The sequence below is a fragment of the Megalopta genalis genome, chromosome 3 (genome assembly GCF_051020955.1).
Source record: "Megalopta genalis isolate 19385.01 chromosome 3, iyMegGena1_principal, whole genome shotgun sequence".
Classification (NCBI taxonomy): Eukaryota; Metazoa; Arthropoda; class Insecta; order Hymenoptera; family Halictidae; genus Megalopta; species Megalopta genalis.
The window spans coordinates 312,748-384,836 of NC_135015.1; positions in this window are offsets into that span (position 1 = coordinate 312,748).

Consider the following 72,089-nt stretch of genomic DNA (forward strand, 5'->3'; position numbering starts at 1 on the left):
TGTGAAACAAATGATTTTGCTTCAAACACTTGGGATATATGTTATATAGCATCAACTGCATGCGAAACAAACGAGTTAGCTTCAAATCCATGCGAAACACATGATTTAGCTTCAAATCAATGCGAAACACATTATTTAGCTTCAAATCAATGCGATGTAGAAGGTTTAGCTTCAAATCCATGAGAAACAAATGATTTAGCTTCAAACACTTGGGATATAAGAGATATAGCTTCAAATGCAGACGAATCCAACGAGTTAGATTCAAAATCCATGCGATACACATGATATAGCTTCAAATCAATGCGAAATAGAAGCCATAGCTTCAAATCAATGTGAAACAAATGATTTAGCTTCAGATACTTGCGACATATGTGATATAGCTTCAAATGTAGACGAAACAAACGAGTTAGCTCCAAATCCATGCGAAACAAATGATTTAGCTTCAAATCAATGCGATGTAGAAGGGTTAGCTACAAATCCATGCGACGCACAAGATTTAGCTTCAAATCAATGCGATGTAGAAGGTTTAGCTTCAAATCCAAGCGGAATACATGATTTAACTTCAGATACCTGCAATATAAGTGATATAGATTCAAATGCAGACGAAACAAACGAGTTAGCTTCAAATCCAAGCGAAACACATGATTTAGCTTCAAATCAATGCGATGTAGGAGGTTTATCTTCAAATCCATGCGATGCACAAGATTTAGCTTCAAATCAATGCGAAGTAGAAGGCTTAGCTTCAAATCGATGCGAAACAAATGATTTAGTTTCAGATACTTGCGATATAAGTGATCTAGCTTCAAATGCAGGAGAGACAAACGAGTTAGTTCCAAATCTATGCGAAACAAATGATTGAGCTTCAAACACTTGGGATATAGGTGATATAGCTTGAACTGCGCGCGTAACAAACGAGTTAGCTTCTAATTCAAGCGAAACACATGATTTAGCTTCAAATCCAAGCGAAACACATGATTTGGCTTCAAATCAATGCGATGTGGAATGTTTAGCTTCAAATCCATGCGAAACACATGAGTTAGCTTCGAATCAATGCGATGTAGAAGGTTTAGCTTCAAATCCAAGTGAAACACATGATTTGGCTTCATATCAATGCGATGTAGAAGGATTAACTTCAAATCCATGCGAAACAAATGGTTTAGCTACAAATACTTGTGATATATGTTATTTAGATTTAGATGCATGCGAAAAAAACGAGTTAGCTTCAAGTCCATGCGAAACACATGATTTAGCTTCAAATCAATGCGATGTAGGAGGTTTAGCTTCAAATCCATGCGATGCACAAGATTTAGCTTCAAATCAATGCGAAGTAGAAGGCTTAGCTTCAAATCCAAGCGACACAAATGATTTAGCTTCAAATACTTACGATATAAATGACATAGCTTCAAATGCAGACGAAACACAACGAGTTAGCTTCAAATCCAAGCGAAACACATGATTTGGCTTCAAATCAATGCGATGTAGAAGGATTAGCTTCAAATCCATGTGAAACAAATGATTTTGCTTCAAACACTTGGGATATAGCTGATATAGCATCAACTGCATGCGAAACAAACGAGTTAGCTTCAAATCCATGCGAAACACATGATTTATCTTCAAATCAATGCGATGTAGAAGGTTTAGCTTCAATTCCAAGCGAAACACATGATTTAGCTGCAAACAAATGCGATGTAGAAGGTTTAGCTTCAAATCAATGCGATGTAGAAGGTTTAGCTTCAAATCCAAGCGACACAAATGATTTAGCTTCGAATCAATGCGATGTAGAAGGTTTAGCTTCAAATCCAAGCGAAACACATGATTTAGCTTCAAATCAATGCGATGTAGAAGGTTTAGCTTCAAATCCATGCGAAACACAAGATTTAGTTTCAAATCAATTCGAAGTACACGACTTAGATTCAAATCCATGCGAAACAAATGGTTTAGCTACAAATACTTGTGATATACGTTATTTAGATTTTGCTGCATGCGAAACAAACGAGTTAGCTTCAAGTCCATGCGAAACACATGATTTAGCTTCAAATCCAAGCGAAGCACATGATCTAGCTTCAAATCAATTGGATGTAGAAGGTTTAGCTTCAAATCCAAGCGAAACGCATGATTCAGCTTCAAATCAAAGCGATGTAGAAGGTTTAGCTTCAAATCCAATTGAAACACATGATCTAGCTTCAAATCAATGCGATGTAGAAGGTTTAACTTCAAATCCAAGCGAAACAAACGAGTTAGCTACAGATCCATGCGAAACAAATGGTTTAGATACAAATACTTGTGATATACATTATTTAGCTACAACTGCATGCGAAACAAACGAGTTAGCTTCAAATCCATGCGAAACACATGATTTAGCTTCAAATCAATGCGAAGTAGAAGGCTTTACTTCAAATCCAAGCGTAACAAATGATTTAGGTTCAGATAGTTGCGATATAAGTGATCTCGCTTCAAATGCAGGAGAAACGAACGAGTTAGCTCCAAATCCATGCGAAACAAATGATTTAGCCTCAAATCAATGCGATGTAGAAGGTTTAGCTTCTAATCCTTGCGATACAAATGATTTAGGTTCAGATACTTGCGATATAAGTGATATAGCATCAAATGCAGGCGAAACAAACGAGTTAGCTTCAAATCCAAGCGAAACATATGATTTGGCTTCAAATCAATGCGGTGTAGTATGTTTAGCTTCAAATCCATGCGATGCAAAAGATTTAGCTTCAAATCAATGCGAAGTAGAAGGCTTAGCTTCAAATCGATGCGAAACAAATGATTTAGGTTCAGATACTTGCGATAAAAGTGATCTAGCATCAAATGCAGGAGAAACAAAACGAGTTAGCTCCAAATCCATGCGAAACAAATGATTGAGGTTCAAACACTTGGCATATAGGTGATATAGCTTGAACTGCGCGCGAAACAGCGAGTTAGCTACAAATCCAAGCGAAATAACTTATCTAGCGTCAAATCAATGCGATGTAGAAGGTTTAGATTCAAATCCAAGCGAAACACATAATCTAGCTACAAATCAATGCGATGTAGAAGGTTTAGCTTCAAATCAATACGATGTAGAAGGTTTAGCTTCAGATCCTTGCGACACAAATGGTTTAGCTACAGATACTTGAGATATAAGAGATATAGCTTCAAATGCAGAGGAAACAAACGAGGTAACTTCAAATCAAGCGAATCACATGATTTAGCATCAACTCAATGCGATGTAGAATGTTTAGCTTCAAATCCATGCGAAACACATGATTTAGCTTCGAATCAATGCGATGTTTAAGGTTTAGCTTCAAATCCAAGTGAAACACATGATTTGGCTTCAAAACAATGCGATGTAGAAGGATTAGCTTCAAATCCATCTGAAACAAATGATTTAGCTTCAAACACTTGGGATATAAGAGATATAGCTTCAAATGCACACGAATCCAACGAGTTAGACTCAAAATCCATGCGATACACATGATTTAGCTTCAAATCAACACGATGTAGAAGGTTTAGCTTCAGATCCATGCGAAACAAATGATTTTGCTAGAAACACTTGGGATATATGTGATATAGCATCAACTACATGCGAAACAAACGAGTTAGCTTCAAATCCATGCGAAACACATGATTTAGCTTCAGATCAATGCGATGTAGAAGGTTTAGCTTCAATTCCAAGCGAAACACATTATTTAGCTACAAATCAATGCGATGTAGAAGGTTTAGCTACAAATCAAGGCGATGTAGAAGGTTTAGCTTCAAATCCAAGCGACACCAATGATTTAGCTTCGAATCAATGCGATGTAGAAGGTTTAGCTTCAAATCCAAGCGAAACACATGATTTAGCTTCAAATCAATGCGCTGTAGAAGGTTTAGCTTCAAATCCATGCGAGACACAAGATTTAGCTTCAAATCAATGTGATGTAGAAGGTTTAGCTTCAAATCCATGCGAAACACAAGATTTAGTTTCAAATCAATTCGAAGTACACGACTTAGATTCAAATCGATGCGAAACAAATGATTTAGTTTCAGATACTTGCGATATAAGTGATCTCGCTTCAAAAGCAGGAGAAACAAACGACTTAGCTCCAAATCCATGCGAAACAACTGATTTAGCTTCAAATCAATGCGATGAAGAAGGGTTAGCTTCAGATCCATGCGAAACAAATGATTTTGCTTCAAACACTTGGGATATAAGTGATATAGCATCAACTGCACGCGAAACAAACGAGTTAGCTTCAAATCCATGCGAAACACATGATTTAGCTTCAAATCAATGCGATGTAGAAGGTTTAGCTTCAAATCCATGCGAAACAAATAATTTAGCTTCAAATCAATTAGATGTAGAAGGTTTAGCTTCAGATCCATGCGAAACAAATGAATTTGCTTCACACACTTGGGATATAAGTCATATACATCAACTGCATGCGAAACAAACGAGTTAGCTTCAAATCCATGCGAAACACATGATTTAGCTTCAAATCAATGCGATGTAGAAGGTTTAGATTCAAATCAATGCGAAACACATGATTTAGCTTCAAATCCAAGCGAAACACATGATTTGGCTTGAAATCAATGCGATGTAGAATGTTTAGCTTCAAATCCATGCGAAACACATGATTTAGCTTCGAATCAATGCGATGTTTAAGGTTTAGCTTCAAATCCAAGTGAAACACATGATTTGGCTTCAAAACAATGCGATGTAGAAGGATTAGCTTCAAATCCATCTGAAACAAATGATTTAGCTTCAAACACTTGGGATATAAGAGATATAGCTTCAAATGCACACGAATCCAACGAGTTAGACTCAAAATCCATGCGATACACATGATTTAGCTTCAAATCAACACGATGTAGAAGGTTTAGCTTCAGATCCATGCGAAACAAATGATTTTGCTAGAAACACTTGGGATATATGTGATATAGCATCAACTACATGCGAAACAAACGAGTTAGCTTCAAATCCATGCGAAACACATGATTTAGCTTCAGATCAATGCGATGTAGAAGGTTTAGCTTCAATTCCAAGCGAAACACATTATTTAGCTACAAATCAATGCGATGTAGAAGGTTTAGCTACAAATCAAGGCGATGTAGAAGGTTTAGCTTCAAATCCAAGCGACACCAATGATTTAGCTTCGAATCAATGCGATGTAGAAGGTTTAGCTTCAAATCCAAGCGAAACACATGATTTAGCTTCAAATCAATGCGCTGTAGAAGGTTTAGCTTCAAATCCATGCGAGACACAAGATTTAGCTTCAAATCAATGTGATGTAGAAGGTTTAGCTTCAAATCCATGCGAAACACAAGATTTAGTTTCAAATCAATTCGAAGTACACGACTTAGATTCAAATCGATGCGAAACAAATGATTTAGTTTCAGATACTTGCGATATAAGTGATCTCGCTTCAAAAGCAGGAGAAACAAACGACTTAGCTCCAAATCCATGCGAAACAACTGATTTAGCTTCAAATCAATGCGATGAAGAAGGGTTAGCTTCAGATCCATGCGAAACAAATGATTTTGCTTCAAACACTTGGGATATAAGTGATATAGCATCAACTGCACGCGAAACAAACGAGTTAGCTTCAAATCCATGCGAAACACATGATTTAGCTTCAAATCAATGCGATGTAGAAGGTTTAGCTTCAAATCCATGCGAAACAAATAATTTAGCTTCAAATCAATTAGATGTAGAAGGTTTAGCTTCAGATCCATGCGAAACAAATGAATTTGCTTCACACACTTGGGATATAAGTCATATACATCAACTGCATGCGAAACAAACGAGTTAGCTTCAAATCCATGCGAAACACATGATTTAGCTTCAAATCAATGCGATGTAGAAGGTTTAGATTCAAATCAATGCGAAACACATGATTTAGCTTCAAATCCAAGCGAAACACATGATTTGGCTTGAAATCAATGCGATGTAGAATGTTTAGCTTCAAATCCATGCGAAACAAATGATTTAGCTTCAAACACTTGGGATATAAGAGATATAGCTTCAAATGCAGCCGAAACAAACGAGTTAGTTTCAAATCAAAGCGAAACCGATGATTTAGCTTCAAATCAATGCGATGTAGAAGGTTTAGCTTGAAATCCGATCGAAACACATGATTTAGCTTCAAATCAATGCGATGTAGAAGGATTAGCTTCAAATCCAAGCGAAACACATGATTTAGCTACAAATCAATGCGATGTAGAAGGTTTAGCTTCAAATCAATGCGATGTAGAAGGTTTAGCTTCAAATCCAAGCGAAACACATGATTTAGCTTCAAATCAATGCGATGTAGAAGGATTAGCTTCAAATCCATGCGAAACACATGATTTAGCTTCAAATCAATGTGATGTAGAAGTTTTAGCTTCAAATCCATGCGACACAAATGATTTTGCTTCTAATACTTGCGATATAAATGATATATCTTCAAATGCAGGCGGAACGATCGAGTTAGATTCTAATCCATGCAAAACACATGATTAAGCTTCAAATCAATGTTACGTAGAAGGTTTAGCTTCATATTCATGCGACACAAATGATTTAGCTTCAGATAAATAGCTTCAAATGCAGGCGAAACAAACGAGTTAGCTTCAAATTCAAGCGAAACACTAGATTTAGCTTCAAATCAGAGCGATGAAGAAGGTTTAGCTTGAAATACATGCGAAACACATGATTTAGCTTCAAATCAATGCGATGTAGTGGGATTAGATTCAAATCCAAGAGGAACACATGATTTGGCTTCAAATCAAAGCGATGTAGAATGTTGAGCTTCAAATCCATGCGATATAAATGATATGGCTTTTTCATGCAGGCGAAACAGACGAGTTAGCTTCAAATTCAAGCGAAACACTAGATTTAGCTTCAAATCAGTGCGATGTAGGAGGTTTAGCTTGAAATCCATGCGAAGCACATGATTTAGCTTCAAATCAATGCGATATAGTAGGATTAGATTCAAATGCAGGCGAAACAAACGAGTTAGATTCTAATCCATGCAAAACTCACGACTTAGCCTCAAATCAATGCGATGTAGTGTGTTTAGCATCAAATCCATGCGAAACAAATGATTTAGCATCATATACTTGCGATATAAGTGATATAGCTTCGAATGCAGAGGAAGCAAACAAGTTAGCTTCTAGTACATGCAAAACAAATGATTAAGCTTCAAATCAATGTTATGTAGTAGGTTTAGCTTCAAATCCATGCGACACAAACGATTTAGCTTCAGATACTTTCGATATAAGTGAAATAGCTTCAAATGCAGACGAAGCAGACGGGTTAGATTCAAATCCAAGAGAAACACATGATTTAGCTTCAAATCCATGCGACACAATCGATTTAGCTTCAGATACTTTCGATATAAGTGAAATAGCTTCAAATGCAGACGAAGCAGACGGGTTAGATTCAAATCCAAGAGAAACACATGATTTAGCTTCAAATCGATGCGAAGTAGAAGGTTTAGCTTCAAATCCATACGAAACAAATGAATAAGTTTCAGATACTTGCAATATAAATGATATAGCCTCAAATGCAGACGAAACAAACGAGTTAGCTTCTAATCCATGCTAAACTCATGATTTAGCTTTAAATCAATGCGATCTAGATGTCTTCGCATCAAATCCATGCAAAACAAATGATTTAACTTCAGATACCGGCGATATAAGTGATATAGCTTCAAATGCAGGCGAAACGTACGAGCTAGCTGCAAATCCATGCGATACAAATGAATTAACTTCAGATACTTGCGATATAAGTGAAATAGCCTCAAATGCAGACGAATCAAACGAGTTAGCTTCAAAATCCATGCGATACACATGATTTAGCATCAAATCAAAGCGAAGTAGATGGCTCAGCTTCAAATCCATGCGAAACAAATGATTTAGGTTCAGATACTTGCAATATAAGTGATATAGCTTCAAATGCGGGAGAAACAAACGAGTTATCTCCAAATCCATGCGAAACAAATGATTGAGCTTCAATCACTTGGGATATAGGTGATATATCTTCAACTGCGAGCGAAACAAACGAGTTAGATTCAAATCCAAGCGAAACAAATTATTTAGCTTCAAATCAATACGATGAAGAAGGTTTAGCTTCAATTCAATGCGATGAAGAAGGTTTAGCTTCACATCCAAGCGAAACACATGATTTAGCTACAAATCAATGGGATGTAGAAGGTTTAGCTTCAAATCAATGCTATGTAGAAGGTTTAGCTTCAAATCCATGCGACACAAATGATTTAGCGTCAGATATTTGCGATATAAGTGATATAGCTTCAAATGCAGGCGAAACGTACGAGCTAGCTTTAAATCCATGCGAAACAAATGAATTAACTTAAGATACTTGCGATATAAGTGATATAGCCTCAAATGCAGATGAATCAAACGAATGAGCTTCAAAATCCATGCGATACACATGATTTAGATTCAAAGCAATGCGAAGTAGAAGGTTTAGCTTCAAATCCATACGAAACAAATGAATTAATTTCAGATACTTGCGATATAAGTGATATAGCTTCAAATACAGACGAAACAAAAGAGTTAACTACAAATCCAAGCGAAACATATGCTTTAGCTTCAATTCAATGCGCTGTGGAAGGTTTATCTTCAAATGCAAGCGAAACACATGATTTAGCTTCAAATCAATGCGATGTAGAAGGTTTAGCTTCAAATCCATGCGAAACAAATGAATTAGCTTCAGATACTTGCAATATAAGTGGCATTGCCTCTAATGCAGACGAAACAAACGAGTTAGCTTCGAATCCATGCGAAACTCATGATTTAGCTTTAAATCAATGCGAACTAGATGTCTTAGCATCAAATCCATGCGAAACAAATGATTTAGCTTCAGATACCGGCGATATAAGTGATATAGCTTCAAATGCAGACGACACAAAAGAGTTAATAACAAATCCAAGCGAAACATATGATTTGGCTTCAAAACAATGCGATGTAGAAGGATTAGCTTCAAATCCATCTGAAACAAATGATTTAGCTTCAAACACTTGGGATATAAGAGATATAGCTTCAAATGCACACGAATCCAACGAGTTAGACTCAAAATCCATGCGATACACATGATTTAGCTTCAAATCAACACGATGTAGAAGGTTTAGCTTCAGATCCATGCGAAACAAATGATTTTGCTAGAAACACTTGGGATATATGTGATATAGCATCAACTACATGCGAAACAAACGAGTTAGCTTCAAATCCATGCGAAACACATGATTTAGCTTCAGATCAATGCGATGTAGAAGGTTTAGCTTCAATTCCAAGCGAAACACATTATTTAGCTACAAATCAATGCGATGTAGAAGGTTTAGCTACAAATCAAGGCGATGTAGAAGGTTTAGCTTCAAATCCAAGCGACACCAATGATTTAGCTTCGAATCAATGCGATGTAGAAGGTTTAGCTTCAAATCCAAGCGAAACACATGATTTAGCTTCAAATCAATGCGCTGTAGAAGGTTTAGCTTCAAATCCATGCGAGACACAAGATTTAGCTTCAAATCAATGTGATGTAGAAGGTTTAGCTTCAAATCCATGCGAAACACAAGATTTAGTTTCAAATCAATTCGAAGTACACGACTTAGATTCAAATCGATGCGAAACAAATGATTTAGTTTCAGATACTTGCGATATAAGTGATCTCGCTTCAAAAGCAGGAGAAACAAACGAGTTAGCTCCAAATCCATGCGAAACAACTGATTTAGCTTCAAATCAATGCGATGAAGAAGGGTTAGCTTCAGATCCATGCGAAACAAATGATTTTGCTTCAAACACTTGGGATATAAGTGATATAGCATCAACTGCACGCGAAACAAACGAGTTAGCTTCAAATCCATGCGAAACACATGATTTAGCTTCAAATCAATGCGATGTAGAAGGTTTAGCTTCAAATCCATGCGAAACAAATAATTTAGCTTCAAATCAATTAGATGTAGAAGGTTTAGCTTCAGATCCATGCGAAACAAATGAATTTGCTTCACACACTTGGGATATAAGTCATATACATCAACTGCATGCGAAACAAACGAGTTAGCTTCAAATCCATGCGAAACACATGATTTAGCTTCAAATCAATGCGATGTAGAAGGTTTAGTTTCAAATCAATGCGAAACACATGATTTAGCTTCAAATCCAAGCGAAACACATGATTTGGCTTGAAATCAATGCGATGTAGAATGTTTAGCTTCAAATCCATGCGAAACAAATGATTTTGCTTCAAACACTTGGGATATAAGAGATATAGCTTCAAATGCAGCCGAAACAAACGAGTTAGTTTCAAATCAAAGCGAAACCGATGATTTAGCTTCAAATCAATGCGATGTAGAAGGTTTAGCTTGAAATCCGATCGAAACACATGATTTAGCTTCAAATCAATGCGATGTAGAAGGATTAGCTTCAAATCCAAGCGAAACACATGATTTAGCTACAAATCAATGCGATGTAGAAGGTTTAGCTTCAAATCAATGCGATGTAGAAGGTTTAGCTTCAAATCCAAGCGAAACACATGATTTAGCTTCAAATCAATGCGATGTAGAAGGTTTAGCTTCAAATCCATGCGAAACACAAGATTTAGTTTCAAATCAATTCGAAGTACACGACTTAGATTCAAATCCATGCGAAACAAATGGTTTAGCTACAAATACTTGTGATATACGTTATTTAGATTTTGCTGCATGCGAAACAAACGAGTTAGCTTCAAGTCCATGCGAAACACATGATTTAGCTTCAAATCCAAGCGAAGCACATGATCTAGCTTCAAATCAATTGGATGTAGAAGGTTTAGCTTCAAATCCAAGCGAAACGCATGATTCAGATTCAAATCAAAGCGATGTAGAAGGTTTAGCTTCAAATCCAATTGAAACACATGATCTAGCTTCAAATCAATGCGATGTAGAAGGTTTAACTTCAAATCCAAGCGAAACAAACGAGTTAGCTACAGATCCATGCGAAACAAATGGTTTAGATACAAATACTTGTGATATACATTATTTAGCTACAACTGCATGCGAAACAAACGAGTTAGCTTCAAATCCATGCGAAACACATGATTTAGCTTCAAATCAATGCGATGTAGAAGGCTTAGCTTCAAAACCATGATATCCAAATTGTTTAGCTTCAAATCCATGCGAAACATATGATTTTGCTTCAAATCAGTGCGAAGTAGGATGCTTAGCTTCAAAACCCATGCGAAACACATGGTTTATCTTCAAATTCATGCGAATCACATGATTTAGCTTCAAATCAATGCGATGTAGGAGGTTTAGCTTCAAATCCATGCGATGCACAAGATTTAGCTTCAAATCAATGCGAAACACATGATTTAGCTTCAAATCCAAGCGGAACACATGATTTAGCTTCAAATCAATGCGATGTAGAAAGATTAGCTTCAAATCCAAGCGAAACACATGATTTAGCTTCAAATCAATGCGATGTAGAAGTTTTAGCTTCATATCCATGCGACACAAGTGATTTTGCTTCAAATACTTGCGATATAAATGATATAGCTTCAAATGCAGGCGGAACGATCGAGTTAGCTTCTAATCCATGCAAAACACACGATTAAGCTTCAAATCAATGTTACGTAGAAGGTTTAGCTTCATATCCATGCGACACAAATGATTTAGTTTCAGATAAATAGCTTCAAATGCAGACGAAACAAACGAGTTAGCTTCAAATTCAAGCGAAACATTATATTTAGCTTTAAATCAGTGCGATGTAGAAGGTTTAGCTTGAAATCCATGCGAAACACATGATTTAGCTTCAAATCAATGCGATGTAGTAGGATTAGATTCAAATGCAGGCGATCCAAACGAGTTAGCTTCTAATCCATGCAAAACTCACGACTTAGCCTCAAATCAATGCGATGTAGAATGTTTAGCATCAAATCCATGCGAAACAAACGATATAGGATCAGATACTTGCGATATAAGTGATACAGCTTCAAATGCAGGGGAAACAAACGAGTTAGCTTCAAATCCCTGCAAAAAAACATGATTATGCTTCAAATCAATGCGATGTAGAAGGATTAGCTTCAAATCCATGCGAAACACATGATTTAGCTTCAAATCAATGTGATGTAGAAGTTTTAGCTTCAAATCCATGCGACACAAATGATTTAGTTTCAGATAAATAGCTTCAAATGCAGACGAAACAAACGAGTTAGCTTCAAATTCAAGCGAAACATTATATTTAGCTTTAAATCAGTGCGATGTAGAAGGTTTAGCTTGAAATCCATGCGAAACACATGATTTAGCTTCAAATCAATGCGATGTAGTGGGATTAGATTCAAATCCAAGAGGAACACATGATTTGGCTTCAAATCAAAGCGATGTAGAATGTTTAGCTTCAAATCCATGCGATATAAATGATATGGCTTTTTCATGCAGGCGAAACAGACGAGTTAGCTTCAAATTCAAGCGAAACACTAGATTTAGCTTCAAATCAGTGCGATGTAGGAGGTTTAGCTTGAAATCCATGCGAAGCACATGATTTAGCTTCAAATCAATGCGATATAGTAGGATTAGATTCAAATGCAGGCGAAACAAACGAGTTAGATTCTAATCCATGCAAAACTCACGACTTAGCCTCAAATCAATGCGATGTAGTGTGTTTAGCATCAAATCCATGCGAAACAAATGATTTAGCATCATATACTTGCGATATAAGTGATATAGCTTCGAATGCAGAGGAAGCAAACAAGTTAGCTTCTAGTACATGCAAAACAAATGATTAAGCTTCAAATCAATGTTATGTAGTAGGTTTAGCTTCAAATCCATGCGACACAAACGATTTAGCTTCAGATACTTTCGATATAAGTGAAATAGCTTCAAATGCAGACGAAGCAGACGGGTTAGATTCAAATCCAAGAGAAACACATGATTTAGCTTCAAATCCATGCGACACAATCGATTTAGCTTCAGATACTTTCGATATAAGTGAAATAGCTTCAAATGCAGACGAAGCAGACGGGTTAGATTCAAATCCAAGAGAAACACATGATTTAGCTTCAAATCGATGCGAAGTAGAAGGTTTAGCTTCAAATCCATACGAAACAAATGAATAAGTTTCAGATACTTGCAATATAAATGATATAGCCTCAAATGCAGACGAAACAAACGAGTTAGCTTCTAATCCATGCTAAACTCATGATTTAGCTTTAAATCAATGCGATCTAGATGTCTTCGCATCAAATCCATGCAAAACAAATGATTTAACTTCAGATACCGGCGATATAAGTGATATAGCTTCAAATGCAGGCGAAACGTACGAGCTAGCTGCAAATCCATGCGATACAAATGAATTAACTTCAGATACTTGCGATATAAGTGAAATAGCCTCAAATGCAGACGAATCAAACGAGTTAGCTTCAAAATCCATGCGATACACATGATTTAGCATCAAATCAAAGCGAAGTAGATGGCTCAGCTTCAAATCCATGCGAAACAAATGATTTAGGTTCAGATACTTGCAATATAAGTGATATAGCTTCAAATGCGGGAGAAACAAACGAGTTATCTCCAAATCCATGCGAAACAAATGATTGAGCTTCAATCACTTGGGATATAGGTGATATATCTTCAACTGCGAGCGAAACAAACGAGTTAGATTCAAATCCAAGCGAAACAAATTATTTAGCTTCAAATCAATACGATGAAGAAGGTTTAGCTTCAATTCAATGCGATGAAGAAGGTTTAGCTTCACATCCAAGCGAAACACATGATTTAGCTACAAATCAATGGGATGTAGAAGGTTTAGTTTCAAATCAATAATATGTAGAAGGTTTAGCTTCAAATCCATGCGACACAAATGATTTAGCGTCAGATATTTGCGATATAAGTGATATAGCTTCAAATGCAGGCGAAACGTACGAGCTAGCTTTAAATCCATGCGAAACAAATGAATTAACTTAAGATACTTGCGATATAAGTGATATAGCCTCAAATGCAGATGAATCAAACGAATGAGCTTCAAAATCCATGCGATACACATGATTTAGAATCAAAGCAATGCGAAGTAGAAGGTTTAGCTTCAAATCCATACGAAACAAATGAATTAATTTCAGATACTTGCGATATAAGTGATATAGCTTCAAATACAGACGAAACAAAAGAGTTAACTACAAATCCAAGCGAAACATATGCTTTAGCTTCAATTCAATGCGCTGTGGAAGGTTTATCTTCAAATGCAATCGAAACACATGATTTAGCTTCAAATCAATGCGATGTAGAAGGTTTAGCTTCAAATCCATGCGAAACAAATGAATTAGCTTCAGATACTTGCAATATAAGTGGCATTGCCTCTAATGCAGACGAAACAAACGAGTTAGCTTCGAATCCATGCGAAACTCATGATTTAGCTTTAAATCAATGCGAACTAGATGTCTTAGCATCAAATCCATGCGAAACAAATGATTTAGCTTCAGATACCGGCGATATAAGTGATATAGCTTCAAATGCAGACGACACAAAAGAGTTAATAACAAATCCAAGCGAAACATATGATTTAACTTCAAATCAATGCGATGTAATAGGCTTAGCTTCAAATCCATGCGAATCAAATGATTTAGGTTCAGATACTTGCGATATAACTGATGTAGCTTCAAGTGCAGGCGAAACAAACGAGGTAGCACCAGATCCATGCGAAACAAATGATTTAGCTTCAAATCAATGCTATGTAGAAAGTTCAGCTTCAAATCCATGCGAAACAAATGGTTCAGCTACAAATACTTGTGATATAAATTACTTAGCTACAACTGCAGGCGGAACGAACGAGTTAGCTTCAAATCCATGCGAAACACATGATTTAGCTGCAAAGCAATGCGATGAAGAAGGTTCAGCTTCAAATCCATGCGACACAAATGATTTAGCTTCAGATACTTGCGATATAAATGATATAGCTACAAGTGCATGCGAAACAAACGAGTTAGCTTCAAATCTAAGCGAAACACATGATTTAGCCTCAAATCAATGCGATGTAGAAGGTTTAGCTTCAAATCCAAGCGAAACACATGATTTAGCTTCAAATCAATGCGATGTAGAATGTTTAGTTTCAAATAAAATCGAAACACATGTTTTAGCTTCAAATCAATGCGATGTAGAAGGTTTAGCTTCAAATCTATGCGATGCACAAGATTTAGCTTCAAATCAACGCGATGAAGAAGGTTTAGCTTCAAATCCATGCGACACAAATGATTTAGCATCAGATACTTGCGATAAGTGATATAGCTTCGAATGCAGTGGAAACTAACGAGTTAGCTTCAAATCCAAGCGAAACACATGATTTAGCTTCAAATCAATGCGATGTAGAAGCTTTAGCTTTAAATAAGAGCGGAACACATGCTTTAGCTTCAAATCAATGGGATGTAGAATGATTAGCTTCAAATCCAAAGGAGAAACACATGATTTAGCTTCAAATCAGTGAGATGTAGCAGGTTTAGCTTCATATCCATGCGAAACACATGATTTAGCTTCAAATCAATGCGATGTAGAATGTTTAGTTTCAAATCCATGCGACACAAATGATTTAGCTACAGATACTTGAGATATAAGCGATATAGCTTCAAATGCAGACGAAACAAACGAGTTAGCACCAAATCCATGCGAAACAAATGAGTTAGCTTCAAATCAATGCGATAAAGGTTTAGCTTCAAATCCAAGCGAAACACACGATTTAGCTTCAAATCAATGCGATGTAGAACGTTTAGCTTCAAAACCAAGCGAAACAAATGATTGAGCTTCAAATCAATGCGATGTAGAATGATTAGCTTCAAATCCAAAGGAGAAACACATGATTTAGCTTCAAATCAATGGGATGTAGAAGGTTTAGCTTCAAATCCATGCGAAACACATGATTTAGCTTCAAATCAATGCGATGTCGAAGGTTTAGCTTCAAATAAAAGCGAAACACATGCTTTGGCTTCAAATTAATGCGATGTAGAATGATTAGCTTCAAATCCAAAGGTGAAACACATGACTTAGCTTCAAATCAATGCGATGTAGAAGGATTAGCTTCAAATCCAAGCGAAACACACGATTTAGCTTCAACTCAATGCGATGTGTAAGGTTCAGCTTCAAAGCCAAGCGAACCACATGATTTTGCTTCAAATCAATGCGATGTAGAACGTTTAGCTTCAAAACCAAGCGAAACAAATGATTGAGCTTCAAACACTTGGGATATAGGTGATATAGCTACAACTCGGCGCGAAACAAACGAGTTAGCTCCAAATCCAAGCGAAACAAATTATTAAGCTTCACAACAATGCGATGTAGCAGGTTTAGCTTCAAATCCAAGCGATACACATGATTTGGCACCAAATACATGAGACACTAATGATTTAACTTCAAATACTTGCGATATAAATGCCATAGCTTCAAATTCAGGCGAAACAAACGAGTTAGCTTCAAATCTAAGCGAAACACATGATTTAGCCACAATTCAATGCGATGTAGTAGGTTTATCTTGAAATAAAAGCGAAACACATGATTTAGCTTCAAATCAAAGCGAAGTAGAATGATTAGCTTCAAATCCATGCGAAACAAATAATTTTGCTTCAGATACTTGCGATATTAGTGATATAGCTTCAAATGCAGACGGCACAAAAGAGTTAACAGCAAATCCAAGCGAAACATATGATTTATCTTCAAATCAATGCGATGTAGAAGGGTTAGCTTCAAATCCATGCGAAACAAATGATTTAGGTTCAGATACTTGCGATATAACTGATATAGCTTCAAGTGCTGGCGAAACAAACGAGGTAGCACCAGATCCATGCGAAACAAATGATTTAGCTTCAAATCAATGCTATGTAGAAGGTTCAGCTTCAAATCCATGCAAAACAAATGGTTCAGCTACAAATACTTGTGATATAAATTACTTAGCTACAACTGCAGGCGGAACGAACGAGTAAACCTCAAATCCATGCGAAACACATGATTCAGCTGCAAAGCAATGCGATGTAGAAGGTTCAGCTTCAAATCCATGCGACACAAATGATTTAGCTTCAGATACTTGCGATATAAATGATATAGCTTCAAGTGCAGGGGAAAGAAACGAGTTAGCTTCAAATCCATGCAAAACACATCATTAAGCTTCAAATCAATGCGATGTAGAAGGTTTAGCTTCAAATCCAAGCAAAACACATGATTTAGCTTCAAATCAATGCGATGTAGAAGGTTTAGCTTCAAAGCCATGCCAAACAAATGATTTAGCATCAGATACTTGCGATATAAATGATATAGCTTCAAGTGCAGGGGAAACAAAAGAGTTAGCTTCAAATCCATGCGACACAAATGATTTAGCGTCAGATATTTGCGATATAAGTGATATAGCTTCAAATGCAGACGACACAAAAGAGTTAACAACAAATGCAAGCGAAACACATGATTTAGCTGCAAATCAATGCGATGTAGAAGGTGTAGCTTCAAATCCATGCGACACAAAGGATTTAGCTTCAGATACTTGCGATATAAGTGTTATAGCTTCAAATCCAGACGAAACAAAAGAGTTAGCTTCAAATCCAAGCCAAACATATGATTTAGCTTGAAATCAATGCGATCTAGACGTCTTCGCATCAAATCCATGCAAAACAAATGATTTAGCTTCAGATACCGGCGATATAAGTGATATAGCTTCAAATGCAGGCGAAACGTACGAGCTAGCTTCAAATCCATGCGATACAATTGAATTAATTAAGATACTTGCGATATAAGTGATATAGCCTCAAATGCAGACGAATCAAACGAGTTAGCTTCAAAATCCATGCGATACACATGATTTAGCTTCAAATCAAAGCGAAGTAGTAGGCTTAGCTTCAAATCCATGCGAAACAAATAATTTTGCTTCAGATACTTGCAATATAAGTGATATAGTTTCAAATGCAGGAGAAACAAACGAGTTATCTCCAAATCCATGCGAAACAAATGATTGAGCTTCAAACACTTGGGATATAGGTGATATAGCTTCAACTGCGAGCGAAACAAACGAGTAAGCTTCGAATCCAAGCGAAACAAATTATTTAGCTTCAAATTAATACGTTGAAGAAGGTTTAGCTTCAATTCAATGCGATGAAGAAGGTTTAGCTTCACATCCAAGCGAAACACATGATTTAGCTACAAATCAATGGGATGTAGAAAGTTTAGCTTCAAATCAATGCGAAACTCATGATTTAGCTACAAATCAATGGGATGTAGAAAGTTTAGCTTCAAATCAATGCGATGTAGAAGGTTTAGCTTCAAATCCATGCGACACAAATGATTTAGCTTCAAATACTTGCGATATAAATGATATATCTTCAAATGCAGATGATACAAACGAGTTAGCGTCTTATCCATGCGAAACTCATGACACAGCTTCAAATCAATGCGAACTAGATGTCTTAGCTTCAAATCCATGGGTAAGAAATGATTTAGCTTCAGATACTGGCAATATAAGTGATATAGCTTCAAATGCAGACGAAACAATCGAGTTAGCTTCAAATTCAGGGGAATCACATGATTTAGATTCAAATCAATGCTATGTAGAAGGTTTAGCTTCAAATCCATGCGACACAAATGATTTAGCGTCAGATATTTGCGATATAAGTGATATAGCTTCAAATGCAGACGAAACAAAAGAGTTAACAACAAATCCAAGCGAAACACATGATTTAGCTGCAAATCAATGCGATGTAGAAGGCGTAGCTTCAAATCCATGCGAAACAAATGAATTAAATTCAGATACTTGCAATATTAGTGATATAGCTTCAAATGCAGGGGGAACAAACGAGGTAGCTCCAGATCCAAGCGAAACACATGATTTAGCTTCAAATCAATGCGATGTAGAAGGTTCATCTTCAAAGCCATGCGAAACAAATGATTTAGCATCAGATACTTGAGATATAAATGATATAGCTTCAAGTGCAGGCGGAACGAACGAGTTAGCTTCAAATCCATGCGAAACACATCATTAAGCTTCAAATCAATGCTATGTAGAAGGTTCAGCTTCAAATCCATGCGACACAAATGATTTAGCTTCAGATACTTGCCATTTAAGTGATATAGCTTCAAATCCAGACGAAACAAAAGAGTTAACTTCAAATCCAAGCGAAACATATGAATTAGCTTCAATTCAATGCGCTGTAGAAGGTTTAGCTTCAAATCCAAGAGACAAAAATGATTTAGCTTCAGATACCGACGATATAAGTGATATAGCTTCAAATGCAGGCGAAACGTACGAGCTAGCTTCAAATCCATGCGATACAAATGAATTAACTTCAGATACTTGCGATATAAGTGAAATAGCCTCAAATGCAGACGAATCAAACGAGTTAGCTTCAAAATCCATGCGAAACACATGATTTAGCTTCAAATCAAAGCGAAGTAGAAGGCTCAGCTTCAAATCCATGTGAAACAAATAATTTTGCTTCTGATAATTGCGATATAAGTGATATAGCTACAAGTGCAGGGGAAACAAACGAGTTAGCTTCAAATCCATGCTACACAAATGATTTAGCGTCAGATATTTGCGATATAAGTGATATAGCCTCAAATGCAGACGAATCAAACGAGTTAGCTTCAAAATCCATGCGAAACACATGATTTAGCTTCAAATCAAAGCGAAGTAGAAGGCTCAGCTTCAAATCCATGTGAAACAAATAATTTTGCTTCTGATACTTGCGATATAAGTGATATAGCTACAAATGCAGACGACACAAAAGAGTTAATAACAAATCCAAGCGAAACATATGATTTAGCTTCAAATCAATGCGCTGTAGAAGGTTTATCTTCAAATGCAAGCGAAACACATGATTTAGCTTCAAATCAATGCGCTGTAGAAGGTTTAGCTTCAAATCCAAGCGACAAAAATGATTTAGCTTCAGATACCGGCGATATAAGTGATATAGCTTCAAATGCAGGCGAAATAAAAGAGTTAACTTCAAATCCAAGCGAAACATATGAATTAGCTTCAAATCAATGCGATGTAGAAGGTTTAGCTTCAAATCCAAGCGAAATACATGATTTAGCTTCAAATCAATGCTATGTAGAAGATTTAGCTTCAAATCCATGAGACAAAAATGATTTTGCGTCAGATACTTGCGATATAAGTGATATAGCTTCAAATGCAGGCGAAACGTACGAGCTAGCTTTAAATCCATGCGAAACAAATGAATTAACTTTAGATACTTGCGATATAAGTGATATAGCCTCAAATGCAGACGAATCAAACGAATTAGCTTCAAAATCCATGCGAAACACATCATTAAGCTTCAAATCAATGCTATGTAGAAGGTTTAGCTTCAAATCCATGCGGCACAAAGGATTTAGCTTCAGGTAGTTGCGATATAAGTGATATAGCTTCGAATCCAGACGAAATAAAAGAGTTAACTTCAAATCCAAGCGAAACATATGAATTAGCTTCAAATCAATGCGATGTAGAAGGTTTAGCTTCAAATCCAAGCGAAACACATGATTTAGCTTCAAATCAAAGCGAAGTAGAAGGCTTAGCTTCAAATCCATGCGAAACAAATAATTTTGCTTCAGATACTTGCGATATTAGTGATATAGCTTCAAATGCAGACGGCACAAAAGAGATAACAGCCAATCCATGCGAAACATATGATTTAGCTTCAAATTAATGCGATGTAGAAGGCTTAGCTTCAAATCCATGTGAAACAAATGATTTAGATTCAGATACTTGCGATATAATTGATATAGCTTCAAGTGCAGGCGAAACAAACGAGGTAGCACCAGATCCATGCGAAACAAATGATTTAGCTTCAAATCAATGCTATGTAGAAGGTTCAGCTTCAAATCCATGCGAAACAAATGGTTCAGCTACAAATACGTGTGATATAAATTACTTAGCTACAACTGCAGGCGGAACGAACGAGTTAGCTTCAAATCCATGCGAAACACATGATTTAGCTGCAAAGCAATGCGATGTAGAAGGTTCAGCTTCAAATCCATGCGACACAAATGATTGAGCTTCAGATACTTGCGATATAAATGATATGGCTTCAAGTGCAGGGGAAACAATCGAGTTACCTTCAAATCCATGCAAAACACATCACTAAGCTTCAAATCAATGCTATGTAGAAGTTTTAGCTTCAAATCCATGCGACACAAAGGATTTAGCTTCAGATGTTGCGATATAAGTGATATAGCTTCGAATCCAGACGAAATAAAAGAGTTAACTTCAAATCCAAGCGAAACATATGAATTAGCTTCAAATCAATGCGATGTAGAAGGTTTAGCTTCAAATCCAAGCGAAACACATGATTTTGCTTCAAATCAATGCTATGTAGAAGGTTTAGCTTCAAATCCATGCAACTGAAATGATTTAGCTTCAGATACTTGCGATATAAGTGATATAGCTTCAAATCCAGACGAAACAAAAGAGTTAGCTTCAAATCCAAGCGAAACAAATTATTTAGCTTCAAATCAATACGATGAAGAAGGTTTAGCTTCAAATCCATGCGAAACAAATGATTTAGCTTCAGATACTTGCGATGTAAGTGATATAGCTACAAATGCAGACGAAACAAACGAGTTTGCTTCAAATCCATGCGTAACGCATGATTTGGCTTCAAATCAATGCGATGTAGATGCTTTACCTTGAAATCTATGCTAATCAAATGATTGGCTTCAAACGCTTGGGATGTAGGTGATACACCATCAACTGCATGCGAAACAAACGAGTTAGCTTCAAATCCATGCGATGCACAGAATTTAGCTTCAAATCAATGCGATCTAGAAGGTTTACCTTCAAATCCATGCGAAACACATGATTTAGCTTCAAATCAATGCGAACTAGATGTCTTAGCTTCAAATCCATGCAAAACAAATGATTTTGCTTCAGATAGTTGCTATATAAGTGATATAGCTACGAATGCAGGGGAACAAACAAGTTTGCTTCAAATCCATGCAAAACACATGATTAAGCATCAAATCAATGTTATGTAGAAGATTTAGCTTTAAATCCATGCGACACAAATGATTTAGCATCAGATACTTCCGATATAATTGATATAGCTTCAACTGCTAGCGAAACAAACGAGATAGTTTCAAATCCAAGCGAAACACATAATGTAGCTTCAAATCAATGCGATGTAGAAGGTTTAGCTTCAAATCCATGCGAAACAAATGAATTAGCTTCAGATACTTGAAATATAAGTGGCATAGCCTCTAATGCAGACGAAACAAACGAGTTAGCTTCTAATCCATGCGAAACTCATGATTTAGCTTTAAATCAATGCAAACTAGTTGTCTTAGCATCAAATACATGCGAAACAAATGATTTAGCTTCAAATACCGGCGACATAAGTGATATAGCTTCAAATGCAGGCGAAACGTACGAGCGAGCTTCAAATCCATGCGATACAAATGAATTAACTTCAGATACTTGCGATATAAGTGATATAGCCTCAAATGCAGACGAATCAAACGAGTTAGCTTCAAAATCCATGCGAAACACATGATTTAGCTTCAAATCAAAGCGAAGTAGAAGGCTCAGCTTCAAATCCATGTGAAACAAATAATTTTGCTTCTGATACTTGCGATATAAGTGATATAGCTACAAGTGCAGGGGAAACAAACGAGTTAGCTTCAAATCCAGGCTACACAAATGATTTAGCGTCAGATATTTACGATATAAGTGATATAGCCTCAAATGCAGACGAATCAAACGAGTTAGCTTCAAAATCCATGCGAAACACATGATTTAGCTTCAAATCAAAGCGAAGTAGAAGGCTCAGCTTCAAATCCATGTGAAACAAATGATTTAGCTTCAGATACTGTCGATATAGGTGATATAGCATCAAATGCAGGCGAAACAATCGAGTTAGATTCAATTGCATGCGGAACACATGATTTAGCTTCAAATGAATACGGTGTAGAAGGTTTAGCTTCAAAATCCATACGATACACATGATTTAGGTTCAAATCAATGCAATGTAGAAGGTTCAGCTTCAAATCCATGCGAAACACATGATTTAGCTTCAAATCAATTCGATGTAGAAGGTTTAGCTTCAAATCCAAGCGATACAAATGGTTTAGCATAAAACACTTGGGGTATAAGAGATATAGCTTCAACTGCAGACGAATCAACGAGATAGCTTCAAAATCCAGACGATACACATGATTTAGCTTCAAATCAATGCGAAGTAGAAGGCTTAGCTTCAAATCCATGCGACGCAAATTATTTAGCTTCAGATATTTGCGATATTTGTGATATAGCTTCAAATGAAGACGACACAAAAGAGTTAACATCAAGTCCAAGCGAAACACATGATTTAGCTGCAAATCAATGCGATGTAGAAGGATTAGCTTCAAATCCATGCGATACACATGATTTAGGTTCAAATCAATGCGAAGTGGAAGGTTTAGCTTCAAATCCATGCGAAAGAAATGAATTAGCTTCAGATACTTGCAATATAAGTGATATAGCCACAAATGCAGACGAAACAAACGAGTTAGCTTCTAATCCATGCGAAACTCATGATTTAGATTTAAATCAATGAGAACTAGATGTCTTAGCATCAAACCCATGCGAAACAAATGATTTAGCTACATATACCTGTGATATAAGTGATATATCTTCAAATGCAGGCGAAACGTACGAGCTAGCTTCAAATCCATGCGATACACATGATTTAGCTGCAAATCAATGCGATGTAGAAGGTTTAGCTTCAAACTCATGCGAAACAAATGATTTAGCATCAGATACTTGCGATATAAATGATATAGCTTCAAGTGCAGGGGAAACAAACGAGTTAGCTTCAAATCCATGCAAAACACATGATTAAGATTCAAATAAATGCTATGTAGAAGGTTTAGCTTCAAATCCAAGCGAAACATATGATTTAGCTTCAAATCAATGCGATGTAGAAGGTTTAGCTTCAAATCCAAGCGAAACAGATGATTTAGCTTCAAATCAATGCGATGTTGAAGGTTTAGCTTCAAAGCCATGCGAAACAAATGATTTAGCATCAGATACTTGCGATATAAACGATGTAGCTTCAACTGCAGGGCAAACAAAAGAGTTAGCTTCAAATCCAAGCTAAACACATGATTAAGCTTCAAATCAATGCTATGTAGAAGGTTTAGCTTCAAATCCATGCGACACATATGATTTAGCTTCAGATACTTGCGATATAAGTGATATAGCTTCAAATCCAGACGAAACAAAAGAGTTAGCTTCAAATCCAAGCGAAACATATGATTTAGCTTCAAATCAATGCGCTGTAGAAGGTTTAGCTTCAAATCCAAGCGAAACACATGATCTAGCTTCAAATCAATGCGATGTAGAAGGTTTAGCTTCAAATCCATGCAAAGCAAATGATTTAGCATCAGATACTTGCGATATAAATGATATAGCTTCAAATGCGGGGGAAACAAACGAGTTAGCTTCAAATCCATGCGAAACACATGATTAAGATTCAAATCAATGCTATGTAGAAGGTTTAGCTTCAAATCCATGCGACAAAAATGATTTAGCTTCAGATACTTGCGATTTAAGTGATATAGCTTCAAATCCAGACGAAACAATGAGTTAACTTCAAATCCAAGCGAAACATATGAATTAGCTTCAAATCAATGCGATGTAGAAGGTTTAGTTTCAAATCCAAGCGAAACACATGATTTAGCTTCAAATCAATGCGATGTAGAGGGTTTAGCTTCAAATCCAAGCGATTCGCATGATTTAGCTTCAAATCAATTCGATGTAGAAGGTTTAGCTTCAAATCCAAGCGATACAAATGGTTTAGCATAAAACACTTGGTGTATAAGAGATATAGCTTCAACTGCAGACGAATCAACGAGATAGCTTCAAAATCCAGACGATACACATGATTTAGCTTCAAATCAATGCGAAGTAGAAGGCTTAGCTTCAAATCCATGCGACGCAAATGATTTAGCTTCAGATATTTGCGATATTTGTGATATAGCTTCAAATGCAGACGACACAAAAGAGTTAAAAACAAATCCAAGCGAAACATATGATTTAGCTTCAAATCAATACGATGTAGAAGGCTTAGCTTCATGTCCATGCGAAACAAATGATTTAGGTTTAGATACTTGCGATATAACTGATATAGCTTCAAATGCAGGGGAAACAAACGAGGTAGCTCCAGATCCATGCGATACAAATGATTTAGCTTCAAATCAGTGCTATGTAGAAGGTTTAGCTTCAAATCCATGCGACGCAAATAATTTTGATTCAGATACTTGCGATATAAGTGATATAGCTTCAAATGCAGACGACACAAAAGAGTTAACATCAAGTCCAAGCGAAACACATGATTTAGCTGCAAATCAATGCGATGTAGAAGGATTAGCTTCAAATCCATGCGATACACATGATTTAGGTTCAAATCAATGCGAAGTGGAAGGTTTAGCTTCAAATCCATGCGAAAGAAATGAATTAGCTTCAGATACTTGCAATATAAGTGATATAGCCACAAATGCAGACGAAACAAACGAGTTAGCTTCTAATCCATGCGATACACATGATTTAGCTGCAAATCAATGCGATGTAGAAGGTTTAGCTTCAAACCCATGCGAAACAAATGATTTAGCATCAGATACTTGCGATATAAATGATATAGCTTCAAGTGCAGGGGAAACAAACGAGTTAGCTTCAAATCCATGCAAAACACATGATTAAGATTCAAATCAATGCTATGTAGAAGGTTTAGTTTCAAATCCAAGCGAAACATATGATTTAGCTTCAAATCAATGCGATGTAGAAGGTTTAGCTTCAAATCCAAGCGAAACACATGATTTAGCTTCAAATCAATGCGTGTTGAAGGTTTAGCTTCAAAGCCATGCGAAACAAATGATTTAGCATCAGATACTTGCGATATAAACGATGTAGCTTCTACTGCAGGGGAAACAAAAGAGTTAGCTTCAAATCCAAGCTAAACACATGATTAGGCTTCAAATCAATGCTATGTAGAAGGTTTAGCTTCAAATCCATGCGACACATATGATTTAGCTTCAGATACTTGCGATATAAGTGACATAGCTTCAAATCCAGACGAAACAAAAGAGTTAGCTTCAAATCCAAGCGAAACATATGATTTAGCTTCAAATCAATGCGCTGTAGAAGGTTTAGCTTCAAATCCAAGCGAAACACATGATCTAGCTTCAAATCAATGCGATGTAGAAGGTTTAGCTTCAAATCCATGCAAAACAAATGATTTAGCATCAGATACTTGGGATATAAATGATATAGCTCCAAATGCGGGGGAAACAAACCAGTTAGCTTCAAATCCATGCGAAACACATGATTAAGATTCAAATCAATGCTATGTAGAAGGTTTAGCTTCAAATCCATGCGACACAAATGATTTAGCTTCAGATACTTGCGATTTAAGTGATATAGCTTCAAATCCAGACGAAACAATGAGTTAACTTCAAATCCAAGCGAAACATATGAATTAGCTTCAAATCAATGCGATGTAGAAGGTTTAGTTTCAAATCCAAGCGAAACACATGATTTAGCTTCAAATCAATGCGATGTAGATGCTTTACCTTGAAATCTATGCTAATCAAATGATTGGCTTCAAACGCTTGGGATGTAGGTGATACACCATCAACTGCATGCGAAACAAACGAGTTAGCTTCAAATCCATGCGATGCACAGAATTTAGCTTCAAATCAATGCGATGTAGAAGGTTTACCTTCAAATCCATGCGAAACACATGATTTAGCTTCAAATCAATGCGAACTAGATGTCTTAGCTTCAAATCCATGCAAAACAAATGATTTTGCTTCAGATAGTTGCTATATAAGTGAAATAGCTACGAATGCAGGGGAACAAACAAGTTTGCTTCAAATCCATGCAAAACACATGATTAAGCATCAAATCAATGTTATGTAGAAGATTTAGCTTCAAATCCATGCGACACAAATGATTTAGCATCAGATACTTCCGATATAATTGATATAGCTTCAACTGCTAGCGAAACAAACGAGATAGTTTCAAATCCAAGCGAAACACATAATGTAGCTTCAAATCAATGCGATGTAGAAGGTTTAGCTTCAAATCCATGCGAAACAAATGAATTAGCTTCAGATACTTGAAATATAAGTGGCATAGCCTCTAATGCAGACGAAACAAACGAGTTAGCTTCTAATCCATGCGAAACTCATGATTTAGCTTTAAATCAATGCAAACTAGTTGTCTTAGCATCAAATACATGCGAAACAAATGATTTAGCTTCAAATACCGGCGACATAAGTGATATAGCTTCAAATGCAGGCGAAACGTACGAGCGAGCTTCAAATCCATGCGATACAAATGAATTAACTTCAGATACTTGCGATATAAGTGATATAGCCTCAAATGCAGACGAATCAAACGAGTTAGCTTCAAAATCCATGCGAAACACATGATTTAGCTACAAATCAAAGCGAAGTAGAAGGCTCAGCTTCAAATCCATGTGAAACAAATAATTTTGCTTCTGATACTTGCGATATAAGTGATATAGCTACAAGTGCAGGGGAAACAAACGAGTTAGCTTCAAATCCAGGCTACACAAATGATTTAGCATCAGATATTTACGATATAAGTGATATAGCCTCAAATCTAGACGAATCAAACGAGTTAGCTTCAAAATCCATGCGAAACACATGATTTAGCTTCAAATCAAAGCGAAGTAGAAGGCTCAGCTTCAAATCCATGTGAAACAAATGATTTAGCTTCAGATACTGGCGATATAGGTGATATAGCATCAAATGCAGGCGAAACAATCGAGTTAGATTCAATTGCATGCGGAACACATGATTTAGCTTCAAATGAATACGGTGTAGAAGGTTTAGCTTCAAAATCCATACGATACACATGATTTAGGTTCAAATCAATGCAATGTAGAAGGTTCAGCTTCAAATCCATGCGAAACACATGATTTAGCTTCAAATCAATTCGATGTAGAAGGTTTAGCTTCAAATCCAAGCGATACAAATGGTTTAGCATAAAACACTTGGGGTATAAGAGATATAGCTTCAACTGCAGACGAATCAACGAGATAGCTTCAAAATCCAGACGATACACATGATTTAGCTTCAAATCAATGCGAAGTAGAAGGCTTAGCTTCAAATCCATGCGACGCAAATGATTTAGCTTCAGATATTTGCGATATTTGTGATATAGCTTCAAATGAAGACGACACAAAAGAGTTAACATCAAGTCCAAGCGAAACACATGATTTAGCTGCAAATCAATGCGATGTAGAAGGATTAGCTTCAAATCCATGCGATACACATGATTTAGGTTCAAATCAATGCGAAGTGGAAGGTTTAGCTTCAAATCCATGCGAAAGAAATGAATTAGCTTCAGATACTTGCAATATAAGTGATATAGCCACAAATGCAGACGAAACAAACGAGTTAGCTTCTAATCCATGCGAAACTCATGATTTAGCTTTAAATCAATGAGAACTAGATGTCTTAGCATCAAACCCATGCGAAACAAATGATTTAGCTACATATACCTGTGATATAAGTGATATATCTTCAAATGCAGGCGAAACGTACGAGCTAGCTTCAAATCCATGCGATACACATGATTTAGCTGCAAATCAATGCGATGTAGAAGGTTTAGCTTCAAACTCATGCGAAACAAATGATTTAGCATCAGATACTTGCGATATAAATGATATAGCTTCAAGTGCAGGGGAAACAAACGAGTTAGCTTCAAATCCATGCAAAACACATGATTAAGATTCAAATCAATGCTATGTAGAAGGTTTAGCTTCAAATCCAAGCGAAACATATGATTTAGCTTCAAATCAATGCGATGTAGAAGGTTTAGCTTCAAATCCAAGCGAAACAGATGATTTAGCTTCAAATCAATGCGATGTTGAAGGTTTAGCTTCAAAGCCATGCGAAACAAATGATTTAGCATCAGATACTTGCGATATAAACGATGTAGCTTCAACTGCAGGGGAAACAAAAGAGTTAGCTTCAAATCCAAGCTAAACACATGATTAAGCTTCAAATCAATGCTATGTAGAAGGTTTAGCTTCAAATCCATGCGACACATATGATTTAGCTTCAGATACTTGCGACATAAGTGATATAGCTTCAAATCCAGACGAAACAAAAGAGTTAGCTTCAAATCGAAGCGAAACATATGATTTAGCTTCAAATCAATGCGCTGTAGAAGGTTTTGCTTCAAATCCAAGCGAAACACATGATCTAGCTTCAAATCAATGCGATGTAGAAGGTTTAGCTTCAAATCCATGCAAAGCAAATGATTTAGCATCAGATACTTGCGATATAAATGATATAGCTTCAAATGCGGGGGAAACAAACGAGTTAGCTTCAAATCCATGCGAAACACATGATTAAGATTCAAATCAATGCTATGTAGAAGGTTTAGCTTCAAATCCATGCGACACAAATGATTTAGCTTCAGATACTTGCGATTTAAGTGATATAGCTTCAAATCCAGACGAAACAATGAGTTAACTTCAAATCCAAGCGAAACATATGAATTAGCTTCAAATCAATGCGATGTAGAAGGTTTAGTTTCAAATCCAAGCGAAACACATGATTTAGCTTCAAATCAATGCGATGTAGAGGGTTTAGCTTCAAATCCAAGCGATTCGCATGATTTAGCTTCAAATCAATTCGATGTAGAAGGTTTAGCTTCAAATCCAAGCGATACAAATGGTTTAGCATAAAACACTTGGTGTATAAGAGATATAGCTTCAACTGCAGACGAATCAACGAGATAGCTTCAAAATCCAGACGATACACATGATTTAGCTTCAAATCAATGCGAAGTAGAAGGCTTAGCTTCAAATCCATGCGACGCAAATGATTTAGCTTCAGATATTTGCGATATTTGTGATATAGCTTCAAATGCAGACGACACAAAAGAGTTAAAAACAAATCCAAGCGAAACATATGATTTAGCTTCAAATCAATACGATGTAGAAGGCTTAGCTTTATGTCCATGCGAAACAAATGATTTAGGTTTAGATACTTGCGATATAACTGATATAGCTTCAAATGCAGGGGAAACAAACGAGGTAGCTCCAGATCCATGCGATACAAATGATTTAGCTTCAAATCAGTGCTATGTAGAAGGTTTAGCTTCAAATCCATGCGACGCAAATAATTTTGATTCAGATACTTGCGATATAAGTGATATAGCTTCAAATGAAGACGACACAAAAGAGTTAACATCAAGTCCAAGCGAAACACATGATTTAGCTGCAAATCAATGCGATGTAGAAGGATTAGCTTCAAATCCATGCGATACACATGATTTAGGTTCAAATCAATGCGAAGTGGAAGGTTTAGCTTCAAATCCATGCGAAAGAAATGAATTAGCTTCAGATACTTGCAATATAAGTGATATAGCCACAAATGCAGACGAAACAAACGAGTTAGCTTCTAATCCATGCGAAACTCATGATTTAGCTTTAAATCAATGAGAACTAGATGTCTTAGCATCAAACCCATGCGAAACAGATGATTTAGCTACATATACCTGTGATATAAGTGATATATATTAAAATGCAGGCGAAACGTACGAGCTAGCTTCAAATCCATGCGATACAAATGATTTAGCTGCAAATCAATGCGATGTAGAAGGTTTAGCTTCAAATCCAAGCGAAATACATAATTTAGCTTTAAATCAATGCGATGTAGAAGGTTTAGCTTCAAAGCCATGCGAAACAAATGATTTAGCATCAGATACTTGCGATATAAATGATATAGCTTCAAGTGCAGGGGAAAAAAAAGAGTTAGCATCAAATCCATGCTAAACACATGATTAAGCTTCAAATCAATGCTATGTAGAAAGGTTTAGCTTCAAATCCATGCGACGCAAATAATTTAGATCCAGATACTTGCGAAATACACGATTTAACTTCAACTGCATGCGAAACAAACGAGGTAGCTTCCAATCCATACGAAAAACATTATTTAGCTTCAAATCAATGCGAAGTTAAAGACTTTGCTTCAAATCCAAGCGAAACACACGATTTAGCTTCAAATCAATACGATGTAGAAGGTTTAGCTTCAAATCCAAGCGATTCGCATGATTTAGCTTCAAATCAATGCGATGTAGAAGGTTTAGCTTCAAATCCATGCGACACAAATGATTTAGCTTCAGATACTTGCGATATAAGTGATATAGCTTCAAATGCAATCGAAACAAAAGAGTTAACTTCAAATCCAAGCGAAACATATGATTTCGGTTCAAATCAATGCGATGTAGAAGGATTAGCTCCAAATCCATGCGATACACATGATTTAGGTTCAAATCAATGCGAAGTGGAAGGTTTAGCTTCAATTCCAAGCGAAACACATGATTTAGCTTCAAATCAATGCGACGTAAAATGTTTAGCTTCAAATCTATTCGACACAAATGTTTTAGCTTCAAATACTTGCGATATAAATGATATAGCTTCAAATGCAGGCGATACAAACGAGAAATCTTTAAATCCATGCGAAACGAACGAGTTAGCTTCAAATCCATGCGAAACACATGATGTAGCTTGAAATCAGTGCAATGTAGAATGTTTAGCTTCAAATCCAAGCGAAACACATGATTTAGCTTCAAATCAATGCGATGTAGAAGGTTTAGATTCAAATCCATGCGAAACAAATGTGTTAGCATCAGATACTTAAGATATAAGTGATATAGCTTCCAATGCAGGGGATACAAACGAGTTAGCTTCAAATCCATGCGACACATATGATTTAGACTCAAATCAATGCGATGTAGAAGGATTAGCTCCAAATCCATGCGATACACATGATTTAGGTTCAAATCAATGCGAAGTGGAACGTTTAGCTTCAAATCCATGCGAAAGAAATGAATTAGCTTCAGATACTTGTAATATAAGTGATATAGCCACAAATGCAGACGAAACAAACGAGTTAGCTTCTAATCCATGCGAAACTCATGATTTAGCTTTAAATCAATGAGAACTAGATGTCTTAGCATCAAACCCATGCGAAACAGATGATTTAGATACATATACCTGTGATATAAGTGATATATCTTCAAATGCAGGCGAAACGTACGAGCTAGCTTCAAATCCATGCGATACAAATGATTTAGCTGCAAATCAATGTGATGTAGAAGGTTTAGCTTCAAAGCCATGCGAAACAAATGATTTAGCATCAGATACTTGCGATATAAATGATATAGCTTCAAGTGCAGGGGAAACAAACGAGTTAGCTTCAAATCCATGCAAAACACATGATTAAGATTCAAATCAATGCTATGTAGAAGGTTTAGATTCAAATCCAAGCGAAACATATGATTTAGCTTCAAAACAATGCGATGTAGAAGGTTTAGCTTCAAATCCAAGCGAAACACATAATTTAGCTTTAAATCAATGCGATGTAGAAGGTTTAGCTTCAAAGCCATGCGAAACAAATGACTTAGCTTCAAACACTTGGGATATAAGTGATATAGCTTCAAATGCAGACGAATCAAACGAGTTAGCTTCAAAATCCAAGCTAAACACATGATTTAGCTTCAAATCAATGCGATGTAGAAGGTTTAGCGTCACATTCAAGCGAAACACATGATTTAGCTTCAAATCAATGCGATCTAGAAGGTTTAGATTCAAATCCATGCGACACAAATGACTTAACTTCAAATACTTGCGATATGAGTGATATAGCATCAAATGCAGGCGAAAGGAACGAGTTAGCTACAAATCCATGCGAAACATGTGATTTGGCTGCAAATCAATGCGATGTAGAAGGTTTAGCTCAAAATCCATGCGAAACAATAGATTTAGCATCAGATACTTGCGATATAAGTCATATAGCTTCAACTACATGCGAAACAAACGAGTTAGCTTCAAAGCCATGCGATACACAAGAGTTAGCTTCAAATCAATGCGACGTAAAATGTTTAGCTTCAAATCTATTCGACACAAATGTTTTAGCTTCAACTACTTGCGATATAAATGATATAGCTTCAAATGCAGGCGATACAAACGAGAAATCTTTAAATCCATGCGAAACGAACGAGTTAGCCTCAAATCCAAGCGAAACACATGATTTAGCTTCAAATCAATACGATGTAGAAGGTTTAGCTTCAAATCCAAGCGAAACACATAATTTAGCTTTAAATCAATGCGATGTAGAAGGTTTAGCTTCAAAGCCATGCGAAACAAATGATTTAGCATCAGATACTTGCGATAAAAAATGATATAGCTTCAAGTGCAGGGGAAACAAAAGAGTTAGCATCAAATCCATGCTAAACACATGATTAAGCTTCAAATCAATGCTATGTAGAAAGGTTTAGCTTCAAATCCATGCGACGCAAATAATTTAGATCCAGATACTTGCGAAATACACGATTTAACTTCAACTGCATGCGAAACAAAGGAGGTAGCTTCCAATCCATACGAAAAACATTATTTAGCTTCTAATCAATGCGAAGTAAAAGACTTTGCTTCAAAACCAAGCGAAACACACGATTTAGCTTCAAATCAATACGATGTAGAAGGTTTAGCTTCAAATCCAAGCGAAACACATGATTTAGCTGGAAATCAGTGCAATGTAGAATGTTTAGCTTCAAATCCAAGCGATTCGCATGATTTAGCTTCAAATCAATGCGATGTAGAAGGTTTAGCTACAAATCCATGCGAAACAAATGATTTAGCTTCTGGTACTGGCGATATTAGTGACATAGCATCAAATGAAGGCGAAACGGTGGAGTTAGCTTCAAATAAAAGCGAAACACATGATTTAGCTTGAAATCAGTGCAATGTAGAATGTTTAGCTTCAAATCCAAGCGAAACACATGATTTAGCTTCAAATCAATGCGATGTAGAAGGTTTAGCTTCAAATCCAAGCGAAACAGATGATTTAGCTTCGAATCAATGCGATGTAGAAGGTTTAGAATCAAATCCATGCGAAACAAATGAGTTAGCATCAGATACTTGCGATATAAGTGATACAGCTTCCAATGCGGGGGATACAAACGAGTTAGCTTCAAATCCATGCGACACATATGCTTAAGACTCAAATCAATGCTATGTAGAAGGTTTAGCTTCAAATCCATGCGACACAAATGATTTAGCTTCAGATACTTGCGATATAAGTGATATAGCTTCAAATGCAATCGAAACAAAAGAGTTAACTTCAAATCCAAGCGAAACATATGATTTGGGTTCAAATCAATGCGATGTAGAAGGATTAGCTCCAAATCCATGCGATACACATGATTTAGGTTCAAATCAATGCGAAGTGGAAGGTTTAGCTTCAAATCCATGCGAAAGAAATGAATTAGCTTCAGATACTTGCAATATAAGTGATATAGCCACAAATGCAGACGAAACAAACGAGTTAGCTTCTAATCCATGCGAAACTCATGATTTAGCTTTAAATCAATGAGAACTAGATGTCTTAGCATCAAACCCATGCGAAACAAATGATTTAGCTTCAGATACCGGCGATATAAGTGATATAGCTTCAAATGCAGGCGAAACGTACGAGCTAGCTTCAAATCCATGCGATACAAATGAATTAACTTCAGATACTTGCGATATAAGTGATATAGCCTCAAATGCAGACGAATCAACGAGATAGCTTCAAAATCCAAGCGATACACATGATTTAGCTTCAAATCAATGCTATGTAGAAAGGTTTAGCTTCAAATCCATGCGACACAAATGATTTAGCTTCAGTTACTTGCGATATAAGTGATATAGCTTCCAATGCGGGGGATACAAACGAGTTAGCTTCAAATCCATGCGACACATATGATTAAGACTCAAATCAATGCGACGTAGAAGGTTTAGATTCAAATCCATGCGAAACAAATGAGTTAGCATCAGATACTTGCGATATAAGTGATATAGCTTCCAATGCGGGGGATACAAACGAGTTAGCTTCAAATCCAAGCGAAACATATGATTAAGGTTCAAATCAATGCGATGTAGAAGGATTAGCTCCAAATCCATGCTTTACACATGATTTAGGTTCAAATCAATGCGAAGTGGAACGTTTAGCTTCAAATCCATGCGAAAGAAATGAATTAGCTTCAGATACTTGTAATATAAGTGATATAGCCACAAATGCAGACGAAACAAACGAGTTAGCTTCTAATCCATGCGAAACTCATGATTTAGCTTTAAATCAATGAGAACTAGATGTCTTAGCATCAAACCCATGCGAAACAGATGATTTAGCTACATATACCTGTGATATAAGTGATATATCTTCAAATGCAGGCGAAACGTACGAGCTAGCTTCAAATCCATGCGATACAAATGATTTAGCTGCAAATCAATGTGATGTAGAAGGTTTAGCTTCAAAGCCATGCGAAACAAATGATTTAGCATCAGATACTTGCGATATAAATGATATAGCTTCAAGTGCAGGGGAAACAAACGAGTTAGCTTCAAATCCACGCAAAACACATGATTAAGATTCAAATCAATGCTATGTAGAAGGTTTAGATTCAAATCCAAGCGAAACATATGATTTAGCTTCAAATCAATGCGATGTAGAAGGTTTAGCTTCAAATCCAAGCGAAACACATAATTTTGCTTTAAATCAATGCGATGTAGAAGGTTTAGCTTCAAAGCCATGCGAAACAAATGATTTAGCATCAGATACTTGCGATATAAATGATATAGCTTCAAGTGCAGGGGAAACAAAAGAGTTAGCATCAAATCCATGCTAAACACATGATTAAGCTTCAAATCAATGCTATGTAGAAAGGTTTAGCTTCAAATCCATGCGACACAAATGATTTAGCTTCAGTTACTTGCGATATAAGTGATATAGCTTCAAATCCAGACGAAACAAAACAGTTAGCTTCAAATCCAAGCGAAACATATGATTTAGCTTCAAATCAATGCGCTGTAGAAGGTTTAGCTTCAAATCCAAGCGAAACACATGATTTAGCTTCAAATCCATACAAAACAAATGATTTAGCATCAGATACTTGCGATATAAATGATATAGCTTCAAATGCGGGGGAAACAAACGAGTTAGCTTCAAATCCATGCGAAACACATGATTAAGATTCAAATCAATGCTATGTAGAAGGTTTAGCTTCAAATCCATGCGACGCAAATAATTTCGATCCAGATACTTGCGAAATACACGATTTAACTTCAACTGCATGCGAAACAAACGAGGTAGCTTCCAATCCATACGAAAAACATTATTTAGCTTCAAATCAATGCGAAGTAAAAGACTTTGCTTCAAATCCAAGCGAAACACACGATTTAGCTTCAAATCAATACGATGTAGAAGGTTTAGCTTCAAATCCATGCGAAACAAATGATATAGCATCAGATACTTGCGATATAAATGATATAGCTTCAAGTGCAGGGAAAACAATCGAGTTAGCATCAAATCCATGCAAAACACATCATTAAGCTTCAAATCAATGCGATGTAGAAGGTTTAGTTTCAAATTCAAGCGAAACACATGAATTAGATTCAAATCAATACGATGTAGAAGGTTTAGCTTCAAATCCATGCGAAACAAATGATTTAGCATCAGATACTTGCGATATAAATGATATAGCTTCAATTGCAGGGGAAACAAAAGAGTTAGCTTCAAATCCATGCTAAACAAATGATTAAGCTACAAATCAATGAGACAGAAATTATTTAGCTTCAGATACTTGCGATATAAGTGATATAGCTTCAAATCCAGACGAAACAATAGAGTTAGCTTCAAATCCAAGCGAAACATATGATTTAGCTCAAATCAATGCGCTGTAGAAGGTTTAGCTTCAAATCCAAGCGACACAAATGATTTAGCTTCAGATACCGTCGATATAAGTGATATAGCTTCAAATGCAGGCGAAACGTACGAGCTAGCTTTAAATCCATGCGAAGCAAATGAATTAGCTTCAGATACTTGCAATATAAGTGGCATAGCCTCTAATGCGGACGAAACAAACGAGTTAGCTTCTCAGCCATGCGAAACACATAAGTTAGCTGCAAATCAATGCGATGTAGAAGGTTTATCTTCAAATCCAAGCGAAACACATGATTTTGCTTCAAATCAATGCGATGTAGAAGGTTTAGCTTCAAATCCAAGCGAAACACATAATTTAGCTTTAAACCAATGCGATGTAGAAGGTTTAGCTTCAAATCCATACGAAACAAATGACTTAGCTTCAAACACTTGGGATATAAGTGATATAGCTTCAAATGCAGACGAATCAAACGAGTTAGCTTCAAAATCCAAGCTAAACACATGATTTAGCTTCAAATCAATGCGATGTAGAAGGTTTAGCGTCACATTCAAGCGAAACACATGATTTAGCTTCAAATCAATGCGATCTAGAAGGTTTAGATTCAAATCCATGCGAAACAACTGAGTTGGCATCAGATACTTGCGATATAAGTGATATAGCTTCAAATGCAGTGGAAACAAACGAGTTAGCATCAAATCCATGCGAAACACATGATTAAGCAGGAAATTAATGCGATGTAGAAGGTTTAGCCTCAAATCCATGCGACACAAATGACTTAACTTCAAATACTTGCGATATGAGTGATATAGCATCAAATGCAGGCGAAAGGAACGAGTTAGCTACAAATCCATGCGAAACATGTGATTTGGCTGCAAATCAATGCGATGTAGAAGGTTTAGCTTAAAATCCATGCGAAACAATAGATTTAGCATCAGATACTTGCGATATAAGTCATATAGCTTCAACTACATGCGAAACAAACGAGTTAGCTTCAAATCCATGCGATACACAAGAGTTAGCTTCAAATCAATGCGACGTAAAATGTTTAGCTTCAAATCTATTCGACACAAATGTTTTAGCTTCAAATACTTGCGATATAAATGATATAGCTTCAAATGCAGGCGATACAAACGAGAAATCTTTAAATCCATGCGAAACGAACGAGTTAGCCTCAAATCCAAGCGAAACACATGATTTAGCTTCAAATCAATACGATGTAGAAGGTTTAGCTTCAAATCCAAGCGAAACACATAATTTAGCTTTAAATCAATGCGATGTAGAAGGTTTAGCTTCAAAGCCATGCGAAACAAATGATTTAGCATCAGATACTTGCGATATAAATGATATAGCTTCAAGTGCAGGGGAAACAAAAGAGTTAGCATCAAATCCATGCTAAACACATGATTAAGCTTCAAATCAATGCTATGTAGAAAGGTTTAGCTTCAAATCCATGCGACACAAATGATTTAGCTTCAGTTACTTGCGATATAAGTGATATAGCTTCAAATCCAGACGAAACAAAACAGTTAGCTTCAAATCCAAGCGAAACATATGATTTAGCTTCAAATCAATGCGCTGTAGAAGGTTTAGCTTCAAATCCAAGCGAAACACATGATTTAGCTTCAAATCCATACAAAACAAATGATTTAGCATCAGATACTTGCGATATAAATGATATAGCTTCAAATGCGGGGGAAACAAACGAGTTAGCTTCAAATCCATGCGAAACACATGATTAAGATTCAAATCAATGCTATGTAGAAGGTTTAGCTTCAAATCCATGCGACGCAAATAATTTAGATCCAGATACTTGCGAAATACACGATTTAACTTCAACTGCATGCGAAACAAAGGAGGTAGCTTCCAATCCATACGAAAAACATTATTTAGCTTCTAATCAATGCGAAGTAAAAGACTTTGCTTCAAATCCAAGCGAAACACACGATTTAGCTTCAAATCAATACGATGTAGAAGGTTTAGCTTCAAATCCAAGCGAAACACATGATTTAGCTGGAAATCAGTGCAATGTAGAATGTTTAGCTTCAAATCCAAGCGATTCGCATGATTTAGCTTCAAATCAATGCGATGTAGAAGGTTTAGCTTCAAATCCATGCGAAACAAATGATTTAGCTTCTGGTACTGGCGATATTAGTGACATAGCATCAAATGAAGGCGAAACGGTGGAGTTAGCTTCAAATAAAAGCGAAACACATGATTTAGCTTGAAATCAGTGCAATGTAGAATGTTTAGCTTCAAATCCAAGCGAAACACATGATTTAGCTTCAAATCAATGCGATGTAGAAGGTTTAGCTTCAAATCCAAGCGAAACAGATGATTTAGCTTCAAATCAATGCGATGTAGAAGGTTTAGAATCAAATCCATGCGAAACAAATGAGTTAGCATCAGATACTTGCGATATAAGTGATACAGCTTCCAATGCGGGGGATACAAACGAGTTAGCTTCAAATCCATGCGACACATATGCTTAAGACTCAAATCAATGCTATGTAGAAGGTTTAGCTTCAAATCCATGCGACACAAATGATTTAGCTTCAGATACTTGCGATATAAGTGATATAGCTTCAAATGCAATCGAAACAAAAGAGTTAACTTCAAATCCAAGCGAAATATATGATTTGGGTTCAAATCAATGCGATGTAGAAGGATTAGCTCCAAATCCATGCGATACACATGATTTAGGTTCAAATCAATGCGAAGTGGAAGGTTTAGCTTCAAATCCATGCGAAAGAAATGAATTAGCTTCAGATACTTGCAATATAAGTGATATAGCCACAAATGCAGACGAAACAAACGAGTTAGCTTCTAATCCATGCGAAACTCATGATTTAGCTTTAAATCAATGAGAACTAGATGTCTTAGCATCAAACCCATGCGAAACAAATGATTTAGCTTCAGATACCGGCGATATAAGTGATATAGCTTCAAATGCAGGCGAAACGTACGAGCTAGCTTCAAATCCATGCGATACAAATGAATTAACTTCAGATACTTGCGATATAAGTGATATAGCCTCAAATGCAGACGAATCAACGAGATAGCTTCAAAATCCAAGCGATACACATGATTTAGCCTCAAATCAATGCTATGTAGAAAGGTTTAGCTTCAAATCCATGCGACACAAATGATTTAGCTTCAGTTACTTGCGATATAAGTGATATAGCTTCCAATGCGGGGGATACAAACGAGTTAGCTTCAAATCCATGCGACACATATAATTAAGACTCAAATCAATGCGACGTAGAAGGTTTAGATTCAAATCCATGCGAAACAAATGAGTTAGCATCAGATACTTGCGATATAAGTGATATAGCTTCCAATGCGGGGGATACAAACGAGTTAGCTTCAAATCCAAGCGAAACATATGATTAAGGTTCAAATCAATGCGATGTAGAAGGATTAGCTCCAAATCCATGCGATACACATGATTTAGGTTCAAATCAATGCGAAGTGGAACGTTTAGCTTCAAATCCATGCGAAAGAAATGAATTAGCTTCAGATACTTGTAATATAAGTGATATAGCCACAAATGCAGACGAAACAAACGAGTTAGCTACTAATCCATGCAAAACACATGATTAAGATTCAAATCAATGCTATGTAGAAGGTTTAGATTCAAATCCAAGCGAAACATATGATTTAGCTTCAAATCAATGCGATGTAGAAGGTTTAGCTTCAAATCCAAGCGAAACACATAATTTAGCTTTAAATCAATGCGATGTAGAAGGTTTAGCTTCAAAGCCATGCGAAACAAATGATTTAGCATCAGATACTTGCGATATAAATGATATAGCTTCAAGTGCAGGGGAAACAAAAGAGTTAGCATCAAATCCATGCTAAACACATGATTAAGCTTCAAATCAATGCTATGTAGAAAGGTTTAGCTTCAAATCCATGCGACACAAATGATTTAGCTTCAGTTACTTGCGATATAAGTGATATAGCTTCAAATCCAGACGAAACAAAACAGTTAGCTTCAAATCCAAGCGAAACATATGATTTAGCTTCAAATCAATGCGCTGTAGAAGGTTTAGCTTCAAATCCAAGCGAAACACATGATTTAGCTTCAAATCCATACAAAACAAATGATTTAGCATCAGATACTTGCGATATAAATGATATAGCTTCAAATGCGGGGGAAACAAACGAGTTAGCTTCAAATCCATGCGAAACACATGATTAAGATTCAAATCATTGCTATGTAGAAGGTTTAGCTTCAAATCCATGCGACGCAAATAATTTAGATCCAGATACTTGCGAAATACACGATTTAACTTCAACTGCATGCGAAACAAACGAGGTAGCTTCCAATCCATACGAAAAACATTATTTAGCTTCTAATCAATGCGAAGTAAAAGACTTTGCTTCAAATCCAAGCGAAACACACGATTTAGCTTCAAATCAATACGATGTAGAAGGTTTAGCTTCAAATCCAAGCGAAACACATGATTTAGCTGGAAATCAGTGCAATGTAGAATGTTTAGCTTCAAATCCAAGCGATTCGCATGATTTAGCTTCAAATCAATGCGATGTAGAAGGTTTAGCTTCAAATCCATGCGAAACAAATGATTTAGCTTCTGGTACTGGCGATATTAGTGACATAGCATCAAATGAAGGCGAAACGGTGGAGTTAGCTTCAAATAAAAGCGAAACACATGATTTAGCTTGAAATCAGTGCAATGTAGAATGTTTAGCTTCAAATCCAAGCGACACACATGATTTAGCTTCAAATCAATGCGATGTAGAAGGTTTAGCTTCAAATCCAAGCGAAATACATGATTTAGCTTCAAATCAATGCTATGTAGAAGATTTAGCTTCAAATCCATGAGACAAAAATGATTTTGCGTCAGATACTTGCGATATAAGTGATATAGCTTCAAATGCAGGCGAAACGTACGAGCTAGCTTTAAATCCATGCGAAACAAATGAATTAACTTTAGATACTTGCGATATAAGTGATATAGCCTCAAATGCAGACGAATCAAACGAATTAGCTTCAAAATCCATGCGAAACACATCATTAAGCTTCAAATCAATGCTATGTAGAAGGTTTAGCTTCAAATCCATGCGGCACAAAGGATTTAGCTTCAGGTAGTTGCGATATAAGTGATATAGCTTCGAATCCAGACGAAATAAAAGAGTTAACTTCAAATCCAAGCGAAACATATGAATTAGCTTCAAATCAATGCGATGTAGAAGGTTTAGCTTCAAATCCAAGCGAAACACATGATTTAGCTTCAAATCAAAGCGAAGTAGAAGGCTTAGCTTCAAATCCATGCGAAACGAATAATTTTGCTTCAGATACTTGCGATATTAGTGATATAGCTTCAAATGCAGACGGCACAAAAGAGATAACAGCCAATCCATGCGAAACATATGATTTAGCTTCAAATTAATGCGATGTAGAAGGCTTAGCTTCAAATCCATGTGAAACAAATGATTTAGATTCAGATACTTGCGATATAATTGATATAGCTTCAAGTGCAGGCGAAACAAACGAGGTAGCACCAGATCCATGCGAAACAAATGATTTAGCTTCAAATCAATGCTATGTAGAAGGTTCAGCTTCAAATCCATGCGAAACAAATGGTTCAGCTACAAATACGTGTGATATAAATTACTTAGCTACAACTGCAGGCGGAACGAACGAGTTAGCTTCAAATCCATGCGAAACACATGATTTAGCTGCAAAGCAATGCGATGTAGAAGGTTCAGCTTCAAATCCATGCGACACAAATGATTGAGCTTCAGATACTTGCGATATAAATGATATGGCTTCAAGTGCAGGGGAAACAATCGAGTTACCTTCAAATCCATGCAAAACACATCACTAAGCTTCAAATCAATGCTATGTAGAAGTTTTAGCTTCAAATCCATGCGACACAAAGGATTTAGCTTCAGATGTTGCGATATAAGTGATATAGCTTCGAATCCAGACGAAATAAAAGAGTTAACTTCAAATCCAAGCGAAACATATGAATTAGCTTCAAATCAATGCGATGTAGAAGGTTTAGCTTCAAATCCAAGCGAAACACATGATTTTGCTTCAAATCAATGCTATGTAGAAGGTTTAGCTTCAAATCCATGCAACTGAAATGATTTAGCTTCAGATACTTGCGATATAAGTGATATAGCTTCAAATCCAGACGAAACAAAAGAGTTAGCTTCAAATCCAAGCGAAACAAATTATTTAGCTTCAAATCAATACGATGAAGAAGGTTTAGCTTCAAATCCATGCGAAACAAATGATTTAGCTTCAGATACTTGCGATGTAAGTGATATAGCTACAAATGCAGACGAAACAAACGAGTTTGCTTCAAATCCATGCGTAACGCATGATTTGGCTTCAAATCAATGCGATGTAGATGCTTTACCTTGAAATCTATGCTAATCAAATGATTGGCTTCAAACGCTTGGGATGTAGGTGATACACCATCAACTGCATGCGAAACAAACGAGTTAGCTTCAAATCCATGCGATGCACAGAATTTAGCTTCAAATCAATGCGATGTAGAAGGTTTACCTTCAAATCCATGCGAAACACATGATTTAGCTTCAAATCAATGCGAACTAGATGTCTTAGCTTCAAATCCATGCAAAACAAATGATTTTGCTTCAGATAGTTGCTATATAAGTGATATAGCTACGAATGCAGGGGAACAAACAAGTTTGCTTCAAATCCATGCAAAACACATGATTAAGCATCAAATCAATGTTATGTAGAAGATTTAGCTTTAAATCCATGCGACACAAATGATTTAGCATCAGATACTTCCGATATAATTGATATAGCTTCAACTGCTAGCGAAACAAACGAGATAGTTTCAAATCCAAGCGAAACACATAATGTAGCTTCAAATCAATGCGATGTAGAAGGTTTAGCTTCAAATCCATGCGAAACAAATGAATTAGCTTCAGATACTTGAAATATAAGTGGCATAGCCTCTAATGCAGACGAAACAAACGAGTTAGCTTCTAATCCATGCGAAACTCATGATTTAGCTTTAAATCAATGCAAACTAGTTGTCTTAGCATCAAATACATGCGAAACAAATGATTTAGCTTCAAATACCGGCGACATAAGTGATATAGCTTCAAATGCAGGCGAAACGTACGAGCGAGCTTCAAATCCATGCGATACAAATGAATTAACTTCAGATACTTGCGATATAAGTGATATAGCCTCAAATGCAGACGAATCAAACGAGTTAGCTTCAAAATCCATGCGAAACACATGATTTAGCTTCAAATCAAAGCGAAGTAGAAGGCTCAGCTTCAAATCCATGTGAAACAAATAATTTTGCTTCTGATACTTGCGATATAAGTGATATAGCTACAAGTGCAGGGGAAACAAACGAGTTAGCTTCAAATCCAGGCTACACAAATGATTTAGCGTCAGATATTTACGATATAAGTGATATAGCCTCAAATGCAGACGAATCAAACGAGTTAGCTTCAAAATCCATGCGAAACACATGATTTAGCTTCAAATCAAAGCGAAGTAGAAGGCTCAGCTTCAAATCCATGTGAAACAAATGATTTAGCTTCAGATACTGGCGATATAGGTGATATAGCATCAAATGCAGGCGAAACAATCGAGTTAGATTCAATTGCATGCGGAACACATGATTTAGCTTCAAATGAATACGGTGTAGAAGGTTTAGCTTCAAAATCCATACGATACACATGATTTAGGTTCAAATCAATGCAATGTAGAAGGTTCAGCTTCAAATCCATGCGAAACACATGATTTAGCTTCAAATCAATTCGATGTAGAAGGTTTAGCTTCAAATCCAAGCGATACAAATGGTTTAGCATAAAACACTTGGGGTATAAGAGATATAGCTTCAACTGCAGACGAATCAACGAGATAGCTTCAAAATCCAGACGATACACATGATTTAGCTTCAAATCAATGCGAAGTAGAAGGCTTAGCTTCAAATCCATGCGACGCAAATTATTTAGCTTCAGATATTTGCGATATTTGTGATATAGCTTCAAATGAAGACGACACAAAAGAGTTAACATCAAGTCCAAGCGAAACACATGATTTAGCTGCAAATCAATGCGATGTAGAAGGATTAGCTTCAAATCCATGCGATACACATGATTTAGGTTCAAATCAATGCGAAGTGGAAGGTTTAGCTTCAAATCCATGCGAAAGAAATGAATTAGCTTCAGATACTTGCAATATAAGTGATATAGCCACAAATGCAGACGAAACAAACGAGTTAGCTTCTAATCCATGCGAAACTCATGATTTAGATTTAAATCAATGAGAACTAGATGTCTTAGCATCAAACCCATGCGAAACAAATGATTTAGCTACATATACCTGTGATATAAGTGATATATCTTCAAATGCAGGCGAAACGTACGAGCTAGCTTCAAATCCATGCGATACACATGATTTAGCTGCAAATCAATGCGATGTAGAAGGTTTAGCTTCAAACTCATGCGAAACAAATGATTTAGCATCAGATACTTGCGATATAAATGATATAGCTTCAAGTGCAGGGGAAACAAACGAGTTAGCTTCAAATCCATGCAAAACACATGATTAAGATTCAAATAAATGCTATGTAGAAGGTTTAGCTTCAAATCCAAGCGAAACATATGATTTAGCTTCAAATCAATGCGATGTAGAAGGTTTAGCTTCAAATCCAAGCGAAACAGATGATTTAGCTTCAAATCAATGCGATGTTGAAGGTTTAGCTTCAAAGCCATGCGAAACAAATGATTTAGCATCAGATACTTGCGATATAAACGATGTAGCTTCAACTGCAGGGCAAACAAAAGAGTTAGCTTCAAATCCAAGCTAAACACATGATTAAGCTTCAAATCAATGCTATGTAGAAGGTTTAGCTTCAAATCCATGCGACACATATGATTTAGCTTCAGATACTTGCGATATAAGTGATATAGCTTCAAATCCAGACGAAACAAAAGAGTTAGCTTCAAATCCAAGCGAAACATATGATTTAGCTTCAAATCAATGCGCTGTAGAAGGTTTAGCTTCAAATCCAAGCGAAACACATGATCTAGCTTCAAATCAATGCGATGTAGAAGGTTTAGCTTCAAATCCATGCAAAGTAAATGATTTAGCATCAGATACTTGCGATATAAATGATATACCTTCAAATGCGGGGGAAACAAACGAGTTAGCTTCAAATCCATGCGAAACACATGATTAAGATTCAAATCAATGCTATGTAGAAGGTTTAGCTTCAAATCCATGCGACACAAATGATTTAGCTTCAGATACTTGCGATTTAAGTGATATAGCTTCAAATCCAGACGAAACAATGAGTTAACTTCAAATCCAAGCGAAACATATGAATTAGCTTCAAATCAATGCGATGTAGAAGGTTTAGTTTCAAAACCAAGCGAAACACATGATTTAGCTTCAAATCAATGCGATGTAGAGGGTTTAGCTTCAAATCCAAGCGATTCGCATGATTTAGCTTCAAATCAATTCGATGTAGAAGGTTTAGCTTCAAATCCAAGCGATACAAATGGTTTAGCATAAAACACTTGGTGTATAAGAGATATAGCTTCAACTGCAGACGAATCAACGAGATAGCTTCAAAATCCAGACGATACACATGATTTAGCTTCAAATCAATGCGAAGTAGAAGGCTTAGCTTCAAATCCATGCGACGCAAATGATTTAGCTTCAGATATTTGCGATATTTGTGATATAGCTTCAAATGCAGACGACACAAAAGAGTTAAAAACAAATCCAAGCGAAACATATGATTTAGCTTCAAATCAATACGATGTAGAAGGCTTAGCTTCATGTCCATGCGAAACAAATGATTTAGGTTTAGATACTTGCGATATAACTGATATAGCTTCAAATGCAGGGGAAACAAACGAGGTAGCTCCAGATCCATGCGATACAAATGATTTAGCTTCAAATCAGTGCTATGTAGAAGGTTTAGCTTCAAATCCATGCGACGCAAATAATTTTGATTCAGATACTTGCGATATAAGTGATATAGCTTCAAATGCAGACGACACAAAAGAGTTAACATCAAGTCCAAGCGAAACACATGATTTAGCTGCAAATCAATGCGATGTAGAAGGATTAGCTTCAAATCCATGCGATACACATGATTTAGGTTCAAATCAATGCGAAGTGGAAGGTTTAGCTTCAAATCCATGCGAAAGAAATGAATTAGCTTCAGATACTTGCAATATAAGTGATATAGCCACAAATGCAGACGAAACAAACGAGTTAGCTTCTAATCCATGCGATACACATGATTTAGCTGCAAATCAATGCGATGTAGAAGGTTTAGCTTCAAACCCATGCGAAACAAATGATTTAGCATCAGATACTTGCGATATAAATGATATAGCTTCAAGTGCAGGGGAAACAAACGAGTTAGCTTCAAATCCATGCAAAACACATGATTAAGATTCAAATCAATGCTATGTAGAAGGTTTAGTTTCAAATCCAAGCGAAACATATGATTTAGCTTCAAATCAATGCGATGTAGAAGGTTTAGCTTCAAATCCAAGCGAAACACATGATTTAGCTTCAAATCAATGCGTGTTGAAGGTTTAGCTTCAAAGCCATGCGAAACAAATGATTTAGCATCAGATACTTGCGATATAAACGATGTAGCTTCAACTGCAGGGGAAACAAAAGAGTTAGCTTCAAATCCAAGCTAAACACATGATTAGGCTTCAAATCAATGCTATGTAGAAGGTTTAGCTTCAAATCCATGCGACACATATGATTTAGCTTCAGATACTTGCGATATAAGTGACATAGCTTCAAATCCAGACGAAACAAAAGAGTTAGCTTCAAATCCAAGCGAAACATATGATTTAGCTTCAAATCAATGCGCTGTAGAAGGTTTAGCTTCAAATCCAAGCGAAACACATGATCTAGCTTCAAATCAATGCGATGTAGAAGGTTTAGCTTCAAATCCATGCAAAACAAATGATTTAGCATCAGATACTTGGGATATAAATGATATAGCTCCAAATGCGGGGGAAACAAACCAGTTAGCTTCAAATCCATGCGAAACACATGATTAAGATTCAAATCAATGCTATGTAGAAGGTTTAGCTTCAAATCCATGCGACACAAATGATTTAGCTTCAGATACTTGCGATTTAAGTGATATAGCTTCAAATCCAGACGAAACAATGAGTTAACTTCAAATCCAAGCGAAACATATGAATTAGCTTCAAATCAATGCGATGTAGAAGGTTTAGTTTCAAATCCAAGCGAAACACATGATTTAGCTTCAAATCAATGCGATGTAGATGCTTTACCTTGAAATCTATGCTAATCAAATGATTGGCTTCAAACGCTTGGGATGTAGGTGATACACCATCAACTGCATGCGAAACAAACGAGTTAGCTTCAAATCCATGCGATGCACAGAATTTAGCTTCAAATCAATGCGATGTAGAAGGTTTACCTTCAAATCCATGCGAAACACATGATTTAGCTTCAAATCAATGCGAACTAGATGTCTTAGCTTCAAATCCATGCAAAACAAATGATTTTGCTTCAGATAGTTGCTATATAAGTGATATAGCTACGAATGCAGGGGAACAAACAAGTTTGCTTCAAATCCATGCAAAACACATGATTAAGCATCAAATCAATGTTATGTAGAAGATTTAGCTTCAAATCCATGCGACACAAATGATTTAGCATCAGATACTTCCGATATAATTGATATAGCTTCAACTGCTAGCGAAACAAACGAGATAGTTTCAAATCCAAGCGAAACACATAATGTAGCTTCAAATCAATGCGATGTAGAAGGTTTAGCTTCAAATCCATGCGAAACAAATGAATTAGCTTCAGATACTTGAAATATAAGTGGCATAGCCTCTAATGCAGACGAAACAAACGAGTTAGCTTCTAATCCATGCGAAACTCATGATTTAGCTTTAAATCAATGCAAACTAGTTGTCTTAGCATCAAATACATGCGAAACAAATGATTTAGCTTCAAATACCGGCGACATAAGTGATATAGCTTCAAATGCAGGCGAAACGTACGAGCGAGCTTCAAATCCATGCGATACAAATGAATTAACTTCAGATACTTGCGATATAAGTGATATAGCCTCAAATGCAGACGAATCAAACGAGTTAGCTTCAAAATCCATGCGAAACACATGATTTAGCTACAAATCAAAGCGAAGTAGAAGGCTCAGCTTCAAATCCATGTGAAACAAATAATTTTGCTTCTGATACTTGCGATATAAGTGATATAGCTACAAGTGCAGGGGAAACAAACGAGTTAGCTTCAAATCCAGGCTACACAAATGATTTAGCATCAGATATTTACGATATAAGTGATATAGCCTCAAATCTAGACGAATCAAACGAGTTAGCTTCAAAATCCATGCGAAACACATGATTTAGCTTCAAATCAAAGCGAAGTAGAAGGCTCAGCTTCAAATCCATGTGAAACAAATGATTTAGCTTCAGATACTGGCGATATAGGTGATATAGCATCAAATGCAGGCGAAACAATCGAGTTAGATTCAATTGCATGCGGAACACATGATTTAGCTTCAAATGAATACGGTGTAGAAGGTTTAGCTTCAAAATCCATACGATACACATGATTTAGGTTCAAATCAATGCAATGTAGAAGGTTCAGCTTCAAATCCATGCGAAACACATGATTTAGCTTCAAATCAATTCGATGTAGAAGGTTTAGCTTCAAATCCAAGCGATACAAATGGTTTAGCATAAAACACTTGGGGTATAAGAGATATAGCTTCAACTGCAGACGAATCAACGAGATAGCTTCAAAATCCAGACGATACACATGATTTAGCTTCAAATCAATGCGAAGTAGAAGGCTTAGCTTCAAATCCATGCGACGCAAATGATTTAGCTTCAGATATTTGCGATATTTGTGATATAGCTTCAAATGAAGACGACACAAAAGAGTTAACATCAAGTCCAAGCGAAACACATGATTTAGCTGCAAATCAATGCGATGTAGAAGGATTAGCTTCAAATCCATGCGATACACATGATTTAGGTTCAAATCAATGCGAAGTGGAAGGTTTAGCTTCAAATCCATGCGAAAGAAATGAATTAGCTTCAGATACTTGCAATATAAGTGATATAGCCACAAATGCAGACGAAACAAACGAGTTAGCTTCTAATCCATGCGAAACTCATGATTTAGCTTTAAATCAATGAGAACTAGATGTCTTAGCATCAAACCCATGCGAAACAGATGATTTAGCTACATATACCTGTGATATAAGTGATATATATTAAAATGCAGGCGAAACGTACGAGCTAGCTTCAAATCCATGCGATACAAATGATTTAGCTGCAAATCAATGCGATGTAGAAGGTTTAGCTTCAAATCCAAGCGAAATACATAATTTAGCTTTAAATCAATGCGATGTAGAAGGTTTAGCTTCAAAGCCATGCGAAACAAATGATTTAGCATCAGATACTTGCGATATAAATGATATAGCTTCAAGTGCAGGGGAAAAAAAAGAGTTAGCATCAAATCCATGCTAAACACATGATTAAGCTTCAAATCAATGCTATGTAGAAAGGTTTAGCTTCAAATCCATGCGACGCAAATAATTTAGATCCAGATACTTGCGAAATACACGATTTAACTTCAACTGCATGCGAAACAAACGAGGTAGCTTCCAATCCATACGAAAAACATTATTTAGCTTCAAATCAATGCGAAGTTAAAGACTTTGCTTCAAATCCAAGCGAAACACACGATTTAGCTTCAAATCAATACGATGTAGAAGGTTTAGCTTCAAATCCAAGCGATTCGCATGATTTAGCTTCAAATCAATGCGATGTAGAAGGTTTAGCTTCAAATCCATGCGACACAAATGATTTAGCTTCAGATACTTGCGATATAAGTGATATAGCTTCAAATGCAATCGAAACAAAAGAGTTAACTTCAAATCCAAGCGAAACATATGATTTCGGTTCAAATCAATGCGATGTAGAAGGATTAGCTCCAAATCCATGCGATACACATGATTTAGGTTCAAATCAATGCGAAGTGGAAGGTTTAGCTTCAATTCCAAGCGAAACACATGATTTAGCTTCAAATCAATGCGACGTAAAATGTTTAGCTTCAAATCTATTCGACACAAATGTTTTAGCTTCAAATACTTGCGATATAAATGATATAGCTTCAAATGCAGGCGATACAAACGAGAAATCTTTAAATCCATGCGAAACGAACGAGTTAGCTTCAAATCCATGCGAAACACATGATGTAGCTTGAAATCAGTGCAATGTAGAATGTTTAGCTTCAAATCCAAGCGAAACACATGATTTAGCTTCAAATCAATGCGATGTAGAAGGTTTAGATTCAAATCCATGCGAAACAAATGTGTTAGCATCAGATACTTAAGATATAAGTGATATAGCTTCCAATGCAGGGGATACAAACGAGTTAGCTTCAAATCCATGCGACACATATGATTTAGACTCAAATCAATGCGATGTAGAAGGATTAGCTCCAAATCCATGCGATACACATGATTTAGGTTCAAATCAATGCGAAGTGGAACGTTTAGCTTCAAATCCATGCGAAAGAAATGAATTAGCTTCAGATACTTGTAATATAAGTGATATAGCCACAAATGCAGACGAAACAAACGAGTTAGCTTCTAATCCATGCGAAACTCATGATTTAGCTTTAAATCAATGAGAACTAGATGTCTTAGCATCAAACCCATGCGAAACAGATGATTTAGATACATATACCTGTGATATAAGTGATATATCTTCAAATGCAGGCGAAACGTACGAGCTAGCTTCAAATCCATGCGATACAAATGATTTAGCTGCAAATCAATGTGATGTAGAAGGTTTAGCTTCAAAGCCATGCGAAACAAATGATTTAGCATCAGATACTTGCGATATAAATGATATAGCTTCAAGTGCAGGGGAAACAAACGAGTTAGCTTCAAATCCATGCAAAACACATGATTAAGATTCAAATCAATGCTATGTAGAAGGTTTAGATTCAAATCCAAGCGAAACATATGATTTAGCTTCAAAACAATGCGATGTAGAAGGTTTAGCTTCAAATCCAAGCGAAACACATAATTTAGCTTTAAATCAATGCGATGTAGAAGGTTTAGCTTCAAAGCCATGCGAAACAAATGATTTAGCATCAGATACTTGCGATATAAATGATATAGCTTCAAGTGCAGGGGAAACAAAAGAGTTAGCATCAAATCCATGCTAAACACATGATTAAGCTTCAAATCAATGCTATGTAGAAAGGTTTAGCTTCAAATCCATGCGACACAAATGATTTAGCTTCAGTTACTTGCGATATAAGTGATATAGCTTCCAATGCGGGGGATACAAACGAGTTAGCTTCAAATCCATGCGACACATATGATTAAGACTCAAATCAATGCGACGTAGAAGGTTTAGATTCAAATCCATGCGAAACAAATGAGTTAGCATCAGATACTTGCGATATAAGTGATATAGCTTCCAATGCGGGGGATACAAACGAGTTAGCTTCAAATCCAAGCGAAACATATGATTAAGGTTCAAATCAATGCGATGTAGAAGGATTAGCTCCAAATCCATGCGATACACATGATTTAGGTTCAAATCAATGCGAAGTGGAACGTTTAGCTTCAAATCCATGCGAAAGAAATGAATTAGCTTCAGATACTTGTAATATAAGTGATATAGCCACAAATGCAGACGAAACAAACGAGTTAGCTTCTAATCCATGCGAAACTCATGATTTAGCTTTAAATCAATGAGAACTAGATGTCTTAGCATCAAACCCATGCGAAACAGATGATTTAGCTACATATACCTGTGATATAAGTGATATATCTTCAAATGCAGGCGAAACGTACGAGCTAGCTTCAAATCCATGCGATACAAATGATTTAGCTGCAAATCAATGTGATGTAGAAGGTTTAGCTTCAAAGCCATGCGAAACAAATGATTTAGCATCAGATACTTGCGATATAAATGATATAGCTTCAAGTGCAGGGGAAACAAACGAGTTAGCTTCAAATCCATGCAAAACACATGATTAAGATTCAAATCAATGCTATGTAGAAGGTTTAGATTCAAATCCAAGCGAAACATATGATTTAGCTTCAAATCAATGCGATGTAGAAGGTTTAGCTTCAAATCCAAGCGAAACACATAATTTAGCTTTAAATCAATGCGATGTAGAAGGTTTAGCTTCAAAGCCATGCGAAACAAATGATTTAGCATCAGATACTTGCGATATAAATGATATAGCTTCAAGTGCAGGGGAAACAAAAGAGTTAGCATCAAATCCATGCTAAACACATGATTAAGCTTCAAATCAATGCTATGTAGAAAGGTTTAGCTTCAAATCCATGCGCCACAAATGATTTAGCTTCAGTTACTTGCGATATAAGTGATATAGCTTCAAATCCAGACGAAACAAAACAGTTAGCTTCAAATCCAAGCGAAACATATGATTTAGCTTCAAATCAATGCGCTGTAGAAGGTTTAGCTTCAAATCCAAGCGAAACACACGATTTAGCTTCAAATCAATATGATGTAGAAGGTTTAGCTTCAAATCCATGCGAAACAAATGATATAGCATCAGATACTTGCGATATAAATGATATAGCTTCAAGTGCAGGGAAAACAATCGAGTTAGCATCAAATCCATGCAAAACACATCATTAAGCTTCAAATCAATGCGATGTAGAAGGTTTAGTTTCAAATTCAAGCGAAACACATGAATTAGCTTCAAATCAATACGATGTAGAAGGTTTAGCTTCAAATCCATGCGAAACAAATGATTTAGCATCAGATACTTGCGATATAAATGATATAGCTTCAATTGCAGGGGAAACAAAAGAGTTAGCTTCAAATCCATGCTAAACAAATGATTAAGCTACAAATCAATGAGACAGAAATTATTTAGCTTCAGATACTTGCGATATAAGTGATATAGCTTCAAATCCAGACGAAACAAAAGAGTTAGCTTCTAATCCAAGCGAAACATATGATTTAGCTCAAATCAATGCGCTGTAGAAGGTTTAGCTTCAAATGCAGGCGAAACGTACGAGCTAGCTTTAAATCCATGCGAAACAAATGAATTAGCTTCAGATACTTGCAATATAAGTGGCATAGCCTCTAATGCGGACGAAACAAACGAGTTAGCTTCTCAGCCATGCGAAACACATAAGTTAGCTGCAAATCAATGCGATGTAGAAGGTTTATCTTCAAATCCAAGCGAAACACATGATTTTGCTTCAAATCAATGCGATGTAGAAGGTTTAGCTTCAAATCCAAGCGAAACACATAATTTAGCTTTAAATCAATGCGATGTAGAAGGTTTAGCTTCAAATCCATACGAAACAAATGACTTAGCTTCAAACACTTGGGATATAAGTGATATAGCTTCAAATGCAGACGAATCAAACGAGTTAGCTTCAAAGTCCAAGCTAAACACATGATTTAGCTTCAAATCAATGCGATGTAGAAGGTTTAGCGTCACATTCAAGCGAAACACATGATTTAGCTTCAAATCAATGCGATCTAGAAGGTTTAGATTCAAATCCATGCGAAACAACTGAGTGGGCATCAGATACTTGCGATATAAGTGATATAGCTTCAAATGCAGTGGAAACAAACGAGTTAGCATCAAATCCATGCGAAACACATGATTAAGCAGGAAATTAATGCGATGTAGAAGGTTTAGCCTCAAATCCATGCGACACAAATGACTTAACTTCAAATACTTGCGATATGAGTGATATAGCATCAAATGCAGGCGAAAGGAACGAGTTAGCTACAAATCCATGCGAAACATGTGATTTGGCTGCAAATCAATGCGATGTAGAAGGTTTAGCTCAAAATCCATGCGAAACAATAGATTTAGCATCAGATACTTGCGATATAAGTCATATAGCTTCAACTACATGCGAAACAAACGAGTTAGCTTCAAAGCCATGCGATACACAAGAGTTAGCTTCAAATCAATGCGACGTAAAATGTTTAGCTTCAAATCTATTCGACACAAATGTTTTAGCTTCAACTACTTGCGATATAAATGATATAGCTTCAAATGCAGGCGATACAAACGAGAAATCTTTAAATCCATGCGAAACGAACGAGTTAGCCTCAAATCCAAGCGAAACACATGATTTAGCTTCAAATCAATACGATGTAGAAGGTTTAGCTTCAAATCCAAGCGAAACACATAATTTAGCTTTAAATCAATGCGATGTAGAAGGTTTAGCTTCAAAGCCATGCGAAACAAATGATTTAGCATCAGATACTTGCGATATAAATGATATAGCTTCAAGTGCAGGGGAAACAAAAGAGTTAGCATCAAATCCATGCTAAACACATGATTAAGCTTCAAATCAATGCTATGTAGAAAGGTTTAGCTTCAAATCCATGCGACGCAAATAATTTAGATCCAGATACTTGCGAAATACACGATTTAACTTCAACTGCATGCGAAACAAAGGAGGTAGCTTCCAATCCATACGAAAAACATTATTTAGCTTCTAATCAATGCGAAGTAAAAGACTTTGCTTCAAAACCAAGCGAAACACACGATTTAGCTTCAAATCAATACGATGTAGAAGGTTTAGCTTCAAATCCAAGCGAAACACATGATTTAGCTGGAAATCAGTGCAATGTAGAATGTTTAGCTTCAAATCCAAGCGATTCGCATGATTTAGCTTCAAATCAATGCGATGTAGAAGGTTTAGCTACAAATCCATGCGAAACAAATGATTTAGCTTCTGGTACTGGCGATATTAGTGACATAGCATCAAATGAAGGCGAAACGGTGGAGTTAGCTTCAAATAAAAGCGAAACACATGATTTAGCTTGAAATCAGTGCAATGTAGAATGTTTAGCTTCAAATCCAAGCGAAACACATGATTTAGCTTCAAATCAATGCGATGTAGAAGGTTTAGCTTCAAATCCAAGCGAAACAGATGATTTAGCTTCGAATCAATGCGATGTAGAAGGTTTAGAATCAAATCCATGCGAAACAAATGAGTTAGCATCAGATACTTGCGATATAAGTGATACAGCTTCCAATGCGGGGGATACAAACGAGTTAGCTTCAAATCCATGCGACACATATGCTTAAGACTCAAATCAATGCTATGTAGAAGGTTTAGCTTCAAATCCATGCGACACAAATGATTTAGCTTCAGATACTTGCGATATAAGTGATATAGCTTCAAATGCAATCGAAACAAAAGAGTTAACTTCAAATCCAAGCGAAACATATGATTTGGGTTCAAATCAATGCGATGTAGAAGGATTAGCTCCAAATCCATGCGATACACATGATTTAGGTTCAAATCAATGCGAAGTGGAAGGTTTAGCTTCAAATCCATGCGAAAGAAATGAATTAGCTTCAGATACTTGCAATATAAGTGATATAGCCACAAATGCAGACGAAACAAACGAGTTAGCTTCTAATCCATGCGAAACTCATGATTTAGCTTTAAATCAATGAGAACTAGATGTCTTAGCATCAAACCCATGCGAAACAAATGATTTAGCTTCAGATACCGGCGATATAAGTGATATAGCTTCAAATGCAGGCGAAACGTACGAGCTAGCTTCAAATCCATGCGATACAAATGAATTAACTTCAGATACTTGCGATATAAGTGATATAGCCTCAAATGCAGACGAATCAACGAGATAGCTTCAAAATCCAAGCGATACACATGATTTAGCTTCAAATCAATGCTATGTAGAAAGGTTTAGCTTCAAATCCATGCGACACAAATGATTTAGCTTCAGTTACTTGCGATATAAGTGATATAGCTTCCAATGCGGGGGATACAAACGAGTTAGCTTCAAATCCATGCGACACATATGATTAAGACTCAAATCAATGCGACGTAGAAGGTTTAGATTCAAATCCATGCGAAACAAATGAGTTAGCATCAGATACTTGCGATATAAGTGATATAGCTTCCAATGCGGGGGATACAAACGAGTTAGCTTCAAATCCAAGCGAAACATATGATTAAGGTTCAAATCAATGCGATGTAGAAGGATTAGCTCCAAATCCATGCTTTACACATGATTTAGGTTCAAATCAATGCGAAGTGGAACGTTTAGCTTCAAATCCATGCGAAAGAAATGAATTAGCTTCAGATACTTGTAATATAAGTGATATAGCCACAAATGCAGACGAAACAAACGAGTTAGCTTCTAATCCATGCGAAACTCATGATTTAGCTTTAAATCAATGAGAACTAGATGTCTTAGCATCAAACCCATGCGAAACAGATGATTTAGCTACATATACCTGTGATATAAGTGATATATCTTCAAATGCAGGCGAAACGTACGAGCTAGCTTCAAATCCATGCGATACAAATGATTTAGCTGCAAATCAATGTGATGTAGAAGGTTTAGCTTCAAAGCCATGCGAAACAAATGATTTAGCATCAGATACTTGCGATATAAATGATATAGCTTCAAGTGCAGGGGAAACAAACGAGTTAGCTTCAAATCCATGCAAAACACATGATTAAGAATCAAATCAATGCTATGTAGAAGGTTTAGATTCAAATCCAAGCGAAACATATGATTTAGCTTCAAATCAATGCGATGTAGAAGGTTTAGCTTCAAATCCAAGCGAAACACATAATTTTGCTTTAAATCAATGCGATGTAGAAGGTTTAGCTTCAAAGCCATGCGAAACAAATGATTTAGCATCAGATACTTGCGATATAAATGATATAGCTTCAAGTGCAGGGGAAACAAAAGAGTTAGCATCAAATCCATGCTAAACACATGATTAAGCTTCAAATCAATGCTATGTAGAAAGGTTTAGCTTCAAATCCATGCGACACAAATGATTTAGCTTCAGTTACTTGCGATATAAGTGATATAGCTTCAAATCCAGACGAAACAAAACAGTTAGCTTCAAATCCAAGCGAAACATATGATTTAGCTTCAAATCAATGCGCTGTAGAAGGTTTAGCTTCAAATCCAAGCGAAACACATGATTTAGCTTCAAATCCATACAAAACAAATGATTTAGCATCAGATACTTGCGATATAAATGATATAGCTTCAAATGCGGGGGAAACAAACGAGTTAGCTTCAAATCCATGCGAAACACATGATTAAGATTCAAATCAATGCTATGTAGAAGGTTTAGCTTCAAATCCATGCGACGCAAATAATTTCGATCCAGATACTTGCGAAATACACGATTTAACTTCAACTGCATGCGAAACAAACGAGGTAGCTTCCAATCCATACGAAAAACATTATTTAGCTTCAAATCAATGCGAAGTAAAAGACTTTGCTTCAAATCCAAGCGAAACACACGATTTAGCTTCAAATCAATACGATGTAGAAGGTTTAGCTTCAAATCCATGCGAAACAAATGATATAGCATCAGATACTTGCGATATAAATGATATAGCTTCAAGTGCAGGGAAAACAATCGAGTTAGCATCAAATCCATGCAAAACACATCATTAAGCTTCAAATCAATGCGATGTAGAAGGTTTAGTTTCAAATTCAAGCGAAACACATGAATTAGATTCAAATCAATACGATGTAGAAGGTTTAGCTTCAAATCCATGCGAAACAAATGATTTAGCATCAGATACTTGCGATATAAATGATATAGCTTCAATTGCAGGGGAAACAAAAGAGTTAGCTTCAAATCCATGCTAAACAAATGATTAAGCTACAAATCAATGAGACAGAAATTATTTAGCTTCAGATACTTGCGATATAAGTGATATAGCTTCAAATCCAGACGAAACAATAGAGTTAGCTTCAAATCCAAGCGAAACATATGATTTAGCTCAAATCAATGCGCTGTAGAAGGTTTAGCTTCAAATCCAAGCGACACAAATGATTTAGCTTCAGATACCGTCGATATAAGTGATATAGCTTCAAATGCAGGCGAAACGTACGAGCTAGCTTTAAATCCATGCGAAGCAAATGAATTAGCTTCAGATACTTGCAATATAAGTGGCATAGCCTCTAATGCGGACGAAACAAACGAGTTAGCTTCTCAGCCATGCGAAACACATAAGTTAGCTGCAAATCAATGCGATGTAGAAGGTTTATCTTCAAATCCAAGCGAAACACATGATTTTGCTTCAAATCAATGCGATGTAGAAGGTTTAGCTTCAAATCCAAGCGAAACACATAATTTAGCTTTAAACCAATGCGATGTAGAAGGTTTAGCTTCAAATCCATACGAAACAAATGACTTAGCTTCAAACACTTGGGATATAAGTGATATAGCTTCAAATGCAGACGAATCAAACGAGTTAGCTTCAAAATCCAAGCTAAACACATGATTTAGCTTCAAATCAATGCGATGTAGAAGGTTTAGCGTCACATTCAAGCGAAACACATGATTTAGCTTCAAATCAATGCGATCTAGAAGGTTTAGATTCAAATCCATGCGAAACAACTGAGTTGGCATCAGATACTTGCGATATAAGTGATATAGCTTCAAATGCAGTGGAAACAAACGAGTTAGCATCAAATCCATGCGAAACACATGATTAAGCAGGAAATTAATGCGATGTAGAAGGTTTAGCCTCAAATCCATGCGACACAAATGACTTAACTTCAAATACTTGCGATATGAGTGATATAGCATCAAATGCAGGCGAAAGGAACGAGTTAGCTACAAATCCATGCGAAACATGTGATTTGGCTGCAAATCAATGCGATGTAGAAGGTTTAGCTTAAAATCCATGCGAAACAATAGATTTAGCATCAGATACTTGCGATATAAGTCATATAGCTTCAACTACATGCGAAACAAACGAGTTAGCTTCAAATCCATGCGATACACAAGAGTTAGCTTCAAATCAATGCGACGTAAAATGTTTAGCTTCAAATCTATTCGACACAAATGTTTTAGCTTCAAATACTTGCGATATAAATGATATAGCTTCAAATGCAGGCGATACAAACGAGAAATCTTTAAATCCATGCGAAACGAACGAGTTAGCCTCAAATCCAAGCGAAACACATGATTTAGCTTCAAATCAATACGATGTAGAAGGTTTAGCTTCAAATCCAAGCGAAACACATAATTTAGCTTTAAATCAATGCGATGTAGAAGGTTTAGCTTCAAAGCCATGCGAAACAAATGATTTAGCATCAGATACTTGCGATATAAATGATATAGCTTCAAGTGCAGGGGAAACAAAAGAGTTAGCATCAAATCCATGCTAAACACATGATTAAGCTTCAAATCAATGCTATGTAGAAAGGTTTAGCTTCAAATCCATGCGACACAAATGATTTAGCTTCAGTTACTTGCGATATAAGTGATATAGCTTCAAATCCAGACGAAACAAAACAGTTAGCTTCAAATCCAAGCGAAACATATGATTTAGCTTCAAATCAATGCGCTGTAGAAGGTTTAGCTTCAAATCCAAGCGAAACACATGATTTAGCTTCAAATCCATACAAAACAAATGATTTAGCATCAGATACTTGCGATATAAATGATATAGCTTCAAATGCGGGGGAAACAAACGAGTTAGCTTCAAATCCATGCGAAACACATGATTAAGATTCAAATCAATGCTATGTAGAAGGTTTAGCTTCAAATCCATGCGACGCAAATAATTTAGATCCAGATACTTGCGAAATACACGATTTAACTTCAACTGCATGCGAAACAAAGGAGGTAGCTTCCAATCCATACGAAAAACATTATTTAGCTTCTAATCAATGCGAAGTAAAAGACTTTGCTTCAAATCCAAGCGAAACACACGATTTAGCTTCAAATCAATACGATGTAGAAGGTTTAGCTTCAAATCCAAGCGAAACACATGATTTAGCTGGAAATCAGTGCAATGTAGAATGTTTAGCTTCAAATCCAAGCGATTCGCATGATTTAGCTTCAAATCAATGCGATGTAGAAGGTTTAGCTTCAAATCCATGCGAAACAAATGATTTAGCTTCTGGTACTGGCGATATTAGTGACATAGCATCAAATGAAGGCGAAACGGTGGAGTTAGCTTCAAATAAAAGCGAAACACATGATTTAGCTTGAAATCAGTGCAATGTAGAATGTTTAGCTTCAAATCCAAGCGAAACACATGATTTAGCTTCAAATCAATGCGATGTAGAAGGTTTAGCTTCAAATCCAAGCGAAACAGATGATTTAGCTTCAAATCAATGCGATGTAGAAGGTTTAGAATCAAATCCATGCGAAACAAATGAGTTAGCATCAGATACTTGCGATATAAGTGATACAGCTTCCAATGCGGGGGATACAAACGAGTTAGCTTCAAATCCATGCGACACATATGCTTAAGACTCAAATCAATGCTATGTAGAAGGTTTAGCTTCAAATCCATGCGACACAAATGATTTAGCTTCAGATACTTGCGATATAAGTGATATAGCTTCAAATGCAATCGAAACAAAAGAGTTAACTTCAAATCCAAGCGAAATATATGATTTGGGTTCAAATCAATGCGATGTAGAAGGATTAGCTCCAAATCCATGCGATACACATGATTTAGGTTCAAATCAATGCGAAGTGGAAGGTTTAGCTTCAAATCCATGCGAAAGAAATGAATTAGCTTCAGATACTTGCAATATAAGTGATATAGCCACAAATGCAGACGAAACAAACGAGTTAGCTTCTAATCCATGCGAAACTCATGATTTAGCTTTAAATCAATGAGAACTAGATGTCTTAGCATCAAACCCATGCGAAACAAATGATTTAGCTTCAGATACCGGCGATATAAGTGATATAGCTTCAAATGCAGGCGAAACGTACGAGCTAGCTTCAAATCCATGCGATACAAATGAATTAACTTCAGATACTTGCGATATAAGTGATATAGCCTCAAATGCAGACGAATCAACGAGATAGCTTCAAAATCCAAGCGATACACATGATTTAGCTTCAAATCAATGCTATGTAGAAAGGTTTAGCTTCAAATCCATGCGACACAAATGATTTAGCTTCAGTTACTTGCGATATAAGTGATATAGCTTCCAATGCGGGGGATACAAACGAGTTAGCTTCAAATCCATGCGACACATATAATTAAGACTCAAATCAATGCGACGTAGAAGGTTTAGATTCAAATCCATGCGAAACAAATGAGTTAGCATCAGATACTTGCGATATAAGTGATATAGCTTCCAATGCGGGGGATACAAACGAGTTAGCTTCAAATCCAAGCGAAACATATGATTAAGGTTCAAATCAATGCGATGTAGAAGGATTAGCTCCAAATCCATGCGATACACATGATTTAGGTTCAAATCAATGCGAAGTGGAACGTTTAGCTTCAAATCCATGCGAAAGAAATGAATTAGCTTCAGATACTTGTAATATAAGTGATATAGCCACAAATGCAGACGAAACAAACGAGTTAGCTTCTAATCCATGCAAAACACATGATTAAGATTCAAATCAATGCTATGTAGAAGGTTTAGATTCAAATCCAAGCGAAACATATGATTTAGCTTCAAATCAATGCGATGTAGAAGGTTTAGCTTCAAATCCAAGCGAAACACATAATTTAGCTTTAAATCAATGCGATGTAGAAGGTTTAGCTTCAAAGCCATGCGAAACAAATGATTTAGCATCAGATACTTGCGATATAAATGATATAGCTTCAAGTGCAGGGGAAACAAAAGAGTTAGCATCAAATCCATGCTAAACACATGATTAAGCTTCAAATCAATGCTATGTAGAAAGGTTTAGCTTCAAATCCATGCGACACAAATGATTTAGCTTCAGTTACTTGCGATATAAGTGATATAGCTTCAAATCCAGACGAAACAAAACAGTTAGCTTCAAATCCAAGCGAAACATATGATTTAGCTTCAAATCAATGCGCTGTAGAAGGTTTAGCTTCAAATCCAAGCGAAACACATGATTTAGCTTCAAATCCATACAAAACAAATGATTTAGCATCAGATACTTGCGATATAAATGATATAGCTTCAAATGCGGGGGAAACAAACGAGTTAGCTTCAAATCCATGCGAAACACATGATTAAGATTCAAATCAATGCTATGTAGAAGGTTTAGCTTCAAATCCATGCGACGCAAATAATTTAGATCCAGATACTTGCGAAATACACGATTTAACTTCAACTGCATGCGAAACAAACGAGGTAGCTTCCAATCCATACGAAAAACATTATTTAGCTTCTAATCAATGCGAAGTAAAAGACTTTGCTTCAAATCCAAGCGAAACACACGATTTAGCTTCAAATCAATACGATGTAGAAGGTTTAGCTTCAAATCCAAGCGAAACACATGATTTAGCTGGAAATCAGTGCAATGTAGAATGTTTAGCTTCAAATCCAAGCGATTCGCATGATTTAGCTTCAAATCAATGCGATGTAGAAGGTTTAGCTTCAAATCCATGCGAAACAAATGATTTAGCTTCTGGTACTGGCGATATTAGTGACATAGCATCAAATGAAGGCGAAACGGTGGAGTTAGCTTCAAATAAAAGCGAAACACATGATTTAGCTTGAAATCAGTGCAATGTAGAATGTTTAGCTTCAAATCCAAGCGACACACATGATTTAGCTTCAAATCAATGCGATGTAGAAGGTTTAGCTTCAAATCCAAGCGAAGCAGATGATTTAGCTTCAAATCAATGCGATGTAGAAGGTTTAGAATCAAATCCATGCGAAACAAATGAGTTAGCATCAGATACTTGCGATATAAGTGATATAGCCACAAATGCAGACGAAACAAACGAGTTAGCTTCTAATCCATGCGAAACTCATGATTTAGCTTTAAATCAATGAGAACTAGATGTCTTAGCATCAAACCCATGCGAAACAAATGATTTAGCTTCAGATACCGGCGATATAAGTGATATAGCTTCAAATGCAGGCGAAACGTACGAGCTAGCTTCAAATCCATGCGATACAAATGAATTAACTTCAGATACTTGCGATATAAGTGATATAGCCTCAAATGCAGACGAATCAACGAGATAGCTTCAAAATCCAAGCGATACACATGATTTAGCTTCAAATCAATGCGATGTAGAAGGTTTAGCTTCAAATCCATGCGAAACAAATGATATAGCATCAGATACTTGCGATATAAATGATATAGCTTCAAGTGCAGGGAAAACAATCGAGTTAGCATCAAATCCATGCAAAACACATCATTAAGCTTCAAATCAATGCGATGTAGAAGGATTAGCTCCAAATCCATGCGATACACATGATTTAGGTTCAAATCAATGCGAAGTGGAAGGTTTAGCTTCAAATCCATGCGAAAGAAATGAATTAGCTTCAGATACTTGCAATATAAGTGATATAGCCACAAATGCAGACGAAACAAACGAGTTAGCTTCTAATCCATGCGAAACTCATGATTTAGCTTTAAATCAATGAGAACTAGATGTCTTAGCATCAAACCCATGCGAAACAAATGATTTAGCTTCAGATACCGGCGATATAAGTGATATAGCTTCAAATGCAGGCGAAACGTACGAGATAGCTTCAAATCCATGCGATACAAATGAGTTAACTTCAGATACTTGCGATATAAGTGATATAGCCTCAAATGCAGACGAATCAACGAGATAGCTTCAAAATCCAAGCGATACACATGATTTAGCTTCAAATCAATGCGATGTAGAAGGTTTAGCTTCAAATCCATGCGAAACAAATGATATAGCATCAGATACTTGCGATATAAATGATATAGCTTCAAGTGCAGGGAAAACAATCGAGTTAGCATCAAATCCATGCAAAACACATCATTAAGCTTCAAATCAATGCGAAACAAATGATTTAGCATCAGATACTTGCGATATAAATGATATAGCTTCAATTGCAGGGGAAACAAAAGAGTTAGCTTCAAATCCATGCTAAACAAATGATTAAGCTTCAAATCAATGAGACAGAAATTATTTAGCTTCAGATACTTGCGATATAAGTGATATAGCTTCAAATCCAGACGAAACAAAAGAGTTAGCTTCAAATCCAAGCGAAACATATGATTTAGCTCAAATCAATGCGCTGTAGAAGGTTTAGCTTCAAATCCAAGCGACACAAATGATTTAGCTTCAGATACCGTCGATATAAGTGATAGAGCTTCAAATGCAGGCGAAACGTACGAGCTAGCTTTAAATCCATGCGAAACAAATGAATTAGCTTCAGATACTTGCAATATAAGTGGCATAGCCTCTAATGCAGACGAAACAAACGAGTTAGCTTCTCAACCATGCGAAACACATAAGTTAGCTGCAAATCAATGCGATGTAGAAGGTTTATCTTCAAATCCAAGCGAAACACATGATTTTGCTTCAAATCAATGCGATGTAGAAGGTTTAGCTTCAAATCCAAGCGAAACACATAATTTAGCTTTAAATCAATGCGATGTAGAAGGTTTAGCTTCAAATCCATACGAAACAAATGACTTAGCTTCAAACACTTGGGATATAAGTGATATAGCTTCAAATGCAGACGAATCAAACGAGTTAGCTTCAAAATCCAAGCTAAACACATGATTTAGCTTCAAATCAATGCGATGTAGAAGGTTTAGCGTCACATTCAAGCGAAACACATGATTTAGCTTCAAATCAATGCGATCTAGAAGGTTAGATTCAAATCCATGCGAAACAACTGAGTTGGCATCAGATACTTGCGATATAAGTGATATAGCTTCAAATGCAGTGGAAACAAACGAGTTAGCATCAAATCCATGCGAAACACATGATTAAGCAGGAAATTAATGCGATGTAGAAGGTTTAGCCTCAAATCCATGCGACACAAATGACTTAACTTCAAATACTTGCGATATGAGTGATATAGCATCAAATGCAGGCGAAAGGAACGAGTTAGCTACAAATCCATGCGAAACATGTGATTTGGCTGCAAATCAATGCGATGTAGAAGGTTTAGCTTAAAATCCATGCGAAACAATAGATTTAGCATCAGATACTTGCGATATAAGTCATATAGCTTCAACTACATGCGAAACAAACGAGTTAACTTCAAATCAATGCGACGTAAAATGTTTAGCTTCAAATCTATGCGACACAAATGATTTAGCTTCAAATACTTGCGATATAAATGATATAGCTTCAAATGCAGGCGATACAAACGAGAAATCTTTAAATCCATGCGAAACGAACGAGTTAGCTACAAATCCATGCGAAACACATGATTAAGCTTCAAATCAATGCGATGTAGAAGGTTTAGCTACAAATACATGCGCCACAAATGATTTAGCTTCACATACGTGCGATATAAAACTGATTTGGCTTCAAATGCAGACGAAACAAACCAGTTAGCTTCAAGTCGATGCATGATTAAGCTTCAAATGCATAAGGAAGACAAGATCTAGGTTCAAATTCATGCAAAACACATGATTTAGATGCAATTTCACGCGAAACAAATGGTTTAGCTTCAGATACTTGTGAAATACATGATTTAGCATCAACTCCATGCGAAACAACCGAGTTAGCTTCAAACCCGCGCGAAACATATGATTTTGCTTCAAATCAAGGTGTAGTAGAAGGCTGAGCTTCAAATTCAAGCGAAACACATGATTTAGCTACAAATCAGTGCGATGTAGAAGGCTTAGCTTCAAATCCATGCGAATCAAATGGATTAGCTATAAATACTTGTGATATACATTATTTAGATACAACTGAATGCGAAACAAATGAGTCAGCTTCAAATCCATGCGAAACACATGATTTAGCTTCAAATCAACGCGAAGTAGAAGGCTTAGCTTCAAATCCATGCGAATCAAATGAATTAGCTTCAGATACTTGTGATATACATTATTTAGATACAACTGAATTCGAAACAAATGAGTTAGCTTCAAATCCATGCGAAACACGTGATTTAGCTACAAATCAATGCTATGTAGAAGGTTTAGCTTCAAATCCATGCGACACAAATGATTTAGCTTCAGATACTTGCGATATAAGTGATATAGACTTCAAATGCAATCGAAACAAAAGAGTTAACTTCAAATCCAAGAGAAACATATGATTTGGGTTCAAATCAATGCGATGTAGAAGGTTTAGCTTCAAATCCAAGCGAAACACATGATTTAGCTTCAAATCAATGCGATGTAGAAGGATTAGCTTCATTAGCTAAGAAATGACTTAGATTCAAACACTTTGGATATAAGCAATATAGCTTCAAATCAATGCGATGTAGAAGGATTAGCTCCAAATCCATGCGATACACATGATTTAGGTTCAAATCAATGCGAAGTGGAAGGTTTAGCTTCAAATCCATGCGAAAGAAATGAATTGGCTTCAGATACTTGCAATATAAGTGATATAGTCACAAATGCAGACGAAACAAACGAGTTAGCTTCTAATCCATGCGAAACTCATGATTTAGCTTTAAATCAATGAGAACTAGATGTCTTAGCATCAAACCCATGCGAAACAAATGATTTAGCTACATATACCTGTGATATAAGTGATATATCTTCAAATGCAGGCGAAACGTACGAGCTAGCTTCAAATCCAAGCGAAACACATGATTTAGCTTCAAATCAATGCGATGTTGAAGGTTTAGCTTCAAAGCCATGCGAAACAAATGGATTAGCTACAAATACTTGTGATATACATTATTTAGATACAACTGAATGCGAAACAAATGAGTCAGCTTCAAATCCATGCGAAACACATGATTTAACTTCAAATCAACTCGAAGTAGAAGGCTTAGCTTCAAATCCATGCGAATCAAATGGATTAGCTACAAATACTTGTGATATACATTACTTAGATACAACTGAATGCGAAACAAATGAGTCAGCTTCAAATCCATGCGAAACACATGATTTAGCTGCAAATCAATGCTATGTAGAAGGCTTAGCTTCAAATCCATGCGAAACAAATGAATTAGCTTCAGATACTTGTGATATACATCATTTAGATACAACTGAATGCGAAACAAATGAGTTAGCTTCAAATCCATGCGAAACACATGATTTAGCTACAAATCAATGCGATGTAGAAGTCTTAGCTTCAAATCCATGCGAAACAAATGAATTAGCTTCAGATACTTGCAATATAAGTGATATAGCCTCAAATGCAGACGAAACAAACGATATAGCATCTAATCCATGCGAAACTAATGATTTAGCTTCAAATTAATGCGAACTAGATGTCTTAGCTTCAAATCCATGCGAAACAATTGGTTTATTACTTGTGATATACATGATTTAGCTTCAACTGCATGCGCAACAAACGAGTTAGCTTCAAATCCATGCGAAACACATGATTTAGCAGCAAATACTTACGATATGAATGATATAGTTTCAAATGCAGGCGAAACAAACGAGTTAGCTTCATATCCATGCGAAACAGTTGATTTAGCTTCAAATCAATGCGAAGTAGAAGGCTTGGCTTCAAATCCATGCGGAACAAATGGTTTAGCTTCAAATACTTGTGTTATACATGATTTAGGTTCAACTGCATGCGAAACAAACGAGTTAGCTTCCAATACATGCTATACACATGATTTAGCTTCACATCAATGCGAAGTAGAAGGCTTAGCTATAAATCCATGCAAAACAAATGATTTAGCTTCAGATACCTGCGATATAAATGATATAGCTTCAAATGCAGGAGATACAAACGAGTTAGCTTCGAATTCATGCGAGACACATGACTTATCTTAAAATCAATACGAAGTAGTTGGCTTAGCTTCAAATCCATGCGAAACGAATGATTTAAATTCAAATACTTGCGGTATAAATAAATCAGCTACAAATGCAGGCGAAACAAACGAGTTAGCTTCAAATCAAATGCAAAATACATGATTAAGCTTCAAATGCATGCGAAACATATGATTTAGCTTCAAATTCATGAAAAAGCTCACGGTTTAGATTCAAATCAATGCGAAGTAGAATTCTTAGCTTCAAACCCATGCGAAAGACATGATTTAGCTTCAACTCAGTGCGAAGTAGGAGGCTTAGCTCCAAATCCATGCGAAACAAATGATATAGCATCAGATACTTGCGACATTAGTGATACTGCTTCTAATGCAGGGGAAACAATCGAGTTAGCTTCAAATAGATGCGAAACATATGATTAAGCATCAACTCAATGCAAAGAAGAAGGCTCGGCTTCAAATCCATGCGAAGTAGAAGTCTTAGCTTCAAATCCATTCGAAACAAATGGTTTAGCTACAAATACTTGTGAAATAAATTACTTAGCTACAACTGGATGCGAAACATATGAGTTAGCTCCAAGTCCATTCGAAACACATGGTTTAGCTACAAATCAATGCGATGTAGAAGGTTTAGCTTCAAATCCATGCGATGTACAAGATTTGGCTGGAAATCAATGAGATGTAGAAGGTTTAGCTTCAAATCGATGCGGCACAAATGATTTAGCTTCAAACACTTGGGATGTAAGTGATATTGCTTCAAATGCAGACGACACAAAAGAGTTAACATCAAAACCATGCGCAACACATGATTTAGCTGCAAATCAATGCGGTGTAGAAGGCTTAGCTTCAAATACATGCGATACAAATGAATTAGATTCAGATACCTGCGATAAAAGTGACATAGATTCAAATGCAGGCGGTACGTACGAGTTAGCTTCAAATCCATGCGAAACAAATCATTCAGCTTCAAATACTTGCGATATAAGTGATATAGCATCAAATGCCGGCGAAATAAACGAGTTAGCTTCAAGACCATTCGAAACACATGGTTTAGCAACAAATCAATGCGATGTAGAAGGTTAACCTTCAAATCCATGCGAAACAAATGATTTAGCTTCAAATCAATGCTATGTAGAAGGGTTAGCTTCAAATCCATGCGACAGAAATAATTTATCTTCAGATACTTGCGATATAAGTGATATAGCCTCAACTGCATACGACACAAAAGAGTTAACATCAAATCCATGCGAAACACATGATTTAGCTGCTAATCAATGCGATGTAGAAGGCTTAGCTTCAAATCCATGCGATACAAATGAATTAGCTTCAGATGCTTGCAATATAAGTGATATAGCCTCAAATGCAGACAAAACAAACGAGTTAGCTTCTAATCCATGCGAAAATCATGATTTAGCTTCAAATCAATGCGAACTAGATGTCTTATCATCAAATCCAAGCGAAACAAATGATTTAGCTTCAGATACTTGCGATATAAGTGATATAGCTTCAAATGCAGACGAAACAAAAGAGTTAACTTCAAATCCATGCGAAACATATGGTTTAGCTTCAAATCAATGCGATGTAGAAGGTTTATCTTCAAATCCAAGCGAAACACATGATCTAGCTGCAAATCAATGCGACGTAGAAGGTTTAGCTTCAAATCCATGCGATACATATCATTTAGCATCAGATACTTGCGATATAAGTGATATAGCTTCAAATGCAGGCGAAACAATCGAGTTAGCTTAAAGTCCAAGCGATACACATGATTTTGCTACAAATCAATGCGATTTAGAAGGTTTAGCTTCAAATCAATGCGATGTAGAAGGTTTATCTTCAAATCCAAGCGAAATACATGATTAAGCTTCAGATACCTGCGATGTAGAAGGTTTAGCTTCAAATCCATGCGAAACAAATGATTTAGCTTCAAACACTTGGGATATAAGTGATATAGCCTCAAATGCAGACGAATCAAACGAGTCAGCTTCACAGTCCATGCGATACACTTGATTCAGCTTCAAATCAATGCGAAGTAGAAAGCTTAGCTTCAAATCCATGCGACAGAAATAATTTATCTTCAGATACTTGCGATATAAGTGATATAGCCTCAACTGCATACGACACAAAAGAGTTAACATCAAATCCATGCGAAACACATGATTTAGCTGCTAATCAATGCGATGTAGAAGGTTTAGCTTCAAATCCGTGCGATACAAATGAATTAGCTTCAGATGCTTGCAATATAAGTGATATAGCCTCAAATGCAGACAAAACAAACGAGTTAGCTTCTAATCCATGCGAAAATCATGATTTAGCTTCAAATCAATGCGAACTAGATGTCTTAGCATCAAATCCAAGCGAAACAAATGATTTAGCTTCAGATACTTGCGATATAAGTGATATAGCGTCAAATGCAGGCGAAACGTACGAGTTAGCTTCAACTCCATGCGAAACACATGATTTAGTTGCAAATTAATGCGATGTAGAAGGTTTAGCTTCAAATCCATGCGAAACAAATCATTTAGCTTCAGATAGTTGCGATATAAGTGATATAGCATCAAATGCAGGCGAAACAAGCGAGTTAGCTTCAAGTCCATTCGAAACACATGGTTTAGCAACAAATCAATGCGATGTAGAAGGTTTAGCTTTAAATCCATGCGAAACAAATGATTTAGATTTAGATACTTGCGATATAAGTGATATAGCTTCAAATGCAGACGAAACAAAAGAGTTAACTTCAAATCCATGCGAAACATATGGTTTAGCTTCAAATCAATGCGATGTAGAAGGTTTATCTTCAAATCCAAGCGAAACACATGATTTAGCTGCAAATCAATGCGACGTAGAAGGTTTAGCTTCAAATCCATGCGAAACACATGATTTAGCTGCAAATCAATGCGATGTAAAAGGATTAGCTTCAAATCCATGCGAAACAAATGATTTAGCTTCAAACACTTGGGATATAAGTGGTATAGCTTCAAATGCAGACGAATCAAAAGAGTTAACATCAAATCCATGCAAAACACATGATTTAGCTTCAAATCAATGCGATGTAGAAGGTTTAGCTTCAAATCCATGCGAAACTCATGATTTAGCTTCAAATTAATGCGTACTAGATGTCTTAGCTTCAAATCCATGCGACACAAATGATTTAGCTTCAGATACGTTTAGCTGTATTTTCATGCAAAACAAATGACTTAGCATCAAACACTTGGGATATAGTTGATATAGCTTCAACTGCATGCGAAACTAACGATTTAGCTTCATATCAAAGCGAAACAAATGATTGAGCTGCAAACACTTGTGATATAGGTGATATAGCTTCAGTTGCATGCTAAACAAACGAGTTAGCTTCAAGTCCATGCGAAACACATGATTTAGCTGCACATCAACGCGATTTAGAAGGTTTAGCTTCAAATCCATGCGATGAACATGATTTAGCTTCAAATCAATGCGATGTAAAGGTTTAGTATCAAATCCATGCGAAACAAATGATTTAGCATCAGATACTTGCGATATAAATGACATAGCTTCAAATGCAGACGAAACACAACGAGTTAGCTTCAAATCCAAGCGAAACACATGATTTAGCTTCAAATCCAAGCGAAACACATGATTTGGCTTCAAATCAATGCGATGTAGAATGTTTAGCTTCAAATCCATGCGAGACACATGATTTAGCTTCGAATCAATGCGATGTAGAAGGTTTAGCTTCAAATCCAAGTGAAACACATGATTTG